The sequence below is a fragment of the Heterodontus francisci genome, chromosome 5, assembly GCF_036365525.1.
Source record: "Heterodontus francisci isolate sHetFra1 chromosome 5, sHetFra1.hap1, whole genome shotgun sequence".
Taxonomy (NCBI): domain Eukaryota; kingdom Metazoa; phylum Chordata; class Chondrichthyes; order Heterodontiformes; family Heterodontidae; genus Heterodontus; species Heterodontus francisci.
The window spans coordinates 208560077-208632165 of NC_090375.1; the positions used below are offsets into that span (position 1 = coordinate 208560077).

Below are 72089 nucleotides of genomic sequence, written 5' to 3' on the forward strand. Positions count from 1 at the left end.
GCAGCCCCCTGGCCTCCGCCGAAAAACAAAAGGAAATTAAATTTACTTTCAAACGGACTTTCCCAGCTGCTCACTCGCTCACACGCTGCTCCCGAGAAAGCTGCTGCACTGAAAGGAAAGTTATTTTAAACCGCCCAAATATATAGTGTTTTACTTACCCAGCAGCCCCCTGGCCTCCGCCGAAAAACAAAAGGAAATTAAATTTACTTTCAAACGGACTTTCCCAGCTGCTCACTCGCTCACACGCTGCTCCCGAAAAAGCTGCTGCACTGAAAGGAAAGTTATTTTAAACCGCCCAAATATATAGTGTTTTACTTACCCAGCAGCCCCCTGGCCTCCGCCGAAAAACAAAAGGAAATTAAATTTACTTTCAAACGGACTTTCCCAGCTGCTCACTCGCTCACACGCTGCTCCCGAAAAAGCTGCTGCACTGAAACTCCTGCAGTGATTTCCTGGGACTGAGATGATTGGCCGCCAACAACCATCTCCCTTTGCACTAAGTGTGAATCCAATCAGCAGAGAGTTTTCCCCGATTCCCATTGACTCCAGTTTTGCTCAGGCTCCTTGATGCCATCCTCAGTCAAATGCTGCCTTGATGTCAAGGGCAGCCATTCTCACCTCACCTCTGGAGTTCAGCTCATTTGTCCATGTTTGGACCAAGGCCGTAATGAGGTCAGGAGCTGAGTGGACCTGGCAGAACCCAAACTGAGCATCACTGAGCAAATTATTGCTGAGCAAGTGCCACTTGATGGCACTGTCGCTGACCCCTTCCATCCCTTTGCTAATGATCGGGAGTAGACTGAATAGGGGTGTAATTGGCCAGGTTGGATTTGTCCTGCTTTTTGTGCACAGGGCATACCTGGGCAATTTTCCACATTGCTGGATACATGCCAGTGTTGTAGCTGTACAGGAACAGCTTGACTTGGGCGTGGCTAGTTCTGGATCACAAGTCTTTAGTAATATTGCCATATTGCTGTCAGGGCCCATAGCCTTTGCAGTATCCAGTGCCTTCGGCCATTTCTTGATGTGACATGGAGTGAATCAGTTAGGCTAAAGACTGACATCTGTGATGCTGGGGACCTTAGGAAGAGGCCAAGATGGATCATCCACTCAGCACTTCTGGCTGAAGATTGATATGTTTCAGCCTTGTCTTTTGCACTGATGTGCTGGGCTCCCCCATTGTTGAGAATGGGGATATTTGTGGAGCCTCCTCCTTCTGTTGGTTGTTTAATTGTCCACCACCATTCACAGCTGGATGTGGCAGGACTGCAGAGCTCAGATCTGATCTGTTGTGTTAACTGTGGAGCAGAGTCAACTCCCCCTTGGCCACAGCTATAGTTACTAGCTTAGTACAAAGAGGGGGAACTCAGTCATTTCTTTAACTATCAATTTACTTTATTCACGTTGTTGTACAATGTAAGAATAAGGCTTATATGTAAGAATAAGGCTTATACACTTAGTTAGACAAAAACATACAACTCCACTGAGTTATACAGTTAATAACAAAACTAGCCAGAATTCATAAGCACACCCACTAGGTTCCTCTGACCTTTCCCTGTCCTAGTCACAGAATACAAAGGATATTACCCGAAAAAGGGAGAATTAATGCTGGCCAGGCGTTCCGTTCTGTCTCTCTCTTCTACGGCGTCGCCGCGTCGCTCACGCAGGGTCTTCCACTTCCATGATGGTTGATCTCCGGAGTTTTCGCTGGCTCTATGCTCAAAGAGCTCTATTCTTATCCTGTTGCTTATCTCTCCAAATCTGAGCTGTCTCTTTCCGGTTGGTTTAAGTTTGCTCACCTCGTTCACAGCTTCTCTTAATTGGCCCAGGCCCAAAGACCCCGGTATCACACTGTGTCCAAATAGGCCCTTTTCCTGTGTCCTGTTCTTTGTCTTGTCCCATAAAGTAATTAGTTCAAACTGGTTTTTACCAGCACAGGCCAGTGTCCGAGCTCTAGGTTACTACAGGTCAAACAATTCCAGCAGTTTGTAACTGATTCTGTGTTTCTTGCAGCCCCTGGCCAACAGTTGGTTATGGGATCGCCTAGTCTTGTCTATCACATACTGCTTCCACTGTTTGGCATGCAGATAGTCCTATGTTGTAGTTTCACCAGGTTGACACCTCATTTTGAGGTATGCCTGGTGCTGTTCCTGGCATGGCCTCCTGCACTCTTCGTTGAATCAGGGTTAGTCTCCTGGCTTGATGGTAATGGTAGAGTGGGGGATATGCCAGGCCATGAAGTTACAGATTGTGGTTGAGTACAATTCCGCTGCTGATGGCCCACAGCGCCTCATGGATGCCCAGTGTTGAGTTGTTAGATCTGTTTGAAATCTATCCCAATTAGCACGGTGATAGTGCCACACAACACGATGGTGGGTACCCTCAATGTGAACACAGCAGTTTGTCTCCACAAGGACTGTGCGATGGTCACTACTACCAATACTGGCATGGACAGATGCATCTGCAACAGGCAGATTGGTGAGGACAAGGTCAAGTAGGTTCTTCCCTTTTCTTTCCCTTTTCCCTCACCACCTGCTGCAGACCCAGTCTAGCAGCTATGTCCTTTAGGACTCGACCAGCTCGGTCAGTAGTGGTGCTACCGAGGCACTCTCGGTGATGGATGTTGAAGTCCTCCACCCTTGCTACCTTCAGTGCTTCTTCCAACTGGTGTTAAACGTGGAGAAGCACTGATTCATCAGGTGGGGTGGGGAGGGAGGAGGGGTGTTAAATGGTAATCAGCAAGAGGTTTCCTTGCCCATGTTTGACCTGATGCCATGAGACTTCATGGGTTCCGAAGTCAATATTGAGGACTCCCAGGGAAACTCCCTCCTGACTGCATACCACTGTGCTGCCACCTCTGCTGGGTCTATCATGCCAGTGAGACAAGACATATCCAAGGATAGTAATGGTGGTGTCTGGGACATTGTCTGCAAGGTATGGTTCCCTGAGTATGACTGTGTCAGGCTGCTGCTTGACTAGTCTGTGCAACAGCTCTCCCAATTTTGACACATGTCCCCAGATGTCAGTAAGGAGGACTTTGCAGGGTTGCCAGGGCTGGGTTTGCCATTGTCGTTTCCTGTGCTGAGGCCGATTCCATATGGCCTGTCTGGTTTTACGCCCTTTCTTGACTTTGTCGTGGTTTGATACAACTGACTGACTTTGTTAGGCCAGTTCAGAGGGTAGTTAAGTGTCAATCACAATGCTGTGGGTCTGGAATTAAATATAGGCCAGAGCAGGTAAGGACGGCAGATTTCCTTCCCTAAAGGAATTCAGTGAACTAGATGGGTATTTGCATCCACTGACATTAGACTAGCTTTTAATTCCAGATTTATTGATTGAATGTAAATTCCACCATCTTCTCTGGAAGGATACGAACCCATGTCCCAGAGCATTAGCCTGGGGTCTGGGTTACTAGTCTAGTGACATCAATACTACACCAGCGCCTCCCCTTTAAACCAAGACAACGTTAAAGGTTTTAAAGTAACCAGACATTATACAGATTTATTGTAAAGCTAAGTTTAGATTTGATGGGGGAGAATTGTGTATATGGGGATTTGGCAGGGGAATGGGACTGACTGCAAAGCCCCATAGAGGGCAGACATGGATTCGTTGGGCTGAGTGGCCTCCTTCTGTGCTGTAAATGACTCTATGAATCTGAAAAGATATCACTTTAAAGAGTCCATGCTGTGTAGTTAATAGTTCCCCACATTGCAGTAGTGTGTGTATTTAGCGGAGCACTGTTCTTGCTCTGGGGGATTTTTGTGATTGTGTCCAGTTCTCACAGTAAACTGTCCTGGAAGCCATGTACAAACAGTGTCCTCTGTCATTCTTGCTAAGATACAAACCCATCAAAGACATTGACATTTAATTGGGCCTGATAACTAATGCACAGGGGAATAATGTTACAGTTAACTATTAAAACAGGAACAGGAAAGGTGCAGTCACTTTGTTGGGAGTTTTCTATAGACCCCCCAATAGCAACAGAGACATAGAGGAACAGATTGGGAGGCAGATTTTGGAAAGGTGCAGAAGTAACAGGGTTGTTGTCATGGGTGAGTTCAACTTCCCTAATATTGATTGGAACCTCCTTAGTGCAAATAGTTTGGATGGAGCAGTTTTTGTCAGGTGTGTCCAGGAAGGTTTCCTGACTCAATATGTAGATAGGCCGAATAGAGGGGAGGCTATGTTGGACTTGGTGCTTGGCAACGAACCAGGCCAGGTGGCAGGGAGAGCATTTCGGTGATAGTGATCACAACTCTCTGACCTTTACTATAGTCATGGAGAGGGACAGGAGCAGATGGGATGGGAAAATATTTAATTGGGGGAGGGGGAATTACAATGCCAGCTTAATCCCACTTTCCAGCTCTTGGTTCATTGCATTATAGGATATATAGGTTGCAGAAACCCAAGTGCATATCCAAGTTTTTTTTTTAATGTGATAATGGTTTCTGCCTCCACCAAACTTGCAGGCAGTGAGTTCGAGACCCCCACCACCCTCTGGGAGAAATCTAAGAGAAATCAGTCCTTCCTATCCACTCTCTCTAGGCCTCTCTAATTTTATACACCTTAATTAAATCTCCCCTCAGCCACCTCTGTTCCAAAGAAAACAACCACAGTCTGTCCAATCTTTCCACATAGCTAAAATTCTACAGTCTTGCCAAATCTTCATAAATCTCCTCTGTGGTGCGATCACACAAACCCTAAAATTCTATGACCAGAACTGTATAAAATATTCTAGCTATTGTCTCACCAGTGTTTTATTCAGGTCTAGCACAACTTCCCTGCTCTTAATAAAATGCTGGAAATACTCAGCAGGTCTGGCAGCTTCTGTGGAGAGAAAAACTGAGTTAACGTTTCAGGTCAGTGACCTTTTATCAAGAAAAATTTTGGAAATACTCACTGTTCTTACATTCTATGCCTCGACTAATAATGAAAAGTATCCCGTATGCATTCTTAACCACCTTATCTACTTGTCATGCTTCCTTCAGAGATCCGTGAACATCCACTCCAAGGTCTCTCTGTTCCTCTACACTTTTTTATTTATTTATTTTTTTAGAAATACAGCACTGAAACAGGCCCTTCAGCCCACCGAGTCTGTGCCGACCATCAACCACCCATTTATACTAATCCTATACTAACTCCATATTCCTACCACATCCCCACCAGTCCCTATATTTCCCCACCACCTACCTATCTAGACCTAGAGGTCTAGATGGAGCAGAATTTGTAAAGAGCATCCAGGAGGGTTTTCTAGAGCAGTATGTAAATAGTCCAACTCGGGAAGGGGCCATACTGGACCTGGTGTTGGGGAATGAGCCCGGCCAGGTGGTTGACGTTTCAGTAGGGGACTACTTTGGGAATAGTGATCACAATTCCGTAAGTTTTAGAATACTCATGGACAAAGACGAGAGTGGTCCGAATGGAAGAGTGCTAAATTGGGGGAAGTCCAACTATACCAAAATTCGGCAGGAGCTGGGGAATGTAGATTGGGAGCAGCTGTTTGAAGGTAAATCCACATTTGATATGTGGGAGACTTTAAAGAGAGGTTGATTAGCGTGCAGGAGAGACATGTTCCTGTGAAAATGAGGGATAGAAATGGCAAGATGAGGGAACCATGGATGACAGGTGAAATTGTGAGACCAGCTAAGAGGAAAAAGGAAGCAAACATAAGGTCTATGTACTTCTCAGGATTCTACCAGTAACATTGTATTCCCTTGCCTTGTTAGCCTTCCCCAAATGCATTATCTCACACTTCTCCAGATTGAACTCCATTTGCCTCTTTTCTGCTCACTTGATATCTTCCTGCAGTCTACAACTTTTGAGCCTCAGTCTCAACCACAAGACTGCAAACATCTTAACTGCGCCCCCTCCGTTCAAATCTAAATCATTGACACATAGTGACATTGACATTGTTAAAGTACTGAACCATGGGGCGGCGCAGTGGTTAGCACCGCAGCCTCACAGCTCTAAGGACCCGGGTTCGATTCCGGGTACTGTCTGTGTGGAGTTTGCAAGTTCTCCCTGTGTCTGCGCGGGTTTTCTCCGGGTGCTCTGGTTTCCTCCCACATGCCAAAGACTTGCAGGTTGATAGGTAAATTGGCCATTATAAATTGTCACTAGTATAGGTAGGTGGTCGGGAATGTAGGGACGGGTGGGGATGTTTGGTAGGAATATGGGATTAGTGTAGGATTAGTATAACTGGGTGGTTGATGTTCGGCACAGACTCGGTGGGCCGAAGGGCCTGTTTCAGTGCTGTATCTCTAATCTAATCTAATGTGGAACCTCATGGGAAACAGGTTTGCAGTCACAAAAACACCTCTTGACCATTACCCTTTGCTTCCTGCTGCTCCAGGCTGATGACATTTCCTGCACATGTGGTTGTCCAGGACATAAAAAGTCTCCTTGAGTTCCCACATGGAACAGGATGTACACTCCACTGGACTGAGATGCTCTGCCATGCCTTTATTTATTTGACTATTAATTGACTTTACTGGAATAAACTTAAGATATAAATAAATAACGACTGATCAGCAACTCACCAGTCAGCTGCTTCCTTTGTGCTGATGTCACTTTATTTTTGAGGGAGTTAACTTAAATGTTTTCCTTAACTCATTATCTGTATATCTCAGATTGTAATTTACTGAAAAATTCAGAACCCTTGTCACTATGACTTATTATTTAACTTTATCCCCAGATCTATTAATTGAATAACTGTAATCATATAATCAAATTGGCTTTGATTTTACGCTAATTGATAGATCTAGTCTTACTTTAGAACATAGAACAGTACAGCACAGTACAGGCCCTTCGGCCCACGATGTTGTGCCGAACCTTTAACCTACTCTAAGATCAAACTAACTACCTACCCTTCGTTCCATTATCATCCATGTACCTATCCAAGAGTCGCTTAAATGCCCCCAATGTATCTGCTTCTACCACCACCGCTGGCAGCGCATTCAACACACCCACCACTCTCTGTGTAAAGAACCTACCTCTGACATCTCCCCGAAACCTTCCTCCAATCACCTTCAAATTATGCCCCCTGGTGATAGCCCTTTCCACCCTGGGAAAAAGTCTCTGGCTATCCACTCTATCTATGCCTTTCATCATCTTGTATACCTCTATCAAGTCACCTCTCATCCTTCTTCGCTCCAATGAGAAAATCCCCAGCTCCCTCAATCTTTCTTCGTAGGACATGCCCTCCAGTCCAGGCAGCATCCTGGTAAATCTCCTCTGCACCCTCTCGAAAGCTTCCACATCCTTCCTATAATGAGGCGACCAGAACTGAACACAATATTCCAAGTGTAGTCGAACCAGGGCCCTAAAGAGCTGCAGCATAACCTCGTGGCTCTTCAACTCAATCCCCCTGTTATTGAAAGCCAACACACCATACGCCTTAACAACCCTATCAACTTGGGTGGCAACTTTGAGCGATCTATGGACATGGACCCCAAGATCCCTCTGTTCCTCCACACTACCAAGAATCCTGTCTTTAAGCCTGTATTCCGCATTCAAATTCAACCTTCCAAAATGAATCACTTCACACTTTTCCAGGTTGAACTCCATCTGCCACTTCTCCGCCCAGCTCTGCAGCCTGTCAATGTCCCGTTGCAACCTACAACAGCCTTCCACACTATTCACAACTCCAGCAACCTTCGTGTCATCGGCAAACTTGCTAACTTTATAGCTGATTAATGCAGAGACCAGAACTGTACGCAGTTCTCTAGCTATGAGGCGGGGGGGGGGGGGGGGGGGGGAAACTTTATACAGTTCTAGCATAATCTTCCTGCTCTTATCCTCTGGGCTTCGGCTAATAAAGGGAAGTAATCCACATGCCTCTTGACCACCTTATATGTTTGTCCTGCTAGCATCAGATATCTGTGGACATGCACTCCAAGATCCTTCTGTCCTTCAACACTTTTTGTCCTACCATTCACTGTGTATTCCCTTGCCCTGTTTGTCCTCCCCAAATGCTTACCTCACACTTCTCCAAATTGAATTCTATTTGCCACATTTCTGCCCACCTGACGGGTTCATTGATATCTTGCTGTCGTCTACAGCTTTCTTCTTTATTATCAAGCACACAACCTATTTTTGTATCATCTGCAAACTTTTTACTTATTTAAGTCTAAATCATTGATATATTTCATGAAAAGCAAGCAGCTTAGTGTTGTGCCCTGTGGAAACCCAATTGGAAACAGGCTTCCGGTCAAGATTCAGTCCTGGATGTGATTAACAGCAGCAATAACAAGAGAACCGAATCCCTGCAGTCACTTGTGAAATCACTGGTGTGTCAGTAGGTTGGATGGCTAAGTGAATCCCTGTCCACACACGGAACAGGGCAACAGCTGCTAATCCCTATAAAATCAGTTTGCAAAAGTCAGTACAGGATAGAAATTCAGAACAGGCAATTCTAGTTTCTATGGAACAGCCCCAGTGTGAAGTCGCTGGTGTGACAGCAGGGTGGATGATCAAGTCCCTCTCCACAAATGGCCTCCCCATCGTGTGAATGCACTGGTGTTTCAGCAGGGGGGATGAATTAGAGAATCCCGTCCCATACAGGGAGCAGGTGAACGGTCACTCCCCAGTGTGAACTCGCTGGTGTCTCAGCAGGAGGGATGAATTAATGAATCCTTTCCCACACACTGAGCAGGTGAATGGCTTCTCCCCAGTATGAACTCACTGGTGTGTCAGCAGGGCTGATGTTTGATTAAATCCCTTTCCACAAATGGAGCAGGTGAACGGTCACTCCCCAGTGTGAACTCGCTGGTGTGTCAGCAGGTGGGACGATTGCTTAAATCTCTGCCCACAAGTGGAGCAAGTGAACGGCCTTTCCCCAGTGTGAACTCGCTGGTGTCTCAGCAGGAGGGATGAATTAATGAATCCTTTCCCACACACTGAGCAGGTGAATGGCTTCTCCCCAGTATGAACTCGCTGGTGTGTCAGCAGGGCTGATGTTTGATTAAATCCCTTTCCACAAATGGAGCAGGTGAACGGCTTCTCCCCAGTGTGAACTCGCTGGTGTGTCAGCAGGTGGGATGACCGAGTGAATCCCTTCTCACATACAGAGCAGGTGAACGGCCACTCCCCAGTGTGAACTCGCTGGTGCGTCAGCAGGGTGGACGATTGATTAAATCCCTTTCCACAAATGGAGCAGGTGAACGGTTTTTCCCCAGTGTGAATGTGCTTGTGTTTCAAAAGATGGGATGCTTCGGTGAATCCCTTCCCACACACGGAGCAGGTGAACGGCCTCTCCCCAGTGTGACTGCGGCGATGTGTATCCAACAGTGATGGGTAATTGAAACCCTTCCCACAGTCACCACATTTCCACGGTTTCTCCGTGGTGCGGGTGTCCTTGTGCCTCTCCAGGTTGGATGATCAGTAGAAGCCTTGTCCACACACAGAACACGTGTAAGGTTTCTCCCCGCCGTGAATGGTGCAATGTTTTTTCAGGCTGCGTAACTGGTTAAAGCTCTTTCCACAGTCAGTGCACTGGAACACTCTCAATCGGGTGTCTGTGTTCGGTGCTTTTTCAATTACACCGATGTTTGAAATCTTTTCCCACAGACAGAAGAGTCAAACATTTCTCCTTTTGCATTCAAAGGCGGTGATGATATTCAGGCCCTGGTGAACTGAGTGAGTCAGATTTTCAGGGGAAATTTGGTTTCAGTCTGCAATTCCTCCCCTTCTAATACCCTGTAAAAGGAGTTTACAAAAGTTATCACTGTCAGTAAAGGATAGAAATTCAGATCAGATAATCCCAGTTTCTATGGAACGTTTTTTGCTCTCTTGTTCCTCCAAAGCTGTAAATCCCTGCCCCACAAACACTCCCTCCTCCCTGTGCTGAAATCCAAACCCATGGCACCATTTCTTTCCTCCACTGCCAGTTATCTGCCTCCCTCTACTCTGCTGGATTCCGTTCTCCAGCTCTTGTTTGCACAGTGAGAATCAAATCAATGAGTCAATGAATTTTTTTCTCTGGGTCAACGGGACCTGAAGCTCCGCCCACACTGTGACATGACCAGGATGACCGCGCAGCGCTCCGCTCTCCTTCAACCAAGATTGTGGCTATTAATCTGCGGCCTGTTCCCGGGAAAAAGCCCAGGAGCTGCAAATCGAGGGACCTGGAGGTTCTTATTGGGAGCTTGAGACCTACACCAGGTATTTCTGAAGCCTCCCCGCCCGCCGGCTCCATTCCTCCCCTGCGCCCTTGCCGACTCTCACCCATTGCAAAAGCCCCTCCAGCACTCGCACAGCTCTGATCAAAATGACACTGCGCATGCTTCTGATACTGTTCAGTCCAAATGGTTGGAGGGGAGATAAGGAAAAGTTTTTTCACACATCCTCACAGCTCCACTAACCCGTGTTCAGTTCTGGGTACTGCCTGTGCAGAGTTTGCAAGTTCTCCCTGTGACCGCGTGGGTTTTCGCTGGGTGCTCCGGTTTCCTCCCACAGCCAAAGACTTATAGGTTGATAGGTAAATTGGCCTTTATAAATTGCCCCTAGTGTAGGTAGGTGGCAGGAAATTGGTAGGGAATATGGGATTAATGTTTTTCTTTTTTTTTTCTTTGGCCTCCTTATCTCGAGACACAATGGGTAAGTGCCTGGAGTTGGTCAGTGGTGTGTGGAGCAGCGTCTGGAGTGGCTAATTCTAGAGTGACAGAATCTTCCACAGGTGCTGCAGAAAAATTTGTTTGTCGGGGCTGTTATACAGTTGGCTCTCCCCTTGCGCTTTTGTCTTTTTTCCTGCCAACTAAGTCTCTTCGACGCGCCACACTTCAGCCCCGCCTTTATGACTGCCCGCCAGCTCTGGCGAACGCTGGCAACTGACTCCCACGACTTGTGATCAATGTCACAGGACCTCATGTCGCGTTTGCAGAAGTCTTTGAAGCGGAGACATGGACGGCCGGTGGGTCTGATACCAGTGGCGAGCTCGCTGTACAATGTGTCTTTGGGGATCCTGCCATCTTCCATGCGGCTCACATGGCCAAGCCATCTCAGGCGCCGCTGACTCAGTAGTGTGTATAAGCTGGGGATGTTGGCCGCCTCGAGGAATTCTGTGTTGGAGATACGGTCCTGCCACCTGATGCCAAGTATTCTCCGGAGGCAGCGAAGATGGAATGAATTGAGACGTCGCTCTTGGCTGACATACGTTGTCCAGGCCTCGCTGCCATAGAGCAAGGTACTGAGGACACAGGCTTGATACACTCGGACTTTTGTATTCCGTGTCAGTACGCCATTTTTCCACACTCTTTTGGCCAGTCTGGACATAGCAGTGGAAGCCTTTCCCATGCGCTTGTTGATTTCTGCATCAAGACAGGTTACTGGTGATAGTTGAGCCTAGGTAGGTGAACTCTTGAACCACTTCCAGAGATTGGTCGCCAATATTAATGGATGGAGCATTTCTGACATCCTGCCCCATGATGTTCGTTTTCTTGAGGCTGATGGTTAGGCCAAATTCATTGCAGGCAGCTGCAAACCTGTCGATGAGACTCTGCAGGCACTCTTCAGCAAAGAGGAGTTCCCTGATGAGGACTTTCCGTACTTTGGACTTCGCTCTTAGACGGGCAACCTGCCCCCTGATCTTGTGTGGAGGAAAATTCCTTCTTCAGAAGACTTGAACGCATGTGAAAGCAGCAGGGAGAAGAAAATCCCAAAGAGTGTGGGTGCGAGAACACAGCCATGTTTCACGCCACTCAGGATAGGAAAGGGGTCTGATGAGGTGCCGCCATGCTGAATTGTGCCTTTCATATTGTCATGGAATGAGGTGATGATACTTCGTAGCTTTGGTGGACATCCAATCTTTTCTAGTAGTCTGAAGAGACCACGTCTGCTGACGAGGTCAAAGGCTTTGGTGAGATCAATGAAAGCAATGTAGAGGGGCAGCTGTTGTTCACGGCATTTCTCCTGCATCTGACGAAGGGAGAACAGCATGTCAACGGTCGATCTCTCTGCACAAAAGCCACACTGTGCCTCAGGGTAAACGCGCTCGGCCAGCTTCTGGAGCCTGTTTAGAGCGACTCGAGCAAAGACTTTCCCCACTATGCTGAGCAGGGAGATTCCACGGTAGTTGTTGCAGTCACCACGGTCACCTTTGTTTTTATAGAGGGTGATGATATTGGCATCGCGCATGTCCTGAGGTACTGTTCCCTCATCCCAGCAGTTCATGTAGTGCTGAGAGTATAGCAGGCTTGGCACTCTTGATTATTTCAGGGGTAATGCTGTCCTTCCCAGGGGCTTTTCCGCTGGCTGGAGAATCAATGGCATCACTGAGTTCCGATTTTGTTGGCTGTATGTCCAGCTCATCCATGACTGGTAGAGGCTGGGCTGCATTGAGGGCAGTCTCAGTGACAACATTCTTCCTGGAGTACAGTTCTAGGTAGTGCTCAACCCAGCGGTCCATTTGTATGCGTTGGTCAGTGATTATGTCCCCTGATTTAGATTTGAGGGGGGCGATCTTCTTGATGGTTGGCCCAAAAGCTCTCTTAATGCCATCATACATTCCTCTGATGTTTCCAGTGTCTGAGGCCAGCTGAATATGATTGCATAGGTGTTGCCAGTAGGATTAGTATAAATGGGTGGTTGTTGGTTGGCACAGACTCAGTGGGCCGAAGGGCCTGTTTCAGTGCTGTATCTCTAAAAAAAACCAAAACAGGAGCAGCAGCAAGCCATTAGGCCCTTCGAGCCTGCTCCCCCATTCATTATGATCATAGCTGATCATCCAACTCAGTAACCTGTTCCCGCTTTCCCCCCATATCCCTTGATCCCTTTCGCCCCAACAGCTTGAGAACAGACAATGTTTTTGCCTCAACTACTTTCTGTGGTAGCGAATTCCACAGGTTCACCACTCTCTGGGCAAAGAGATTTATCCTTATTTCAGTCCTGAAAGGTTTACCCCGTATCCTTAGACTATGGCCCCTGGTTCTGGATGCCCCCACCATCAGGAACATCCTTCCTGCATCTACCCTGTCAAGTTCTGTTCGAATTTTATAGGTTTCTATGAGATCCCCCCTCACTCTTCTGAACTCCAGCGAATATAATCCGAACCGACTCAATCTCCCCTCATGCGTCAGTCCCATCATCCCAGGAATCAGTCTGGTAAACCTTCGCTGCACTCCCTCTATAGCAAGAACATCCTTCCTCAGATAAGGAGGCCAAAACTGCACACAATATTCCAGGTGTGGCCTTACCAAGGCCCTGTATAATTGCAGCAAGACATCCCTGCTCTTGTACTCAAATCCTCTCGTTATGAAGGCCAACAAACCATTTGCACTTTTTTTTACCGCCTGTTGCACCTGCATGCTTACCTTCAGCGACTGGTGAACGAGAACACCCAGGTCTCGTTGAATTTTCCCCTCTCTCAGTTTTTAGCTGTTCAGATAATTATCTGCCTTCCTGTTTTTGCTACCAAAGTGGATAACCTCACATTTATCCACATTATACTGCATCTGCCATGCATTTGCCCAATCATTCAACTTGTCCAAATCCACCTGAAGCCTCTCTGCATCCTCCTCACAACTCACCCTCCCAGCCAGCTTTGTGTCATCCATAAATTTGGAGACATTTAGTTCCCTCATCCAAATCATTAATGTATATTGTGAATAGCTGGGGTCCTAGCACTGATCCCTGCAGTCCCCACTGGTCACTGCCTGCCATTCGTAAAAAAAGATACATTTATTCCTACTCTTTGTTTCCTGTCCGCCAACCAATTTTCTATTCATCGCAATACACTACCCCCAATCCCATGCGCTTCAATTTTACATGCTAATCTTTTATGTGGGACTTTGTCGAAAGCCTTCTGAAAGTCCAAATAAACCACATCCACTGGCTCTCCCTCATCAACTCTACTAGTTACATCCTCAAGGAATTCTAGTAGATATGTCAAGCATGATTCCCGTTTTGTAAATCCATGCTGACTTTGTCCGATTCTACCACTTCTCCAAGTGCTCGGCTATAAAATCTTTGACAATGGACTCTAGAATTTTCCCCACTACTGATGTCAGGCTCACTGGTCTATGATTCCCTGTTTTCTCACTACCTCCCTTTTTAAATAGTGGGGTTACATTAGCTACCCTAATTGTTTGTTGGTATCACACTAGCTACCCTAATTGTTTGTTTATGGCACAGTGATTGGTTAAGGTCTGGAACTCACTGCCTGTGAGGATTTGTTTGTTTGTGGCACAGTGGTTAGTAAAGATCTGGAACTCGCTGCCTGTGAGGATTTGTTTGTTTGTGGCACAGTGGTTAGTAAAGGTCTGGAACTCACTGCCTGTGAGGGTTTCTTTGTCGGTATCACAGAGGGTGCTGGGGGTCTGGAACTTGCTGCCTGTGAGGGTTTGTTTGTTTGTGGCATAGTGGTTAGTAAAGGTCTGGAACTCGCTGCCTGTGAGGATTTGTTTGTTTGTGGCACAATGGTTGGCAAAGGTCTGGAACTCGCTGCCTGTGAGGGTTTGTTTGTTTGTGGCACAGTGGTTAGTAAAGGTCTGGAACTCACTGCCTGTGAGGGTTTCTTTGTCGGTATCACAGAGGGTGCTGGGGGTCTGGAACTTGCTGCCTGTGAGGGTTTGTTTGTTTGTGGCATAGTGGTTAGTAAAGGTCTGGAACTCGCTGCCTGTGAGGATTTGTTTGTTTGTGGCACAATGGTTGGTAAAGGTCTGGAACTCGCTGCCTGTGAGGGTTTGTTTGTTTGTGGCACAGTGGTTAGTAAAGGTCTGGAACTCACTGCCTGTGAGGGTTTCTTTGTCGGTATCACAGAGGGTGCTGGGGGTCTGGAACTCGCTGCCTGTGAGGGTTTGTTTGTGGCACATTGGTTAGTAAAGGTCTGGAACTCACTGCCTGTGAGGTTTGTTTGTTTGTTGGTATCAGAGGGTGGTGGGGGTCTGGAACTCACTGCCCGTGAGGGTTTGTTTGTTTGTGGCACAGTGGTTAGTAAAGGTCTGGAATGCACTGCCTGTGAGGGTTTGTTTGTTTGTTGGTGTCACACTGGGTGCTGGGGGTCTGGAACTCACTGCCTGTGAGGGTTTGTCTGTTCCTTGGTGTCATCTTTTTTCCAGAAGATTCACTGTCATGGATCGTCACCTCTGTCTGTCCTTACACATTGAGTAGGTCAACTGCATCCAGTCCTTTATATCTGTCATCTATTTTCTTCTCTGCTTCCCTCTCCTATGTTTTCCATCAATCTTTCCTTCCAATAATTGTCTCGGTCTACCTCTGCTATAATGATATGGTCCAAGTATTGCATCTTTCTCTCTTTGATGTTTCCTCTTTTCTCCAGTCATTTCCAGCACTTCCTCAAAGTCTTTCTGTCTATATTACATGCAACATCTTCCAAAATGTCCACATCTCAAATGCATTCAGCTCATCAATAGTCTCTTTATTTGTTTTCCATGTCTCCGAGGCATATAACATAGATGACAAAATGTAACACCTCAGCATTCTTTTAAGATTCAGGGTCAATTTCTTTGATGTTAACAAGTAATGGAAGAAGTCATCAACAATTCTCAACAGTCTCAATTCTCCTTTAGATCTCACAGTCACATCTCCCATCATCTGTGATAAGCTGTTCCAAGATATATAAACCTTTACACTTGTTCCAAAGGGATAATCCATTTACTTCAATTTTCACTTGTGGTTAGGTCTCTGGTTATCACCATTGTCTAGCTTTTTTTCATATTCAATCTTAATTCATATTCCACATTCCCGACATTCACCTTGTTTACTATTTCCTGTAGGGCCTCTTCTGACTCTGCAATCAGTGCAGTATCATCCTCGTATCTCAAGTTGTTAATGTCCAACCCACCAATATTGCAACCTGGTAGATGTTCGATGTCTCCAGATAGTTTGTGTATAGGTTGAACAGTTTTGGGAACACAACACAACCCTGACACACTCCTCTTTTGATTGGGAAACTGTCTGACAAGCCGCTATCAAGTCTCATCACTGCTGATTTCTGCCAATATAGATTCGGAATTATCCTTTTATCATTTGTCAATTTCTAGTTTGTTTAAGCACTCCATTATTTTCTGATGGTCGACTCTATCAAACGCCTTCTCAATCTATAAACCATATTTAAACACAGGATTTTGTACTTCCGGATATCTTTCGATCGTTACTTGCAAGTTAAAGACGCCCTCTCTTGTTCTTTTCTTTGGTCTGAATCCTGACTAATTATCATCTACCTCTGCTCGTATAGATTGGTTATTTCATAAGATCATAAGAACTAGGAGCAGGAGTAGGCCGTACGGCCCCTCGAGCCGGCTCCGCCATTCAATAAGATCATGGCTGATCTTTTTGTGGACTCAGATCCACTTACCCGCGCTCCCACAGTATCTCTTAATTCCTTTATTGTTCAAAAAGATATCTACCTTAGCTTTAAAGACGTTTACTGAAGAAGCGTCAACTACTTCACTGGGCAAGGAATTCCATAGATTAACAACCCTCTGGGTGAAGAAGTTCCTTCTTAATTCAGTCCTAAATCTGCTCCCTCTAATCTTGAGGCTATGCCCTCTTGTCCTAGCTTCACCTGCCAGTGGAAACATCCTCTCTACTTGTATCTTATCTATTCCCTTCATGATTTTATATGTTTCTATAAGATCCCCCCTCATTCTTCTGAACTCCAATGAATATAATCCCAATCTACTCAGTCTCTCCTCATAAGCCAACCCCCTCAACTCCGGAATCAACCTAGTGAACCTCCTGTGCACCCTCTCCAGTGCCAGTATATCCTTTCTCAAGTGAGGAGACCAAAACTGCACACAGTACTCCAGGTGCGGCCTCACCAGTACCTTATACAGCTGCAACATAACCTCTCTGCTTTTAAACTCAATCCCTTGAGCAATGAAGGACAAAATTCCATTTGCCTTCCTAATTACTTGCTGTAGCTGCAGACCAACCTTCTGCGATTCATGCACAAGGACACCCAGGTCCCTCTGCATAGCAGCATGCTGCAACTTTTTACCATTCAAGTAATAATCCTTTTTACTGTTACTCCTACCAAAATGAATGACTTCACATTTACTAACATTGTATTCCATCTGCCAGAGCTTTGCCCACTCACTCAATGTATCTATGTTCCTCTGCAAAGTTTCACAGTCATCTGCACACTTTGCTCTGCCACTCATATTAGTGTCATCTGCAAACTTTGACACCCTACACGTGGTCCCCAACTCCAAATCATCTATATAAATTGTAAATAATTGCAGTCCCAACACCAATCCCTGAGGCACACCACTAGTGACTGATTGCCAACCAGAATAGCACTCATTTATCCCCACTCTCTACTTCCTGTTCGTCAACCAATCCTCCATCCATGCTAATACTTTACCCCTGACGCCATGCATCCTTATCTTATGCAGCAGCCTCTTGTGCAGCACCTTGTCGAAGGCCATTTGGAAATCTAGATACACCACATCCACTGGGTCCACATTATCCACCTTGCCCGTAATGTCATCATAGAATTCCAAAAGATTTGTCAAGCATGACCTGCCCTTCATGAACCCATGCTGCGTCTGCCCAACGGGACAATTTCTATCGAGATGCCCTGCTATTTCTTCCTTGATGATAGACTCAAGCATCTTCCCCACTACAGAGGTTAAGCTAATCGGTCTATAATTCCCCAACTTTTGTCTAGCTCCCTTTTTAAACAGTGGCGTCACATCTGCTGTTTTCCAATCAACTGGGACTACCCCAGAGTCCAGCGAATTTTGGAAAATTACCGTCAGTGCACCTGCTATTTCTCCTGCCATCTCTTTTAGAACCCTGGGATGCATTCCATCGGGGCCAGGAGACTTATCAATCCTTAGCTCCATTAGCTTGCCCAACACGACCTCTTCCGTAATAATGATTGTTCCCAGGTCTTCACCTACGTTCGTCTCTTTGTCAATTACTGGCATGTTATTAATGTCCTCCACTTCTTTCCAAAATGATAATTAAAATCATTTTCATCACATAGCTCATGAGGCTTATTGTCCTGTGCTCTGAACACACTCATGGCTTCTTTGGGAGCTTAATGAACACTGATTGCATCAGATCCACAGATATGAATCCAGTTCTGTAAATTTTGTTGCGGACTTCTGTCAGTATCCCACTGTCATCATTCAGGGCTTTCGAGCCTGAAAGGGTAGTAGAGGCAGAAACCCTCAACTCAGTTAAAAAGTGCCTTGATGTGCACCTCAATTGCTGTAACCTGCAGGGCTATTGACCAAATGCTGGATAGTGGGATTACGCTGAGTGGTTAATTTTTCAGCCGGCACAGATACAATGGTCCAAGTGGCTTCTTTCTGTGTTGTAAACTTTCTATGATTCTATGAGAGCAGGGCAGTGTTATTCCCTGTATCCTGGCCAAAATTTAGCCCTCAACAGACATCTCAAAAGCAGATTATCTGATCATCACCACATTTCTATTTTTGGGAGCTTGAAAACGCTGCCATACTTCTGACATTTCAACAGTAACTACACTTGAAAACTGCTTAATTGGCTATAAAGCACTTTCGGATATCCTGTGTTCATGAAAAGCTCTTTAGAAATGCAAGGTTTTCAAATTTCTCTTCCATTTACAGATACTCCCTGAGAGTTCCCAGCACTTGCTGTTCCTCCTGGAGTTTGCCACTTCCACTGTGCTTTCCGGCCGGGGTGAACCTGGGAGCCACTCCCCCGGCTTTTTTTTCCACCCGCTCCCTTCACCCCTCTGACCTGGCAGCTCACAATTCCTGGCTAACCGATGTGAGTTGTAGACCAATAGGAAGAGGGACGGGACTGGAGGACCAAGCTGGCAGTTGGTCTTCCAACCAATTGACGTTTGAGAGTGACGGGGCTTACGGCACTGAGTGGGTGGGGCTGAGCCCAGATGTTCCTCATTGGCTGAAACTCTGCATCATTTTTAAACCGGATTATCTCAAACTCCAGGAGTAAACTGGCCCTTTCTGTTGTGGCTTTAAACAGATAAAACCCTGTGGGTGTGGAGCAAACATTTCAACATTTGTTAGTGAAATGGATTCATTCAGGACAGACAGCAGGGATTAATTAAGGGAATAGCACAGTGTAGGAAATGCAGTGGATATTGTGTAGATGGATTGTCAAAAGGTGCAAGTCAGGAGGATTATTGATAAAATTAAATATTGTGGTATTGAAGGGAGTGGAGTAATGTGGATGAGAAGTTGGGTAAAGGGAGAAAACAGAGTATTGGTTAATGGATGTTCTTCAGACTGGAGGGACAGAAACAGCGGTCTCCCCAGGGTCAGTTTTGGGACCATTGCTCTTCTCAATTTAGAGAAATGATCTGGGACAGAAGATCAAAATCTCCAGCTAACTTTAAAATAAAGAGTATGGGGAACTGTGAGGAGGAAATGTAAGTGACTTCACTGTGAATTCACAGATTAGTAAATACAGCAGGGAGATATCAGATGAAATTTAACAGAAATGAGATGAAACTTTTGTAAGTTAATAATAAAATGTTCACTAAATGCTAAATGTTTACAACAAGTAGAGAAGAGTAGAAGTGGAAGATTCTAGCTAACACCGTGTCTTATTAAGTCGCAGATTTCAGAGTCATAGAACATAGAACAGTACAGCACAGTACAGGCCCTTCAGCCCACGATGTTGTGCCAAACCTTTAACCTACTCCAAGATCAAACTAACTACCTACCCTTCATTCTACTATCATCCATGTACCTATCCAAGAGTTGCTTAAATGTCCCTAATGTATCCGCTTCTACTACCACCGCTGGCAGCGTATTCCACGCACCCACCACTCTCTGTGTAAAGAACCTACCTCTGACATCTCCCCGAAACCTTCCTCCAATCACCTTAAAATTATGCCCCCTGGTGATAGCCCTTTCCACCCTGGGAAAAAGTCTCTGGCTATCCACTCTATCTATGCCTTTCATCATCTTGTATACCTCTATCAAGTCACCTCTCATCCTTCTTCGCTCCAATGAGAAAAGCCCTAGCTCCCTCAATCTTTCTTCGTAAGACATGCCCTCCAGTCCAGGCAGCATCCTGCTAAATCTCCTCTGCACCCTCTCTAAAGCTTCCACATCCTTCCTATAATGAGGCGACCAGAACTGAACACAATATTCCAAGTGTGGTCGAACCAGGGCCCTATAGAGCTGTAGCATAACCTCGCGGCTCTTAAACTCAATCCCCCTGTTAATGAAAGCTAACACACCATACGCCTTCTTAACAACCCTATCAAATTGGGTGGCAACTTTGAGCGATCTATGGACGTGGACCCCAAGATCCCTCTGTTCCTCCACACTACCAAGAATCCTGTCTTTGTCTGTATTCTGCATTCAAATTCGACCTTCCAAAGTCCAGGGTCAGAAACTTTAGTCAGTACCGGATTAAGAAGCATGAGCTGAGCAGATTCTCTGTCCTCTGCCGCATCTAATATTGATCTTTCAATCAGAGTGAACATGCAAGTCCCGTGTGTCCACAGTCACTTACACGCGGTCAGTCAGTCGGATGGAACCTCAGGCACCCTGAGGTTGTCTCCAGTCCCGACTGCCCCCTTACATCAGTATCCCCTCACTTTTATACCCTGTAGTGATCCAGCTCTGGTACCTGACTTTGTCTTCTCTGCTGGGTTTTGGCAGGAACTGAGGAAAAGACAGCTGGAATTTCTCTAATCTGTGATTTACAAGAACACATTCCCTGGTTCCCAGCAGTTATTTTTCTTCAGCAATTTTCTCATTATCCCGAAACTACCCTGCTTACTGTTCGTTCGGTTATTTCTTATAGCTTCATAATTATAGGTATAAACAGCACACATTATAATCTAATCTATTCCTCACTCAGGTTTGTTTATATTGTGGTTAATAAAACTGATAAACCCGGTCCTTTCCCCAATCAGATTAGTTTAGTTTAGAGATACAGCACTGAAACAGGCCCTTCGGCCCACCGAGTCTCTGCCGCCCATCAACCACCCATTTATACTAATCCTACAATAATCCCATATTCCTACCACATCCCCACCTGTCCCTATATTTCCCTACCACCTACCTATACTAGGGGCAATTTATAATGGCCAATTAACCCATCAACCTGCAAGTTTTTGGCATGTGGGAGGAAACCGGAGCACCCGGAGGAAACACACGCAGACACAGGGAGAACTTGCAAACTCCACACAGGCAGCACCCGGAATTGAACCCGGGTCGCTGGAGCTGTGAGGCTGCGGTGCTAACCACTGCGCCACTGTGCCAATGAACGTTTCCAATGAACGGATTCTGTGGAATGAAACGTCTCAGTGTTGCCAGGGTGACCTGTCAGCAGTGACGCATCTGTTTGAGGTTCTAACTCAGACTAAACTCTCCATTGCATAATACACATTATATCAGACATTTGATGTCAATGTATTTTAAACATGTTATACTAATATCTCTAAAACCTACAAGGAGTTCAGAGACACAAATCTTTAAAAGTGGGTGGACTAGTTGATAAAGTGGTTAAAGTGCACATGGGATTCTAGGTTTTATAATTCAGGCTGTCGAGTACAAAAGGACAGAGGTCACGTAAACCTGTACAAATCATTGGCTAGGCTGCTGTTAGAATATTGAGTTAAGTTTTGAGCGCCTTACAGCAGGATGTCAAGGCCATGGAGAGGATGTAGAAGTGAATCACTGAGATGATAACAGGGAAGAGAGGCTTTAGTTATCAGGAGAGATTAGAGAAACTGGGACTCTTTTCATTAGCACAAAGGGTCATTGGAGATCTGAGGGAGGGGTTTAAAGTTTCATCAGGTACAGGAGGAAAAACTATTTCCACTAGTCAGTGAGTCAGTAACTAGAGGACCTCAAATTAAAATCATCAGCAAAAGATTCAGATCCAGGGATGAAAAATCGAACAGACTGTACAAAAATGTTCAGGACACTCACTGTCCCTCCACATCTATGTCCAGGGGAGAAACTGATGGGTTTCTCTTATCTTTGGGTTATGTCAATAGATGTCAGTGACGGGGAATGGGACAGTCTGAGCACTCTGTGTCTTGAAGCATTCTGCAGTCAGATACAGCACAGGTCAGATACAGAGCAAAGCTCCCTCTACACTGTCCCATCAAACATCCCAGAGCAGATACAACACCGGTTAGATACAGAGTAAATCTCTCTCTAATAAAAGCAGACAGTGCTGGAAATACTCAGCAGGTCTGGCAGCATCTGTAGAAACAGAAGCAGGATTAATGTTTCAGGTCAGTGACCTTTCATCAGAACTCTCTCTACACTATCCCATCAAACACTCCCAGATAAGGTAACGCATGGGTTAGACACAGAGTAAAGCTCCTTCTATGCTGTCCCCATCAAGCACTCCCAGGACAGGTACCTTCTCTGGATATCAAGGATAGGAGAGGCAGTGTGGCATGTATGGGGAGCTGAGACCTGTCCATGGGAGTAATGGAAGTTTTGAGAACTGAAATAATCCAGAGTAATGAGATGTTAGTTACGGGAAGCACTCTCATCGCTGAGTCAGTAGGTTGTGGGTTCAAATCCACATACACAGACTGGAGTATAAAATCTAGTCTGATATTCCAATGCAGTACTGAGGGAGCACAGCACAGTCAGAGTCCCATCTTTCAGATGAGACCTTCAACCAACAAATATCAAAGATCCAGGGAGTTCTTCCCAGAATCTTGGCCAATATTTATTCCTCAATCAACATCACTAAAACAGATTATCTGGACATTATCACATTGCTGTCTGTGGGAGCTTGCTGTGCACAAATTACCTGCTGCATTTCCTACTTTACTACATTGGCTGCACTTCAGTAGAACTTAATTGGCTGGAAAGTGTTTTGAAATGTTCTGCTGTCACGACAAAAAGACAAGTTTTTCCTCAGCAGAGGACAAAAGGCCCAAAAATGGAACAATCAATAACAGGATTTCAGTTGTTATCCTCAAGAAAACAAATACTCAACATACTGTGTGTTGGAAACAAAGATGATTTATTTGATATTCGTTCTGAATATTAAACTTCAGCCCAGCTACAGAAGTTATTAACATCAGAAACAAACCCCAACCGTCAGAGTGAACATGGTTCAGTCCCCGATGTGATTAACAGCAACAGTAACAGCAGAATCCAACCCCTACAGTCACTTGTGAACTCGTTGGTGTTTCAGCAGGGTGGAGGACTGAGTGAATCCCTTCCCACACATGGAGCAAGTGAACGGCCTCTCCCCAGTGTGACCTCGCTGGTGTATCCGCAGGTTGGATGACTGAGTGAATCCCTTCCCACACACAGAGCAGGTGAATGGTTTCTCCCCAGTGTGACCTCGTTGGTGTGTCAGCAGAGTGGATGAATGAGTGAATCCCTTCCCACACATGGAGCAGGTGAACGGCCTCTCCCCTGTGTGAGTGCGCTGGTGCTTCAGCAGATCTGTTGTGCTTTTAAAGCTCTTTGCACAGTCAGAACATTTAAACGGTCTCTTATCAGTGTGAACAAGTTGGTGTGTCAGTAGAGCAGATGACTGAGTGAATCCTTTCCCACAAATAGAACAAGTAAGTGGCCTCTCCCCAGTGTGAACTCGCTGGTGTATCAGCAGGTTGCCTGACTGAGTGAATCCCTTCCCACACACTGAGCAGGTAAACGGCCTCTCACCAGTATGAGTGGGTTGGTGTCTCAGCAGATCCTTTTTCCTTTTAAAGCTCTTCTCACAATCAGAGCATTTAAAAGGTTTGTTATCAGTGTGAACTCGCTGGTGTGTCATCAGGGTGGATGACTGAATGAATCCCTTCCCACACACAGAGCAGGTGAACGGCCTCTCCCCAGTGTGACTGCGTCGATGCGTTTCCAATTCAGATGGGTAATTGAATCCCTTCCCACAGTCTCCGCATTTCCACGGTTTCTCTGTGGTGCCAGTGTCCTTGTGTCTCTCCAGCTTGGATGATCAGTTCAAGCCACACCTACACACAGAACCCAGGTACGGTTTCTCCCTGTTGTGAATGGTGAAATGTTTCTTTCTGGCTGCGTAACTGGTTAAACTTCTTTCCACAGTCAGCGTACTGGAACACTCTCACTCGGCTGTGTGTGTCTCGGTGCTTTTCCAGTTACATTGATGTTTGAAATCTTTTCCCACTGACAGAACAGACAAACATTTTGCCTTCCTCATTTACAGGTGATGATATTCAGGTCTTGATGAATTGAGTTGATTTGATGTTTGGTTTGAGTTTACTGTCTGTAAATCCTCCCCTTCTAATCCCCTGTAAAATGAGTTTACAAAAGCCATCACTGTCAGTCCAGGACAGAAATTTACAACATTCTCTCCTCCAGCTTCCTGGCCCAGGATGGCTGCGTATGCGCCCTGCCTCCTACAACTACACCGGGCATGTCACCGGGAGAAGTCCCGCAGCTGCCTTCCCGCTTGGTACAAACACAGGATTGGAAGGTTCTTATTCAGGGTTTGAGGCCCACACCGGGCATTTATAAAACAGGGAACATTATCCGATTTACATTGGGTCCTGGGACTGAAATCGAAGTGTTTGACCCCACGTTGCCACGGGTTTTATTAATTTGCTCCTTATAGCCTCCTCCTTTCTGTTCCGTTCCATTTCCCGCAGTTTTGCTCTCCCCACTTTTCTCCCAAAAGCACAATAGGGTTCATCTGGTCCTCACCTTCCACCCCACCAGCCTCCATCATTTCCCTCACCTCCAGTGTGATGTCACCACAAAACACATCTTTCCCTCCCATTTCAGCAACTTGCTGTTTGATCTTGAGGGAGTGATTGGGGCCTTGGACAGTGAGAAAGGAGGAGTTAAAATGTGTTACATCTCCTATGCTTACATAGGAAGGGAAGAGGGTGCTGAAGGTGTTTTGGACCAGGGTGACATGGAGGGACTGATCACACCAGAATGCTGAGTTCAACACAGTCAGATAATCTGTTACAATTCAGTAACCCTGGCACTTACCAGCACCCTCAGGGGAGATGGTGGGAAACCGCCTGTGTGCACTGAGAATAAAATTGCCTGCAAATCCTCTCCTTCGCATACCCTGTGAAACAAGTTTACAAAAGTCATCACTTTCAGTACAGGACAGAAGCTCAGCAGAGACATTTCTAGTTTCTATGGAACATTTTTTACTCTCTTGTTCCCCCAAAGCTGTAAATCCCTGTCCCATGCACACTCCCTCCTCCCTGTGCTGAAATCCAAACCCATGGCACCAATCTGGACCATTTCTTTCCTCCACTGCCAGTTTTCTGCCTCCTTCTACTCTGGCTGGGTTCAGTTCTCCAGCCCCTATTTGTAGAGTGAGAATCAAATCAATGAGTCAATGATTTTTCCTCTTCGTCACTGGGACCTGAAGTTCCACCCACACTGCGATGTCACCAAGATGGCCACGCATGCGCTCTACTCCCCGCTCAGTCAAGATGGCAACCTGGGACCTGGTCCTGGGTAAAAGCCCCGGAGCGGCAAATTTGGGACCTGGAGGTTCTCATTACGAGCTTGTGGCCTACACCAAGTATTTCAGAAGCCTCCCTGCTGGCTCCATTCCTCCCCTGCACCCAGCCGACTCTCACCCGCTGCAAAAGCATCTCCAGCACTCGCACAGCTCTGATAAAAGTGCATGCTTCAGATACTGTTCAGCTCCGCGCTACCGCGCTGGGCTCCTCTGGTGTGAATTTCACAGAATGGCTCCAGCATAGAAAATAACTGATTGTTCTTTGTTCTTAACAACTGTCTAAGAAAATTACAGCACAGGAACAGGCCCTTCGGCCCTCCAAGCCTGCGCTGATCCAGATCCTCTATCTAAACATGTCGCCGATTTTCTAAGGGTCTGTATCTCTTTGCTTCCTGCCCATTCATGTATCTGTCTAGATACATCTTAAAAGACGCCATCGTGCCCGCGTCTACCACCTCCGCTGGCAACGCGTTCCAGGCACCCACCACTCTCTGCGTAAAGAGCTTTCCACGCATATCCCCCCTAAACTTTTCCCCTCTCACTTTGAACTCGTGACCCCTAGTAATTGAATCCCCCACTCTGGGGAAAAAGCTTCTTGCTATCCACCCTGTCTATACCTCTCATGATTTTGTACACCTCAATCAGGTCCCCCCTCAACCTCCGTCTTTCTAATGAAAATAATCCTAATCTACTCAGCCTCTCTTCATAACTAGCGCCCTCCATACCCGGCAATATCCTGGTGAACCTCCTCTGCACCCTCTCCAAAGCATCCACATCCTTTTGGTCATGTGGCGACCAGAACTGCACGCAGTATTCCAAATGTGGCCGAACCAAAGTCTTATACAACTGTAACATGACCTGCCAACTCTTGTACTCACTACCCCGTCTGATGAAGGAAAGCATGCCGTATGCCTTCTTGACCACTCTATTGACCTGCGTTGCCACCTTCAGGGAACAATGGACCTGAACACCCAAATCTCTCTGGACATCAATTTTCCCCAGGACTTTTCCATTTACTGTATAGTTCACTCTTGAATTGGATCTTCCAAAATGCATCACCTCGCATTTGCCCTGATTGAACTCCATCTGCCATTTCTCTGCCCAACTCTCCAATCTATCTATATTCTGCTGTATTCTCTGACAGTCCCCTTCACTATCTGCTACTCCACCAATCTTAGTGTCGTCTGCAAAATTGATAATCAGACCACCTATACTTTCCTCCAAATCATTTATGTATATCACCAACAGTGGTCCCAGCACGGATCCCTGTGGAACACCACTTGTCACACGTCTCCATTTTGAGAAACTCCCTTCCACTGCTACTCTCTGTCTCCTGTTGCCCAGCCAGTTCTTTATCCATCTAGCTAGTACACCTTGGACCCCATGTGACTTCACTTTCTCCATCAGCCTGCCATGGGGAACCTTATCAAACGCCTTACTGAAGTCCATATATATGACATCTCCAGGCCTTCCCTCATCAATCAACTTTGTCACTTCTTCAAAGAATTCTATTAAGCTGGTAAGACATGACCTTCCCTGCACAAAACCATGTTGCCTATCACTGATAAGCCCATTTTCTTCCAAATGGGAATAGATCCTATCCCTCAGTATCTTCTCCAGCAGCTTCCCTACCACTGACGTCAGGCTCACCGGTCTATAATTACCTGGATTATCCCTGCTACCCTTCTTAAACAAGGGGACAACATTAGCAATTCTCCAGTCCTCCGGGACCTCAGCCGTGTTTAAGGATGCTGCAAAGATATCTGTTCAGGCCCTAGCTATTTCCTCTCTCGCTTCCCTCAGTAACCTGGGATAGATCCCATCTGGATCTGGGGACAAGTCCACCTTAATGCCTTTTAGAATACCCAACACTTCCTCCCTCCTTATGCCGACTTGACCTAGAGTAATCAAACATCTGCCCCTAACCTCAACATCCGTCATGTCCCTCTCCTCGGTGAATACCGATGCAAAGTACTCGTTTAGAATCTCACCCATTTTCTCTGACTCCAAGCATAACTTTCCTCCTTTGTCCTTGAGTGGGCCAATCCTTTCTCTCGTTACCCTTTTGCTCCTTATATATGAATAAAAGGCTTTGGGATTTTCCTTAACCCTGTCTGCGAAAGATATTTCATGACCCCTCTTAGCCCTCTTAATTCCTCATTTCAGATTGGTCCGACATTCCCGATATTCTTTCAAAGCTTCGTCTTTCTTCAGCCTCCTAGACCTTATGTATGCTTCCTTTTTCCTCTTAGCTAGTCTCACAATTTCACCTGTCATCTATGGTTCCCTAATCTTGCCATTTCTATCCTTCATTTTCACAGGAACATGTCTCTCCTGCACGCTAATCAACCTCTCTTTAAAAGCCTCCCACATATCAAATGTGGATTTACCTTCAAACAGCTGCTCCCAATCTACATTCCCCAGCTCCTGCCGAATTTTGGTATAGTTGGCCTTCCCCCAATTTAGCACTCTTCCTTTAGGACCACTCTCGTCTTTGTCCATGAGTATTCTAAAACTTACGGAATTGTGATCACTATTCCCAAAGTAGTCCCCTACTGAAACTTCAACCACCTGGCCAGGCTCATTCCCCAACACCAGGTCCAGTATGGCCCCTTCCCGAGTTGGACTATTTACATACTGCTCTAGAAAACCCTCCTGGATGCTCCTTACAAATTCTGCTCCATCTGGACCTCTAACACTAAGTGAATCCCAGTCAATGTTGGGAAAATTAAAATCTCCTATCACCACCACCCTGTTGCTCCTACATCTTTCCATAATCTGTTTACATATTTGTACCTCTATCTCACGCTCGCTGTTGGGAGGCCTGTAGTACAGCCCCAACATTGTTACCGCACCCTTCCTATTTCTGAGTTCTGTCCATATTGCTTCACTGCTCGAGTCCTCCATAGCGCCCTCCTTCAGCACAGCTGTGATATCCTCTTTGACCAGTAATGCAACTCCTCCACAGTCCTGAGTCTAAACATTTAAAATAATTTAACTTAAAGTCAACACATTTAAAATAAACTGCATTAAACTATCAGATGGAGGAGTTTACAGGATCCTGTTAACTGCTGGTACAATTATGCACCCAGACATTTGATCTCCAGATAAAAAAGAGGAGCTGCAGCATAGATGCAGGAATTCCCTGTTTTATTGAAGTGAGTGTTAGAGACCAGGATAACTAAAAATACATGACCCAGAATCACTGAATTGTTACAATACACAAGGAGGCTATTTGGCCTGTCATGTGTCCACTGGCTCTCGAAGGAGCAACTTCCCTAGTAGCCTTGCACAGTCTTCCTTTTCAGATAACCATCCAATTCCCTCTTGAATGCCTCAAATGAATCTGCCTCCACCACATTCTCAGGCAGCGCATTCCAGACCCTAACTACTTGCTGCATGAAAAAGTTTTTCCTTATGTCACCATTGCTTCTTTCCTAAATCTGTGCCCTTTTGTTCTCAATTCTTCCATCAATGGGAACAGTTTTTCCCTATCTACCCTGTCCAGACCCCTCACGAATTTAAATACCTCAATCAAATCTCCTCTCAATGTTATCCAAGGAAAACAATCCCAACTTCTCCAATCTGTAACTGATGTTCCATTGTAACTGAAGCATTCTCGTGAATCTTTTCTGCACACACACTCATGCCTTCACATCTTTTCTAAAGTGTGGCACCCAGAACTGGACACAATGCTCCAGTTGAGGCTGAACCAGTGTTCGATACAAGTTTAACAAAATTTCCTTTCGGCACATTCACTTCTGCGGAAACTGCTGGCTAACAATTTTGCCATTGGAAGACCCAGTCATTGATGAGATAACAGTTTTCTGTGATCCAATTGAGATGAAGTTAATGAAAAATTCACACAGAAACCCAAGTTCAAGGGCCTTCTGCTATGCAGCAGTCCCAGATGTGATTAATAACAGCCGAATCAACCCTGTAGCCACAGGTAAACTCACTGATGTATTTGTTTCTTGCTTCAGGGCAGTGGAAGGAGCTGGTTGGTGAGTAACTTACTTCGGTTGTGGGTAAAATGTTGGAAAAGGTTATAAGAGATAGGGTTTATAATCATCTTGAAAAGAATAAGTTCATTAGCGAAAGTCAGCACGGTTTTGTGACGGGTAGGTCGTGCCTCACAAACCTTATTGAGTATTTTGAGAAGGTGACCAAACAGGTGGATGAGAGTAAAGCCGTGGATGTGGTGTATATGGATTTCTGTAAGGTGTTTGATAAGGTTCCCCACGGTAGGCTATTGCAGAAAATACGGAAGTATGGGATTGAAGGTGATTTAGTGCTTTGGATCAGAAATTGGCTAGCTGAAAGAAGACAGAGGGTGGTGGTTGATGGCAAATGTTCATCCTGGAGTTTAGTTACTAGTGGTGTACCGCAAGGATCTGTTTTGGGGCCACTGCTGTTTGTCATTTTTATAAATGACCTGGATGAGGGTGTAGAAGGGTGGGTTAGTAAATTTGCGGATGACACGAAGGTCGGTGGAGTTGTGGATAGTGCCGAAGGATGTTGTAGGTGACAGAGGGACATAGATAGGTTGCAGAGCTGAGCTGAGAGATGGCAAATGGAGTTTAATGCAGAAAAGTGTGAGGTGATTCACTTTGGAAGGAGTAACAGGAATGCAGAGTACTGGGCTAATGGGAAGATTCTTGGTAGTGTAGATGAGCAGAGAGATCTTGGTGTCCAGGTACATAAATCCCTGAAAGTTGCCACCCAGGTTAATAGGGCTGTTAAGAAGGCATATGGTGTGTTCGCGTTTATTCGTAGGGGGATCGAGTTTCGGAGCCACGAGGTCATGCTGCAGCTGTACAAAACTCTGGTGCGGCCGCACCTGGAGTATTGCGTGCAGTTCTGGTCACCGCATTATAGGAAGGATGTGGAAGCTTTGGAAAGGGTGCAGAGGAGATTTACTAGGATGTTGCCTGGTTTGGAGGGAAGGTCTTACGAGGAAAGGCTGAGGGACTTGAGATTGTTTTCATTAGAGAGAAGGAGGAGGAGAGGTGACTTAATAGAGACATATAAGATAATCAGAGGGTTAGATAGGGTGGATAGTGAGTCTTTTTCCTCGGATGGTGATGGCAAACACGAGGGGACATAGCTTTAAGTTGAGGGGTGATAGATATAGGACAGATGTCATAGGTAGTTTCTTTACTCAGAGAGTAGTACGGGCGTGGAACACCCTGCCTGCAGCAGTAGTAGACTCGCCAACTTTAAGGGCATTTAAGTGGTCATTGGATAGACATATGGATGAAAATGGGATAGTGTAGGTCAGATGGTTTCACAGGTCGGCGCAACATCGAGGGCCGAAGGGCCTGTACTGCGCTGTAATGTTCTATGTTCTAACTGGTAAACTATTCTACTTATAATGAATTGTCTATAAAGTTAATATATGGCAGGGCAGCTCCGCCGAGTGGAATGTGCAGCCTGTGGCATGTGGGAAGTCATGGAACTACCATGTGTCTGAGACAGACACATCTGCAGAAAGTGTCACTGGCTGCAGAAGCTTGAGCTCTGGGTTTCAGAAATGGAGCGGCAGCTGGAGTCACTGTGGTGCAGCCGCAAAGCAGAGGACTATGTGGATAGCACGTTTAACGAGGTGATAACACTGCAGGTTAGGAGCATGCAGGCAGACAGGGAATGGGTGATCGCCAGGCAGTCTAAGAGAACCAGGCAGGGAGTACAGGAGTCCCTGATACGATCTCATTTGCTCATCAGTTTTCCATTTCTGATACTGGTGAGGGTGATGGTTCCTCAGAGGAGTGCAGTCAGAGCCAAGTTTGTGGCACCACAGGTGGCTCAGCTGCACAGGACGGGAGGAAGAAGTGCGGAAGATCAGTAGTGATAGGGGATTCGTTAGTTAGGGAAACAGGTTAGTTAGGGGCGGCACAGTGGTTAGCACCGCAGCCTCACAGTTCTAGCGACCCGGGTTCAATTCTGGGTACTGCCTGTGTGGAGTTTGCAAGTTCTCCCTGTGTCAGCGTGGGTTTCCTCCGGGTGCTCCGGTTTCCTCCCACAAGCCAAAAGACTTGCAGGTTGGTAGGTAAATTGCCCCTAGAAAAGGTAGGTGGTAGGGAAATACAGGGACAGGTGGGGATGTGGTAGGAATATGGGATTAGTATAAATGGGTGGTTGATGGTCGGCACAGACTCAGTGGGCCGAAGGGCCTGTTTCAGTGCAGTATCTCTAAACTAAACAGACAGGCATTTTTGCGGCAGTAAACATGACTCCAGGATGGTGTGTTGCTTCCCTGGTGTCAGGATCAAAGATGTAACGGAACGGCTGCAGGACATTCTTCTGGGAGAGGATACCAATGACATAGGTAAGAAGGGAGATAAGGTCCTGAGAGCAGAATTTAGGGAGCTAGGAAGGAGATTAAAAAGCAGGACCTCAAAAGCAGTAATCTCAGGATTACTCCCAGTCCCTCGTGCCAGTGAGCAGTGGAATAGGAGAATTGAACAATTGAACACATGTCTGGATAACTGGTGTAGGAGGGAGGGCATCAGATTTCTGAGATATTGGGACCAGTTCTGGGGCAGGTAGAACCTGTACAAGATAGACAGGTTGCATCTTAGCAGGACTGGGATGAATATCCTCGCAAGGAGATTTGCTAGTGCTGTTGAGGAAGATTTATTCTAAATTGACAGGGGAATGGGAACCTGAGAGGGAGCTCAGATTGGAGGGAAGTATAACTGGTAACTTGTCAGGGTGTGGAAACCAGGAGCAAGTATCGCGAGGAATACCAAGGAGCGCAAAATACTGGGGGAGATAGATAGCACGAGAGTAGGGAATAGTAAGTTATTGTGTGGGGTTAGAGTGAGGGAAAAAGTAATAAAGTCTGAATCAGGGTTAATGTGCATGTATGTGAATGCACGGAGTGTGGTTAATAAGACTGGTGAGGTAGAGACGCATATTGCCATCTGGAAATATGATGTTGTGGCTATAGGAGAGACCTGGCTTAAAAAAGGGAAGGACAGGGTGTTAAATATTCCTGGATACAAGGTGTTCAGGAAAGATAGGAAAAGGAAAAAAGGGGGAGGAGTGGCGTTATTGATTCAGGAGAGCATTGCAGGGCTGGAGAAAAAGGATGCCCCAGAAGACATTAGTAGGGTGTTGAACGAATACTTCACATCTGTCTTCACCCAAGAGAATGAGGATGTAGATATGGACCTCAGCGAGAGAGACTGTGAGGTTCTTGAGCAAACTGTCATAGGGAGTGACAAGGTATTGGAGGTTTTGGCAGGCTTAAAAGCGGACAAATCTCCAGGTCCGAACGATTTGTGTCCCAGGATGTTGTGGGAGGCGAGGATGGAGATTGCAGGGGCTCTGATCCAAATTTTTAATTCCTCTCTGGCCACGGGGGAGGTGCCAGAGGACTGGAGAACAGCTAATGTGGTCCCATTATTTAAGAAAGGTCGTAGAGATAAGCCAGGGAACTACAGACCAGTGAATCTCACGTCAGTGGTAGGAAAACTATTGGAGAGAATTCTGAAGGAGAGAATCTATCTCCACTTGGAGGGGCAAAATTTGATTAGGAATGGTCAGCATAGCTTTGTCAGAGGGAGGTCATGCCTAACAAACTTGATTGAACTTTTTGAGCATATGACCAGGTGTGTAGATGAGGGTAGTGCAGTTGATGTAGTTTACATGGATTTCAGCAAAGCCTTTGACAAGATCCCACATGGGAGACTTATCAAGAAAGCAAATGCACATGGCATACAGGGTAACTTGATAAGGTGGATTCAAAATTGGCTTAGCTGTAGGAGACAGAGAGTGATGACAGACGGCTGTTTTAGTGACTGGAAGCCAGTGTCAAGTGGCGTACCACAGGGATCTGTGCTGGGTCCCCTATTGTTTGTCATTTATATAAAACGACAGACGATTATGTGGGGGGTAGGATCAGTAAGTTCGCGGATGATTGGCCGAGTGGTTAACAGCGATATAAAAACAAGAAATGTTGGAAATACTCAGCAGGTCTGGCAGCATCTGTGGAGAGAGAACTTGAGTTCCGAAGAAGGGTCACTGCCCCGAAACGTTAGCTCTGCTTCTCTCTCCACAGATGCTGCCAGACCTACTGAGTATTACCAGCATTTCTTGTTTTTATTTCAGATTTCCAGCATCTGCAGTATTTTGCTTTTATTTTAGTGGTCAACAGTGAGGTTGAGTGTCTTGGGTTACAGGAAGATATAGACGGGATGGTCAAATGGGCAGAAAAGTGGCAGATGGAATTTAACGCTGAAAAGTGTGAGGTGATACACTTTGGAAGGAGTAATGTGACACGGAAGAATTCAATGAATGGCCTGGCACTGGGAAGTTCCGAGGAACAAAGGGACCTTGACGTGTTTGTCCATAGATCTCTGAAGGCAGAAGGGCAGGTTAATAGGGTGGTGAAAAAGGCATATGGGACACTTGCCTTTATCAATCGAGGCATAGATTACATAAGCAGGGGTCATGTTGGAGTTGTATAGAACTTTGGTAAGGCCACAGCTGGAGTACTGTGCGCAATTCTGGTCGCCACATAACAGAAGGATGTGATTGCATTGGAGGGGGTGCAGAGGCGATTCACCAGGATGTTGCCAGGGATGGAACATTTAAGCTATGAAGAGAGGTTGGATAGGCTTGGGCTGTTTTCACTGGAGCAGAGAAGACTGAGGGGTGACCTGATCGAGGTGTACAAGATTATGAGGGGCATGGACAGGGTGGATAGGGAGCAGCTGTTCCCCTTAGTTGAAGGGTCAGTTACGAGGGGACACAAGTTTAAGGTGAGGGGCAGGAGATTTAAGGGGGATTTGAGGAAGAACTTTTTTGCCCAGAGGGTGGTGACGGTCTGGAATGCACTGCCTGGGAGGGTGGGAGAGGCAGGTTGCCTCACATCCTTTAAAAAGTACCTGGATGAGCAGTTGGCATGTCATAACATAGGCGGCGCAGTGGTTAGCACCGCAGCCTCACAGCTCCAGCGACCCGGGTTCAATTCCGGGTACTGCCTGTGTGGAGTTTGCAAGTTCTCCCTGTGTCTGCGTGGGTTTCCTCCGGGTGCTCCGGTTTCCTCCCACAGCCAAAAGACTTGCAGGTTGATAGGTAAATTGGCCATTATAAATTGCCCCCAGTATAGGTAGGTGGTAGGGGAATATAGGGACAGGTGAGGATGTGGTTGGAATGTGGGATTAGTGTAGGATTAGTATGGATGGGTGGTTGATGGTCGGCACAGACTCGCTGGGCCGAAGGGCCTGTTTCAGTGCTGTATCTCTAAATCTAAAAAAAAATCTAAAGACTATGGGCCAAGTGCTGGCAAATGGGATCAGGTAGACAGGTCAGGTGTCTTTAATGCATCGGTGCAGACTCGATGGGCCTCTTCTGCACTGTATTATTCTGTGATTCTGTGGAGTCGAGGACAGAATCAGTTCGGCGAGAGCTAAGGAACAAAAAAGGTGCGGTTACATTGCTCGGTGTTGTCTATAGGCCACCAGCTAGTGGGAAGGATGTGGATGAACAAATTTGCAAGGAAATTACAGAGGTGCAAAAATTATAGGGTAGTTATAATGGGGGACTTTAATTATCCAAACATAGAGTGGGATAATAGTAGTGTAAAGGGCAGTGAGGGGCAAAAGTTCCTAGAGTGTGTTTAGGAAAATTTTCTACAACAGTATATTGCTAGTCCAACGAGAAAGGAGGCACTGCTAGACCTGGTTCTTGGGAATGAGGTGGGCCAAGTGGATCAAGTATCAGTAGGAGAGCATTTAGGGGACAGTAATCATTGTAACATAAAGTTTAGGCTGACTATGGAAAAGGACAAAGAGCAATCCAGGGCAAGAATAATTAACTGGGGGAAATCCAACTTCTATGAGGTAAGAATAGAGCTGGGCAAATAAATTGCAGTCAAAAGCTGGAAGGAAAACCTTCTGGGCTACCTTCAAAGAAGAAATAGTTTGGGCATAGCCAAGGTATGTTCCCTCGAAGGGGAAAAGCATGGCAAACAAATCCAGAGCTCCCTGGATGACAAAAGAGGCAGAGATTAAGATAAATAAGAAAAAGGGTGCTTATGACAGATGTCAGGTAAAAAATACTATTGAGAACCAGGCTGAATACAGAAGGTTCAGAGGGGAAGTGAAAAAGCAAATAAGAGAAGCAAAGAGAGAGCATCAAAAGAGACTGGCAGCAAGCATTAAAGGAAATCCCAAAGTTTTCTATGGACGTATAAACAGTAAAAGGGTAGTAAAAGGAGGAGTGGGGTTGATTAAGGACCCAGAAAGAGGATTTACACATGGAGGCAGAGGCATAGCTGAGGTATTAAATGAATACTTTGCATCTGTCTTTACCAAGGAAGAAGATGCAACCCAGGCAATACTGAAAGAGGTGGTAAGTCAGACACTAGAGGGGTTTAAAATTGATAAAGAGAAAGTATTAGATAGGCTGTCTCTACTTAAAGTGGATAAAGCACAAGAGTCAGATGAGATGCATCCAAGGAAACTGAGGGAAGTGAGGATGGAAATCGCAGAGGCACTGGCTATAATTTTTCAGTCTTCCTTAGACTGGGGGGAGCGGGGGGGGGGGGGGGGGGGGGGGAGTGGGGGGAAGGGAGGGTGGTAAAGAGGACTGGAGAATTGCAAACGTTACACCCTTGTTCAAAAAAGGGTGTAAAGATAAGCCCTGCAACTACAGGCCAGTCAGTTTAACTTCGGTGGTGGGAAAACGTCTGGAAAAAATAATTCTGGACAAAATCAATTGTCACATGGACAAATGCGAGTAAATTAAGGAATGCCAGCATGGATTTCGTAAGGGAAAATCATGTTTAACTAACTTGATGGAGTTTTTTTGAGGCGGTAACAGAGAGGGTTGATGAGGGCAATGCTGTTGATGTGGTATACATGGGCTTTCAGAATGTCACACAACAGACTTGTGAGCAAATTTGTAGCTCATGGAATAAAAGGGACAGTAGCAACATGGTTACGAAATTGGCTGACAGGAAACAAAGAGTAGTGGTTAATAGATGTTTTTCAGGCTGGAGGAAGGTTTGTAGTGGAGTTCCCCAGGATCAGTGTTGAGACCCTCGTTTTCCTGATATATATTAATGACTTTCACCTTGGTGTACAGGGCACAATTTCAAAGTTTGCAGATGATATGAAACTTGGAAGCATTGTGAACCATGAGGAGGATAGTGCAGAAGTCCAAAAGGACATAGACAAGTTGATGAAATGGACAGTCAGGTTGCAGATGAAGCTCAATGCAGAGAAATGTGAACTGGTTCATTTTGGTAGGAAGAACATGGAGAGACAATATAGAATAAAGGGTACAATTCTAAAGGGGATGCAGGTGCAGAGGGACCTAGGTGTACATGTGCATAAGTCATTGAAGGTGACAGGACAGGTTGAGAGAGTGGTTAATAAAGCATACAGTATCCTGGGCTTTATTAATAAGGGCATAGAGTAGATAGTAGATACTTGTATAAGACACTAGTTCGGCCTCAGCTGAAGTATTGCATCCAGTTCTGGGCGCCGCACTTTAGGAAAGACGTGAGGGCACTGAAGAGAGTACAGAAAAGATTCACAAGAATGGTTCCAGGGATAAGGAATTTGTTTTCCTTGGAGAAGAGAAGGCTGAGAGGTGATTTGATTGAGGTATTCAAAATCATGAAGGGTCTGGACAGCTAGATAGAGAGAAACTGTTCCCACTCGTGAAAGGATCGAAAACAAGAGGGCACAAATTTAAAGTATTTGGTAAGAAAAGCAAAAGTGACATGAGGAAAAACTTTTTTAATGCAGCGAGTAGTTAAGGTCTGGAATGCACTGCCTGAGAACATGGTGGAGGCAGGTTCAATTGAAGCATTCAAAAGGGAATTAGACAACTATATGAAAAGGAAGAATGTGCAGGGTTATGGGGAGAAGGCAGGGGAATGGAACTGAGAGAATTGCTCTTTCGAAGAGCCGGTGCAGACACAATGGGCTGAATTGCCTCCTTCTGCACTGTAATGATGCTGTGATTCAGAAATTGGGGTTAACTTCTTCCCACACATAGGACAGTTAAATAGCCTCTCTCCACTGCAACTGCCCTGATCATGCTTCAGCTGCTTTGAACCTTTAAAGTCAGAGTGTTCAAAGTAAGTCTCCAATGTGGAAAACACTCCCAGTGCTGGTACAGCATGGGTTAGATACAGTAAAGCTACTTCTACACCAGGCTTGTCCAACATACAGCCCGCAGGCCAGAATCCGGCCTGCTGAAGTTTTCCATCTGGCTCACCAAACAGTCTGTGGCTCAGCTCTGATTGACTACTCCCATGCAAATCTGGCAGAGGGTGTAGGCGGGACATGAAAGGGACGAAGTATTAGCTGTTTTAACAGGCTTAAAAGTGGAAAAATCCCCAGGCCCAGATGAGATGTATCCCAGGCTGTTATGTGAGGCAAGGGAGGAGATAGCAGGAGCTGACACAAATTTTCAAATCCTCTCTAGTCACAGGAGGTACCAGAGGATTGGAGGACAGCGAATGTGGTACCATTATTTAAGAAGGGTAGCAAGGATAAACCAGGTAATTACAGGCCGGTGAATCTAACATCAGTGGTTGGGAAACTATTGGAAAAAGTTATGAGGGACAGGATTAATCTCCACTTGAAGAGGCAGAGATCAATCAGGGATAGTCAGCATGGCTTTGTCAGGGGGAGATCATGTCTAACTAACTTGATTGAATTTTTCGAGGCAGTGACTAGATGTGTAGATGAGGATAAAGCAGTTGATGTCGTCTACATGGACTTCAGTAAGGCTTTTGATAAGGTCCTGCATGGGAGATTGTTAAAGAAGGTAAGAGCCCATGGGATCCAGGACAATTTGGCAAATTGCATCCAAAATTGGCTTAGTGGCAGGAGGCAGAGGATAATGGTCGAGGGTTGTTTTTGCGAGTGGAAGGATGTGACCAGTGGTGTGCCACATGGATCAGTGGCTGGGACCCTTGCTGTTTGGAGTGTACATCAATGATATAGACATGAATATAGGAGGTATGATCAGTAAGTTCACAGATGAACTGGGAACAGACGAAGCCCTTGAGGAGTATAAAGAAAGTAGGAAGGAACTTAAGCAAGGAGTCAGGAGGGTGGCGCAGTGGTTAGCACTGCAGCCTCACAGCTCCAGCGACCCGGGTTCAATTCTGGGTACTGCCAGTGTGGAGTTTGCAAGTTCTCCCTGTGTCTGTGAAGAGATAAGTGAGGTTTTGAATGAGTACTTCTCTTCGGTATTTACGAATGAGAAGGGGTGTATTACTGAAGAGGACGGTGGGAAGCAGACTGGTAAGCTCGAGGAAGTGCTCGTTAGGAGGGAAGATGTGTTGGGGTTTTTGAATAACTTGAAGATAGACAAGTCTCCCGGGCCTGACGGGGTATATCCAAGGATGTTATGGGAAGCAAGGGATGAAATTGCAGAGCCGCTGGCAATGATCTTTTCATCTTCTCTGCTGACGGGGGTGGTACCAGGTGATTGGAGGGTGGCAAATGTTGTGCCCCTGTTCAAGAAAGGGAATAGGAACAACCCTGGGAATTACAGGCCAGTTAGTCTTACTTCGGTGGTAGGCAAGTTGATGGAAAAGGTGCTGAGGGATAGGATTTCTGAGCATCTGGAAAGACACTGCTTGATTCGGGACAGTCAGCACGGTTTTGTGAGGGGTAGGTCTTGCCTCACAAGCCTGATTGAATTCTTTGAGCAGGTGACCAAGCAAGTGGATGAGGGTAAACCAGTGGATGTGGTGTACATGGATTTTAGTAAGGCATTTGATAAGGTCCCCCATGGTAGACTTATGGAGAAAGTCAGGAGGCATGGGATAGTGGGGAATGTGGCCAGTTGGATTAAGAATTGGCTAACTGATAGAAGGCAGAGAGTGGTCTTAGATGGTAAATACTCAGCCTGGAGCCCAGTTACCAGTGGCGTGCCGCAGGGATCAGTTCTGGGTCCTCTCCTGTTTGTGATTTTTATTAACGACTTGGATGAGGAAGTCGAAGGGTGGGTCGGTAAATTTGCAGATGATACAAAGGTTGGTGGAGTTGTGGATACCGAGGAGGGCTATTGTCGTCTGCAAAGGGACTTGGATAGGTTGCAGTGCTGGGCTGAAAAGTGGCAGATGGAGTTTAACCCTGAAAAGTGTGAGGTCGTCCATTTTGGAAGGACAAACACGAATGCAAAATACTGGGTTAACGGTAGGGTTCTTGGGCATGTGGAGGAGCAGAGAGACCTTGGGGTCTATGTGCATAGATCGTTGAAAGTTGCAACTCAAGTGGATAGGGCTGTGAAGAAGGCATATGGGGTGTTAGCGTTCATTAGCAGAGGGATTGAATTTAAGAGCCGTGAGGTGATGATGCAGCTGTACAGGACCTTGGTAAGGCCTCATTTGGAGTACTGTGTGCAGTTCTGGTCGCCTCATTTTAGGAAGGATGTGGAAGCCTTGGAGAGGGTGCAGAGGAGATTTACCAGGATGTTGCCTGGAATGGAGAATAAGTCTTACGAGGAAAGGCTGAACATTCTAGGCCTCTTCTCATTAGAACGGAGAAGGATGAGGGGTGACATGATAGAGGTTTATAAGATGATCAGGGGAATAGATAGGGTAGACAGTCAGAAACTTTTTCCCCGGGTGGAGCAAAGCGTTACAAGGGGTCATAAATTTAAGGTGAAGGGTGGGAGATATAAGGGGGATGTCAGGGGAAGGTTCTTTACCCAGAGAGTGGTCGGGGCATGGAATGCCTTGCCTGGGGAAGTTGTTGAGTCAGAAACTTTAGGGACTTTCAAACGGCTTTTAGATAGGTATATGAATAAAGGAGAATGATGGGGTATAGATTAAATTGTCCTTGACAGAGGACAAAGGATCGGCACAACGTCGTGGGCCGAAGGGCCTGTTCTGTGCTGTATTTTTCTATGTTCTATGTTCTATGTTCTGCGTGGGTTTTCTCCGGGTGCTCCGGTTTCCTCCCACAAGCCAAAAGACTTGCAGGTTGGTAGGTAAATTGGCCATTATAAATTGTCCCCAGTATAGGCAGGTGGTAGGGAAATATAGGGTCAGGTGGGGATTTAGTTTAGTTTAGAGATACAGCACTGAACCAGGCCCTACGGCCCACCGAGTCCGTGCCGACCATCAACCACCCATTTATACTAATCCTACACTAATCCCATATTCCTACCATCAACCACCCATTTATACTAATCCTACACTAATCCCACACTCCTACCACATCCCCACCTGTCCCTATATTGTGGTAGGAATATGGGATTAGTGTAGGATTAGTATAAATGGGTGGTTGATGGTAGGAATATGGGATTAGTGTAGGATTAGTATCAATGGGTGGTTGATGGTCGGCACGGACTCGGTGGGCCGAAGGGCCTGGTTCAGTACTGTTTCTCGAAACTAAACTAAAAGGGGTCATGAAAAGCCATTGGCAAACAGGATTAAGGAGAAGGACAAGGCTTTTTATACATAAATAAAGAGCAAGAGGTAGCCAAGGAAAGGGTTAGCCAAGGAAAGGACAGAGGAGGGAATCTATGCGTGGAGCCAGAGGAAATGGGCAAGGTACTAAATAAGTACTTGCATCAGTATTCACCAAACAGAAGGACTTGGTGGATAATGAGTCTAGGGAAGGGAGTGTAGATAGTCTGGGTCATGTCGTTATCAAAAAGGATGAGGTGCTGAGTGTCTTGCAAAGCATTAAGGTAGATGAGCCCCAGGGCCTGATGGGATCAACCCCAGAATACTGAGGGAGGCAAGGGAAGAAATTGCTGGGGCCTTGACAGAAATCTTTGTATCCTCATTGGGTACAGGTGAGGTCCCAGAGGACTGGAGAATAGCCAATGTTGTTCCTTTGTTTAAGAAGGGTAGCAAGGATAATCCAGGAAATTAGAGGCCAGTGAGCCTTACGTCAGTGGTAGGGAAATTATTGGAGAGGATTCTTCGGGACAGGATTTACTCCCATTTGGAAACAAATGAACTTATTAGCGAGAGGCAGCATGGTTTTGTGCAGGGGAGGTCATGTCTCACTAACTTGATTGAGATTTTTGAGGAAGTGACGAAGATGATTGATGAAGGACGGGCAGTGGATGTTGTCTACATGGACTTCAGTAAAGCCTTTGACAAAGTCCCTCATGGCAGACTGGTACAAAAGGTGAAGTCACACGGGATCAGAGGTGAGCTGGCAAGATGGATACAGAACTGGCTCGGTCATAGAAAACAGAGGAGATCAGTGGAAGGGTGCTTTTCTGAATGGAGGGATGTGACTAGTGGTGTTCCGCAGGGATCAGTGCTGAGACCTTTGCTGTTTGTAGTATATATAAGTGATTTGGAGGAAAATGTAGCTGGTCTGTTCAGTAAGTTTGCGGACGACACAAAGGTTGGTGGAGTTGCGGATAGTGATGAGGACTGTCAGAGGATACAGCAGGATATCAATCAGTTAGAGACTTGGGCGGAGAAATGGCAGATGGAGTTTAATCCGGACAAATGGTGAGGTAATGCATTTTGGAAGATCTAATACAGGTGGGAAGTATACAGTAAATGGCAGAACCCTTAGGAGTATTGACAGGCAGAGAGATCTGGGCATACAGGTCCAAGGGTCACTGAAAGTGGCAACACAGGTAGATAAGGTAGTCAAGAAGGCATACGGCATGCTTGCCTTCATCGGTCGGGGCACAGAGTATAAAAATTGGCAAGTCATGCTGCAGCCGCACACAACCTTAGTTAGGCCACACTTGGAATATTGCTTGCAATTCTGGTCACCACACTACCAGAAGAATGTGGAGGCTTTGGAGAGGGTACAGAAGAGGTTTACCAGGATGTTGCCTGGTCTGGAGGGCAATAGCTACGAGGAGAGGTTGGATAAACTCAGATTGTTTTCACTGGAATGACGGAGGTGGAGGGGTGACATGATAGAGGTTTGCAAAGTTATGAGCGGCATGGGCAGAGTGGATAGTCAGAAGCTTTTTCCCCATGGTGGAAGAGTCAGTTACTGGGGGACATAGTTTGAAGGTGCGAGGGGCAAAGTTTGGAGGGGATGTGTGAGGCAAGTTCTTTACACAGAGGGTGGTGAGTGCCTGGAACTTGCTGCCGGGGGAGGTGGTGGAAGCAGGTACAATAGCGACGTTTAAGAGGCATCTTGACAAATACATGAATAGGATGGGAAGAGCGGGATACGGACCCCGGAAGTGCAGAAGGTTTTAGTTTAGACAGGCATCAAGATCAGTGCAGGCTTGGAGGGCTGAATGGCCTGTTCCTGTGCTGTACTGTTCTTTGTCTGACACGAAAATTGGTGGTGTCATAAATAGTGAAGAGGAAAGCCTTCGATTACAGGATGATATAGATGGGCTGGTAAGATGGGCGGAGCAGTGGCAAATGGAATTTAATCCTGAGAAGTGTGAGGTGATGCATTTTGGGAGGACTAACAAGGCAAGGGAATAGACAATGAATAGTAGAACCCTAGGAAGTACAGAAGTTCAGAGGGACCTTGGTGTACTTGTCCATAGATCACAGAAGGCAGCAGCACAGGTAGATAAGGTGGTTAGGAAGGCATATGGGATACTTGCCTTATTTAGCCGAGGCACAGAATGTAAGATCTGGGAGGTCATGATGGAGCTGTATAAAAGGTTAGTTAGGCGACAGCTGGGGTACTGTGTACAGTTCTAGTCACCACACTATAGGAAGGATGTGATTGCAATGAAGAGGGTGCAGAGGATATTCACCAGGATGTTACCTGGGCTGGAACATTTCAGCTATGAAGAGAGACTGAAAAGGCTAGGGTTTGTTTTCCTTAGAGCAGAGAAGGCGGAGGAGGGACATGATTGAGGTATACAAAATTATGAGGGGCATTGATAGGTTAGATAGGAAGAAATGTTTCCTCTTAGCGGAAGGGTCAATAACCAGTGGGCACAGATTTAAGGTAAGGGGCAGGATTTAGAGGGGATTTGAGGAAAAATATTTTCACCCAGAGGGTGGTTGGAATCTGGAACGCACAGCTTGAAGAGGTGATAGAGGCAGGAACCCTCACAACATTTAAGAAGTATTTAGATGAGCACTTGAAACGCCATAGCATACAAGGCTACAGGCAAATGCTGGAAAATGGGATTAGAAGAGTTAGATGCTTCATGGCCGGCACAGACACGATGGGCCGAAGGGCCTGTTTCTGTGCTATATGACTCTCTGTGTCTGACGGGGAGAGGGACTTAGTCTGTGATTGGTCACTCCCTGTGAATGACAGGGGCTGCCCGGGCAACGTTAGTCCTGATTGCTAGAATGCAGGGCAAATGCCCTGGATCCGCCACCCCTGCAGCTTTCGTGAGATTCAGTAAATGTCTTGTATCCTGCACACTACTCTCCCCAACTTACATACTACAGGTATGTTAAATACCCAGTTGTGGGAATAGCGCTGAGTGGAGAGCGGGCAGCATGGAGCAGTAGACATCGTCTACCCCGGGACCAGTGAGGTTCCATACTGTACCAGACTGATATTGTTTTGTATTCTGTTCTAGGCATGAATGTCAAGGCCTTGGAGAGGGTGCACAGGAGAATTACTGGAATGTTACTGGGCATTCAGGACTTCGGTTATGTAGAGATTGGAGAAGCTGGGGTTGTTCTCCTTGGACTCGGGAAGGTTAAAAAGAAGTTTCATTGAGATGTTCAGAATACTGAAAGGTTTTGACAGAGAAAATAATGAGAAACTGTTTCCAGTGACAAAGGAACATAGGAGCAGGAGTAGGCCATTCAGCCCATCGAGCCTGCTCCACCATTAAATACGATCTTGGCTGATCATCCATTTCAATGCCTTTTTCTCACACTATCCCCATATCCCCGAAGTAATTTGTATTTAGAAATCTGTCAATCTCTGCTTTAAACATACTCAATGACTGAGCTTCCACGGCCCTCTGGGGCAGAGAATTGCAAAGATTCAAAACCCTCTGAGTAAAGACATTTCTCCTCATCTCGGTCCTAAGCGGCGTCCCCCTTATTTTGAAATTGTGTCCCTGGTTCCAGACTCCCCAACCAGGGGAAACAGCTTACCTGCATCTACCCTTCACCTTTAAGTATCTTGTCGGTTTCAATAAGATCACCTCTCATTCTTCGAAACTCTAGAGAATACCGGCCCACTTTCCCGAATCTCTCTTCATAGGACAGTCCTGCCATCCCGGGAACAAGTCTGGTGAACCATTGTTGCACTCCCTCCATGGCAATAATATCCTTCCTAAGGAAAAAGGACCAAAGCTACACACAGTTCTCCAGGTGCGGTCTAACTAACATTCAATACAACTGAAGCGTACAATTGGGAGAGGTGGTAGCATAGTGGTAATGTCACTGGGTGTGTAATCTGGAGCCCAGGCTAATGCTCTGGGGATGTGGGTTCGAATCCAGCACAGCAGATGGTGAAATTTTAATTCAATTCATAAATCTGGAATTAAAAGCTAGTCTAATGGTGACCATGAAACCACTGTTGATTGTAGTAATAACCCATCTTTCACTAATGCTGTCTTTACCTGGTACAACTGGTGCAGACTGGTACAAAAGGTGAAGTCACACGGGATCAGAAGCGAGCTGGCAAGATGGATACAGAACTGGCTCTGTCATAGAAGACAGAGGGTAGCAGTGGAAGGGTGCTTTTCTGAATGGAGGGATGTGACTAGTGGTGTTCCGCAGGGATCAGTGCTGGGACCTTTGCTCTTTGTAGTATATATAACTGATTTGGAGGAAAATATAGCTGGTCGGATTAGTAAGTTTGCGGACGACACAAAGGTTGGTGGAGTTGTGGATAGTGATGAGGACTGTCAGAGGATATAGATCGGTTGGAGACTTGGGCGGAGAAATGGCAGATGGAGTTTAATCCGGACAAATGTGAGGTAATGCATTTTGGAAGATCTAATGCAGGTGTGAAGTATACAGTAACCCTTAGGAGTATTGACAGGCAGAGAGATCTGGGTGTACAGGTCCACAGGTCACTGAAAGTGGCAACGCAGTTGGATAAGATAGTCAAGAAGGCATACGGCATGCTTGCCTTCATCGGTCGGGGCATAGAGTATAAAAATTGGCAAGTCATGCTGCAGCTGTACAGGACTTTAGTTAGGCCACACTTGGAATATTGCTTGCAATTCTGGTCGCCACACTACCAGAAGGATGTGGAGGCTTTGGAGAGGGTACAGAAGAGGTTTACCAGGATGTTGCCTGGTCTGGAGGGCAATAGTTATGAGGAGAGCTTGGATAAACTCGGATTGTTTTCACTGGAATGATGGAGGGGCGACATGATAGAGGTTTGCAAAGTTATGAGCGGCATGGACAGAGTGGATAGTCAGAAGCTTTTTCGCAGGGTGGAACAGAGGGAACATAGCTTTAAGGTGAGAGGGGCAAAGTTTAGAAGGGATGTGCGAGGCAAGTTCTTTACACAGAGGGTGGTGAGTGCCTGGAACTTGCTGCCGGTGGAGATGGTGGAAGCAGGTACGATAGCGACGTTTAAGAGGCATCTTGACAAATACATGAATAGGATGGGAATAGAGGAATACGGTCCCCGGAAGTGCAGAAGGTTTTATTTTTGGCAGGCATCAAGATCGGCGCAGGATGGAGGGCCGAATGGCCTGTTCCTGTGCTGTACTGTTCTTTGCTCTTTGTACCTGGTCTGCCCTACATGTGACTCCAGACCCACAGCAATGTGGTGGACTCTTAAATGCCCTCTGAAATGGCCTAGCAAGCCACTCAGTTCAAGGGCAATTAGGGATGGGCAATAAATGCTGTCCCACAAAAAAATAGCAAGACTTTGCTACACCGTACTCAAATCCTCTTTTGCGATAAGGCTAACATATCATTGGTCTTCTTAATTGCTTGCTGCACCTGCATGTTATTAACAAGGATACCCAGGTCCCTTTGTACATCCACACTTTCTAATCTTTTACTATTTAAGTCTCCTGCCTCGACCAATAGAATAGGGAAAACCTTGCAGTACTCTGGGGAAAGGGCAGCAGAATGGGACTAATTGGATAGCTCTTTCAAAGAGCAGGCACAGGCACAATGGGATGAATAGCCCCCTCTGTCCTGTATTCTAGACAGAGTGGGCAGATACTTGAAATGGAAGGATGTGACTCGTGATGTCCCATGATGATCTGTGTTGGGGCCTCAACTATCCACTGTGTCGATTAACCACTTAGATCATGGGACAAAGAGCCACACTTCCAAGTTTCCTGATAGCACAAAGACTGGTGACATTGTAAGCAGTGTAAACGGGATTAGGTGAATGGGAAAAACTGTGATAACTGGAGATCATCCACTTTGGACCTAAAAGAATAGAACAGGGTACTTTTTAAAATGGTGAAAAGCTAGAAACTGTTGCAGTCTAAAAAGACTTGGGCATCCAGATACATAGATCATTAAAATGTCACAAAAAAATATTGAAAAAGGCTCATCTCCTCCTGCCTCCCGAGCCTCCTGTTCTGCCTCAGTCCGTCTCCATCACACGCACTGCGCATGCTCAGAGCACAGCCCAGCCCCCCACCAGCGCACTGGGCTCCTGCAGTCATTAATAGAAGTTAATGGAATGCTGGCCTTTATAACTAAAGGACTAGAATACAAGGGGGTAGCAGTTATGCTTTCGCTTTACAATTCCCTAATTAGAACACATCTGTAATACTGTGAGCAGTACCGGGCACCACACCTTAGGAAGGATATATTGGCCTTGGGAGGAGTGCAGCATAGCTTTACCAGAATGATACTTGGACTCTAAAGGTTAAACTACGAGAAGAGATTACACAACCTTGCATCATATTCCCTGGAATTTACTAAATTAAGGGATGATTTAATTGAAGATAGAGGGAAACTATTTCCTATAGTTGGGAATTCTAGAACAGAAAACTATAGTAAAAAAAGAGCCATACCTTTCCAGAATGAATTTAGGAAACACTTCTTCACACAAAAGCTGGGGCAAATTGATTCCCTTATTCAAATGGCAGCGCATGCGCTTACTCACTGAACAAGCCGTGCCTTCCTCTCCCAAGATGGCGGCCGGTTGCCTGGGTAACCCGGGCCTAGCACGGGAGGTAGAAGACCAGCCTCACACTCGCAAGATGGTGGCCAGTGATCCTGTTCACCTGGACCTGTCACCGCGTGTAAACGCAGGGCCTGTGGGCTCTTATTTAGGGCCACTCACCTACCCCAGATGTTTATGAAGCTTCACAGCCCAGCCACGGCTCCAATTCTTCCCCTATGCCCACAATCTCATCCCGCTTCCCAAGCCGCCCGTTCTCACACAGCCGCCTCCATTACCCGCACTGCGCATGCTCAGAGCCTCAGCCCTGCGCCAGCGCACTGGGCATCTGCAGTCATTGATAGGGCACTTTCTGACCCGCGATTAATTCTGGGTAATCAATCATCATTGCTCACCGGGCTTCTCCTGTAAGTGACACAGGGAACTTTCTGCCCCGCGCGGATTCCTGGACAACCTTTCTAAGCGGGCCAGAAATGGTAAACTACAAATTCTAATTAAACCCTTAACAACGTATTAAATTCAAACTTTTTTCCCTGTGTCTACAATATCCTTCAGTCTCTCTGGTGCTCACGGGTTAAGGAAGAAAAACGCTTTAGGAACAGCGGAAGGAAGTAAAATAAACCGAAACCAAAGAGCCGAGCTCGGTAAAGGAGACCACCGGGAAACCCTCATAACGGAGGTAGGTTATGAAAGAACCAATACCAGGGAATAACCTACTTTACCTTCCCCTCAGTCAGCTAGCTGTCGCATGTGTGTCGGTTTCTGACAGTATTGGTCGGAGTGAGCACTGAAAATCATTGTTTCCACGCTGAGGACACCCACTATCGTATTAGGTGGCACTACCACCGTTATCAGTGAGATAGATAAAGAACAATTCAAATCTGGGCACCCATGAGATGCTGTTGGCCACTAGCCGCCGTTGAATTATATTGCACCAAAATCTGTAAACTTGTGGCCCCCACTCCTCCATCGAGGCAGATAACTACCCTGGTCAGTGATGTGAAGAAGATCCAACCAGGCAATAACCATCTGATCAGCTGTTCAGAATCAGCCGCAGAGGGCATCCTCAACAGTATTATTAAGCAGCACTTAGTAACCAGTGAAGAGTGTAGTTGATGTTTCAGCTGTACAGATCTCTGTTGGACCCCATCTGGAGCACTGTATTCAGATCTGGGCAACGCAGCTCAGAATGGATATATTGGCCTTGGAGGAGATACAGGGCATATTCACCAGAATGATATTGGAGCTTAAAAGCTTATTTTTAGGTATCCTGGTGTTTAGCACACAGACATCAATAAAATGGGGAATTCCTGGAAACACGCTAAAGGTCCTGCTTTATCTGAAGATGAAATGTCTGTTGTATAATTGTACCAGCAATTAACAGGATCCTGTGAACTCCTCTTTTACTTTTAGTTGAGAGATACAGCACTGAAACAGGCCCTTCGGCCCACCGAGTCTGTGCCGACCATCAACCACCCATTTATACTAATCCTACACTAATTCCATATTCCTACCACATCCTCACCTGTCCCTATATTTCCCTTACACCTACCTATACTAGTGACAATTTATAATGGCCAATTAACCTATCAACAGCAAGTCTTTGGCATGTGGGAGGAAACCAGGGCACCTGGAGGAAACCCACGCAGACACAGGGAGAACTTGCAAACTCCACACAGGCAGTACCCAGAATTGAACCCAGGTTACTGGGGCTGTGAGGCTGCGGTGCTAACCACTGCGCCACTGTGCCGCCCCAGACTTTAATCTATTTATTTTAAATGGGAGTGGCTGGGACACATTTCTTACACATCTCAAGATTAACCTGTTCAGGGCCTTTGCTGCCAGTGAAGAGAAAGGAGAAAGACCAAAGTGCTGTTTGTCCCTCTCAGTGTGACCCTAAAGGACAATGTCCAGTCTGAAGTTCTGTTCCTGCTGATCCACCATCCCCCGTCGCCCCCCCCAAGATTGTCCTTTCTGAACTACAGGCAGATGATGTTAAACATTCAGGTGGGAAAGACAAAAATCCACAACAATGCATTTAAACCAAAACTGATTTATTTGTTATTTATCCAGAATATTAAACTCCAGACAAAGTTATTGGGGTGATTAACGTCAGCAGTAACAAATTCCAACGGTCAGAATGAACGTGATTCAGTCATGGATGTGATTAACAGCAGCAATAACAGCAGAATTGAACTGCAATCACTTGTGAACTCACAGGAGCTGGCATGATTGAGCGAATCCCTTCCCACACTCGGTGCAGGCATATGTGTTCTCCCCAGTGTGAACTCGCTAATGCATCAGCAGATGGGATGACCGAGTGAATCCCTTTCCACACACGGAGCAGGTGAATGGCCTCTCCCCAATGTAAACTCGCTGGTGTTTCTGCTGATTGCTTTTACTTTTAAATCTCTTCTCACAGTCGGAATATTTAAAAGGTCTCTTAGCAGTGTGAACAAGTTGGTATTCAGTGAGGTGGGATGACTGATTGAATTGCTTCTCACACATGGAGCAAGTGAACGGCCTCTCCACAGTGTGAGTGTGCTGCTGTACAGTGTGTCACGACTGAGGTGGGAGTATTGTACTGTTAGTTCAGCCCCATTACTCAACAGGTCACAGCATATTATTAACATTTCCCACCTACCGGAAATTAGTCAAATTAAGCATTTTATTAACCCCCAGAATAAAATGCACCAAACCAGGTATTGTTAAACAACAACAAATTAACTGGAAATGGTGCAGAGGAGATTCGCCAGGATGTTGCCTGGCTGGAGCATTTCATCTATGAAGAGAGACTGGATAGGCTAGAGTTGTTTGCCTTAGATCAGAGAAGGCTGAGGGGAGACCTGATAGAGGAATACAAAATTATGAGCGGCATTGATAGGGCAGACAGGAAGAAACCTTTCCCCTTAGCAGAGGTGTCAATAACCAGGGGGCATAGATTTAAGATAAGGGGCAGGAGGTTTAGAGGGGATTTGAGGAAAATTCTTTTCATCCAGAGGGTGGTTGGAATCTGGATCACACTGCCTGAAGGGGTGGCAGAGACAGGAACCCTCACAACATTTAAGAAGTATCTCAATGAGCACTTGAAACGCCATAGCATACGGGCTAAGTGCTGGAAAATGGGATTAGAATAGATAGGCTTTATGGCTGGTGTGGACAAGGGTTGTGGGGGGGTGGGGGGGGGGGGGGGGTTGCAAAGGGCCTGTTTCTGTGCTGTATAACTCTATGACTATGCTTTCTTCGCCACTCTATCTACCTGTCCTGCCACCTTCAGGGACTTGTGGACTTACACTGCAAGGTCCCTCACCTCTTCTAACCATTCCATATCCTCCCGTTTATTGTGTATTCCCTCGTTTTATTTGCCCTACCCAAATGCATTACCTCACACCTAGAACATAGAACATAGAACAGTACAGGCCCTTCAGCCCACGATGTTGTGCCGAACCTTTAACCTACTCTAAGTTCAAACTAACTACCTACCCTTCATTCTACTATCATCCATGTACCTATCCAAGAGTCGCTTAAATGCCCCTAATGTATCTGCTTCTACTACCACCGCTGGCAGCGCATTCCATGCACCCACCACTCTCTGTGTAAAGAACCTACCTCTGACATCTCCCCGAAACCTTCCTCCAATCACCTTAAAATTATGCCCCCTGGTGATAGCCCTTTCCACCCTGGGAAAAAGTCTCTGGCTATCCACTCTATCTATGCCTTTCATCATCTTGTATACCTCTATCAAGTCACCTCTCATCCTTCTTCGCTCCAATGAGAAAAGCCCTAGCTCCCTCAATCTTTCTTCGTAAGACATGCCCTTCAGTCCAGGCAGCATCCTGGTAAATCTCCTCTGCACCCTCTCTAAAGCTTCCACATCCTTCCTATAATGAGGCGACCAGAACTGAACACAATATTCCAAGTGTGGTTGAACCAGGGCCTTATAGAGCTTCAGCATAACCTCGCGGCTCTTAAACTCAATCCCCCTGTTAATGAAAGCCAACACACCATATGCCTTCTTAACAACCCTATCAACTTGGATGGCAACTTTGAGCGATCTATGGACATGGACCCCAAGATCCCTCTGTTCCTCCACACTACCAAGAATCCTGTCTTTAAGCCTGTTTTCCACATTCAAATTCGACCTTCCAAAATGAATCACTTCACACTTTGCCAGGTTAAACTCCATCTGCCACTTCTGGATTGAATTCCATTTGGCACTTTTCTGCCCACTCAACCAAACCATTGATATAATTCTGGAGTCTACAGCTATCCTCTTCACTATCAACTACATGACCAATTTTTGTGTCATCAGCAAATTTCCCAATCATGCCTCCCACATTTAAGTCCAAATCATTAATATGGTAACACAAACAACAAGGGACCCAACACTGAGCCCTGTGGAACGCCACAGCAAACAGTTTTCCATTCACACGGTATCCAGAAAATATAAAACCTCTCTCAGCCTTAAAGGTACACAGCCCCCTTAGTTTTTAAACAGAGGGGAAAAAATGCCTATGACACCTCCGCCCTTGGTGAAATGAAACACTGTTCTTAAATGTCTTTCATTACAATGTAAAACAGAAACTGAAGAAAAAAACTCTCAACATATTTTCATATTCAAGCCCGCATTCACTCTATTGCAAATTAACAGAACTTTTCTTTGTACCATTGCCATTCATGTAACTTGACAAGATTAAATTTATGAAAAATCATTGGCAATAACATTGTTTTTCCCTGAAATATTTACAAACTTCAGATGATAAGGCTGTAATAATAAACCCATCTAAATATTCTGGCATTTTGGCTTTTAATTTTTTCCACAAACATTAGTGGGTTACGGTCAGTTTTAGTGTTTCTTTGTAGTCTTGGCGGACATATACTTCAAAATGTTTGAGAGGCAGCAAAAGTCCGAATGTTTCTTTTTCTACAGTGAATTTTATTTTTTTTGGTGGCCATTTAGTTTTCTTGAAAAGTACCAAACTTTCCTCCCCTGAAGGTGTTGCATCTGGCTGGGTTTAGTTCTCCACTCACTGCTTCCTCTCTCTCCTCCCCCGAAGGTGCTGACTGTGACTGGGGTCCGTTCTACACTCACTGGTTCCTCTCTCTCCTCTCCTGAGGGTGCTGATCTAGTTGGGTTCAGATCTACACTCACTGGTTCTCCTCTCTCTCCTCCCATGAAGATGTTGCATCTGGTTGGGTTCAGTTCTACACTCATTGATTATCCTCCCTTTCCTCCCCTGAAGGTGCTGACTCTGACTGGGTTCATTTTGACACTCACTTACTTCTCAAGTTGCCAATTGAGAAGGTGATGGTGGGCCTTCTTCTTGAACTGCTGAATTCCCACAATGGTGTTCGGGAAGGAGGTACAGGATTTTCACCCAGTGATGATGAAGGAACGTATGTCCAAGACAACATCAACTTGTATTTATGTAGAACCTTTAATGTAATAAAATATTCCAAGGCATTTCACAGGAGTGTTTTTTTTAATTTATTCATGGGATGTGGGTGCCATTAGCCAGGCCAGAATTTATTGCCCATCCCTAATTGCCCTTGAGAAGGTGGTGGTGAGCTGCCTTCTTGAACCGCTGCAGTCCATGTGGGGTAGGTACACCCATAGTGCTGTTAGGAAGGCAGTTCCAGGATTTTGATACAGTGACAGTGAAGGTGCGGCGATATAGTTCCATGTCAGGATGATATGTGACTTGGAGGGGTACTTACAGGTGATGGTGTTCCCATTTATCTGCTACCCTTGTCCTTTTAGTTGGTAGAGGTCACAGGTTTGGAAGGTGCTGTCTAAGGAACCTTGGTGCATTGCTGCACTGCATCTTGTAGATGGTACACACTGCTGCCACTGTGCGTCGGTGGTGCAGGGCGTGAATGTTGGTGGATGGTGTGCCAATCAAGCGGGCTGCTTTGTTCTGGATGGTGTCGAGCTTCTTGAGTGTTGTTGGAGCTGCACCCATCCAGGCAAGTGGAGAGTATTCCATCACACTCCTGACTTGTGCCTTGTCGATGGTGGACAAGCTTTGGGGAGTCAGGAGTTGAGTTACTCGCTGCAGGATTCCTAGCCTCTGACCTGCTCTTGTAGCCATGGTGTTTATACGGCTACTCGAGTTCAGTTTCTGGTCACCCTTAGGATGTTGATAGTGTGGGATTCAGCGATGGTAATGCCATTGAATGTCAAGGGGAAATTGTTAGATTCTCTCTTGTTGGAGAAGGTCATTGCTTAGCACTTGTGTGGCACGAATGTTATTTGCCACTTAGCCCAAGCCTGGATATCGTTGAGATATTGTTGCATTTCTACACGACTGCTTCAGTGTCTGAGGAGTCGCGAATGGTTCTGAACATTGTGCAATCATCAGCGTACATCCCCACTTCTGACCGTATGATTAAAGGGAGGTCATTGATGAAGCAGTCGAAGATGGTTGGGCCTAGGACACTACCCTGAGAAACTCCTGCAGTGATGTCCTGGAGCTGAGATGATTGATCTCCAACAACCACAACCATCTTCCTTTGTGCTAGGTATGACTCCAACCAGCAGAGAGTTTTCCCCTGATTCCCATTGACCTCAGTTTTGCTAGGGCTCCTTGATGCCATACTCGGTCAAATGCTGCCTTACTATCAAGGGCTATCACTCTCACCTCACCTATCCTTGTTCGGGAATGTTCAAGATGCCATAATTAGATGAGCCCTGTTCTGTTGGAGGGTAGCAGGCCTGGAGGAAACTGTAGAGATATTAAATGGCGAGGGCATGGAGGGATTTGAAAGCAAACATGAAGATTTTAAAGTTCAGATGCTGCTTAACTGGGAGCCTGTGCAGGTCAGCGAGCACAGTGATGATGGGTGAACAGGACTTGGTTCAAGTAACGACACAGGCAGCAGAGTTTTGGATGAACTCAAGTTTATGGAGGGTAGAATGTGGGAGACCAGCCAGCAGTGTGTTAGAATAGTCAAGTTGAGAAATAAAAAATGCATGGATGCAAGTTTCACAGACAGATGAGCTTCACAGTGGTGAAGTTAGGCAATGTTACTGAGGTGGAAATAGGCGGTCTGAGTGATGATGCCGATATGCAGTCGGACGCTTATCTCAGGCTCAAATATGACATCAAGGTTATGAATGGTCTGGTTTAGCCTCAGATTGTTGCCAGGAAGAGGGATGGAGTCAGTGGCTAGGGAGTAGAGTTTGTAGCAAGAACTGAAGACAATGGCTTCAGACTTCCCAATATTTAATTGGAGGAAGTTTCTGTTCATCCAGTGCTTGATGTCAGATAAGTCAGGACGGTGTGTGACTCGGAGGGAACTTGGAGGTGATGGTGATCACATGTGCACGCTACCCTGGTCTTTTGAGATAATGGAAGTTGAGGATTTGGGAAGTTCTGTCAAAGTTCTGGTCAAGTTGTAGATACATAAAATTTCTCTCCTCTCCCTGCCTCTCCCATCTCTCCTTCTCTCTCTCCTCCCATCGAGGGAAGAGTCTTATGTAGGTCCAGACTGATTGGCAGGTTCTATTCCTGAAGGACATTAGTGAACAATTTGGGGTTGTACGTCAATCCAGCAGCTTTCGTGGTCACTTTTTCCTAGTGTCGGCTGCATAAATTACCAGAATTATTCAGCTCCATTTCACTACCTGCTTTTGACTTTTGTCGCTTCTGTCACATACTCCTTTTTGCTGGTTTAAATAAATTTCACAGGGTTTTATAAGGGGAGTGTGAGAAACGTAGCCCACGTAATAATAATTTACACCAAGTCAAACTCTGAAGAAGTAAGTTTATTTAACGTTCTTGCAAGATCGGGTGTCCTACAAGCAGGCACACCCATCAACATATTCAGTTCATGTTTATACAATACAAATCCATTTTTCCACGCCTTTAGTTTACATTATTGGTTATAACATATTATGACACTAACCTATCCTATGGTTGCTGCAGTCTCCTCCTCTGTTTACTTCTCCCCCTACTCTAACTTTCTAGCCCCTAACTCTTGTTTTTGTTTTACCTTATTTGGCTCTCCATTGTGTGTTTTAACTTGCAGCTGTCAGCCTTTATCTTAGTGGGGCAGTTTCTTATTCACTACATCCTTTGTTCTAGCTCTTGCTGTTTCTCTTTTATCTGCCTAAGCACAATTTTTAAGTGATGTACTGTCCCAAGGTCTTTACTTACATACCCTTATCAGTTCTCTTTTTCAGTGATGTACTGTCCCAAGGTCTTTACTTACATATCCTTATCAGTTCTCTTTTTCAGTGATGTACTGTCTCAAAGTCTCTACTTACATACCCTTATCAGTTCTCTTTTTCAGTGATGTACTGTCCCAAGGTCTTTACTTACATACCCTTATCAGTTCTCTTTTTCAGTGATGTACTGTCTCAAGATCTCTACTTACATACCCTTATCAGTTCTCTTTTTCAGTGATGTACTGTCTCAAGATCTCTACTTACATACCCTTATCAGTTCTCTTTTTCAGTGATGTACTGTCTCAAGATCTCTACTTACATACCCTTATCAGTTCTCTTTTTCAGTGATGTACTGTCTCAATGTCTCTACTTACATACCCTTATCAGTTCTCTTTTTCAGTGATTTCATTATGTTGTGTACAAATGACTTCTTGGTAACTTTCCACAAGCTGTAGAAACAACATTTCAGTATTTCTTATTCTCACAGGAGGAATTGCAGCTGTGAAATGCAAAGCAAACATCAGATCAACATCTAAAGGGGTCGTCCAATTTACTGTAACCCGAATATCACCAGATTTGGAACATGGAAGGAAAAATCACAGTGGGGCGAAACTGTACATGTGTTCTGTGTGTGGACGAGGTTTCAGCTCATCATTTGGCCTATCCAATCACAAGTGCAGTTACACTGGCAAGAAACCATGCAAATATGGGGACTGTGGAAAGGGATTGCATTATCCAGTTGAGCTGGAAACTCATCCACGCAGTCACACATTGGTGAAGATGTTCAACCGCTCACAGTGTGGGAAGGGATTCACTCAATCATCCGACCTGCTGAGATATCAGTGGGTTCAGACTGATGAGAGACCTTTTAAACGTCTAGACTCTGTGAATTGTTATAAACGTTCTGCTGAACTGATGATCCATCAATGTGTTCACACTGATGAGAGACCATTTAGGTGTTCTCTCTGTGGGACTGGGTTCAAGAGATCATCTGAAAGCACTGAACACCAGAGCATACGCAATGGGGAGATGCCGTTCACCAGCTCCCACCTTGGGAAGGGACTCATTCACTCATCCACCCTGCTGAAAGACCAGCGAGTTCACACTGGGGAGAGGCCACTCACCTGCTCAGAGCGTGGGACGGGATTCACTCGGTCATTCAACCTTCTGACACATCAGCGAGTTCACACTGGGGAGCGTCCGTTCACTTGCTCAGAGTATGGGAAGGGAATCACTCAGTCATCCAATATTCTCACAAGTAAGTCAGGGATGAAAAGCTTCCACCATTGGCTTCTCCCTTTCCGACCTTGACCAAAAGACTGGCTTCAAAAAAAAATTGAATGTCAATTCTGATTTTTTTCTAAGTCACTCAGCCACAAAGCTGCCCGGAGGACTTTTTACCTATTTTAAGTTTTTTTTTATAGTCTTCCACCTTCGTGGAAATGAATTTCAACCAGGAAAGCAAGTAGGTGGAACTGCATACTCCTTCACAACTTCAGTGTGTCAATCTTCTGTAAATGGCTACAAAGGAGGTATGTGTATACACAGACCAATTTCCAATGTTTGTTTTTGCCTTCATGAGATATCTTAGCAGACAGCACCTGAGAAATGACACAGTTCACTTGACATGGCATAAAATTAATGCTGTAGGATCAGTAGCTGGCAAGGCGCTGGTCTGCAGCAAAAAAACATTGGTCTGTCAATAGAAGTTTGAAACCTGCTTCCATTGCACAGCACTGGGGTCTGAAGTAATTTCTGAAAAGCCTGCACAAACTGGTGAATATCCCGCAGTGAGCATGCGCTGTATAAAACAAATATGTCCTGTGCTTTGCAGTAACTGAAGTAATCTGGAATTTCCACTTATCAATTTGCTCAGGTGTATGGCTGAATTCCATTCATTGTTCATTTCCACTTTCACTGTCTACTGCCCCAGTTACATTGTAAACCTTGAGTCAGTGTGAAGCTGTCTTTTGCACCATAGTGATGCAAGGCAAGGAGTATAGCTCTGGCCATCTTTCTTCAATGTATGGTTTGGCATTACTTAAGATTATTTGGAAAAGGCAAAGTACTGTGCATTGGCTACAGTGTGAGCTTACTGCAGTCACTGTAAATGTTCACTGGGCTTCGGAGGCTGATGGCACAATACTCTGTACATGTATGATCATGTATCTATAGAGTGCTGTCTTTCTCCAAGCCACCACAATAGTTACGATTTTCAGCTCACCTTGCTGCCAAATGCAGCTGCAACTGCATCAATTAATGCAGTAAAACAGTAGCCACAAATGTTCATCACTGTTGGGATATACAGCTGTCTAGTGGACCTGCTGCATTGTCACAGGGCCATTACCTAACTTTTGAGCCTAATTTGGGGATTCTGCAACAGAAGCTCAAACTTGTTACTGTAGAGGTTGTGGTCAGATGTCCCTCGATTCGAGGATGACGTCTACTCAAGGTCACGAGTTTCTGCCATGGGTCTTCAGGTCACTGAACAGGCCAACTCTCAGCTCGCAGATCTTGGGCACATGGGGAAGGACGTCCCACAAAGTAGTGGGATCCGGAGTGCAGGATTTGCTTCCTGGAGCTACAACACTAGTCTCATTACTTTTCCACTGTCACTGGCAAGATCTGGTACAATTTACAGTGCATAATAATTGGACCCTTTGAAGAGGAAAACCACATTTTTAATTAGTTTTCATTAAGATTATAATGAGATCTGCAATGCAAGCCTGGTTATTTTCATTTAGAATCTCTAGAATGGGACTATTTTATTATAAAATCTACCATGAGTGATGATATTTAAAACAAGCATACTATCCATAGAGGCACCACATTTGCTAAAGTTAATGAGGTAATTTTGCTCTTTTGTGCTTGGAGGTAAATAATTCTCTGAAAGATAATTGAGTCGTGAGTATCACATGCTGCTAACAGAATGTGTGTGATATTCCTGTCCATTTAAATTAATGGACAGCAAATTGGACAGGCTCCATAACTGGCATACAATCCTCCCTACCAAGTTGTGCTTTCTGCTTCATTCAGGCGATTATTGTCACAGTACTAAATAAGAAAAAATTATTTTGCTTTTGTTCAAATTTATGGATTGTCAATATCTCACAACTGTTTACTTTATATTACTTTGCATACCTACCGATTTGTGCACATCACTTACCAAGGCATCAGAACGTGCCATCTGGTATGTTTATATATATATTGCTTTCCATTAAAGTTGACACGTCTTCACAGAACATCTTTTACATGAACAATTTGTAAATAGGCAGAAGCAGGACATTGAGAACATGAAGCTCTGGAAAACCAGTTATCAGCTGTCTGGTAAGTCTCATGAAATTGTATTCTGATTACAATGCAATTTCATTCATTACATACGCAAAATTGTACAATATTGCCATTACACAACTAGTTAGCTTCAATAACAGAGCAATAATTAGATGATTCCTTGCCAAACAAAAAAAATCAGACTTTTTTAGTCTTCGGCCACTTTTGGTCTTTGGCCACTCTCACCCCTATATTTGTTACATATTTTGTGAAATACTATCCCTATTAGTGCTCAATTGCTGGATAACTGATAACATTTATATGTGTTTACACATGTCTATAAAGTGTGTTCCCAGATTTAACTAAATTGTGATTTATACCCAATAAATAAAGTTACAGGCATGAATTGTAGGCTGGTATCTTGGTGATTTGCGAAGAAAAAAAAATAATTCACTCAAGCAGCAGCTTGAGAGGAACCAGACTGAGGCTTAATGAACATAAGAAATAGGAGCTGGGGGAGGCCATTTGGCCCTTCGAGCCTGCTCTGGCATTCACCATTCATGACTGATCCACCTTAACTCCCCATATCGCTTAATTCCCTCAGAATGCAAAAATCTACCAATCTCTGTTCTAAATATACTCAATGACTGACCATCCACAGCTCCCCAGGGTAGACAGTTCCAAAGATTCACAACCCTTTCAGTGAAGAAATTTCTCCTCATTTTAGTCCGAAATGACATAGAGGATATGAGGATAGTGTGGGAAAAAGGATTGAAGTGGTCGTTCAGACATGATCATATTGAATGGGGGGGGGGGGGCGGGGGCGGTGGCAGGCTCAATGGGCTGAATGGTCTACTCCTGCTCCTATGTTCCTATGACTTCTTATCCTGAGACTGTGACCCAGTGTTCTAGATTCCCCAGCCAGGGGAAACATTTTCTCAGCATCTACCCTGTCAAGTCCCTTTAGAATTCATTATGTTTCAGTCAGGTCACCTCTCATTCTTCTAAACTCCAGGGAATATAGGACTAATCTCAATCTCTCCTCATAGGAGGAGATGGATCATAGTGGGGGCTGCTGTTCTTTCTTTTCTTTTGGGCCTCCTTATCTCGAGAGACAATGGATACGCGCCTGGAGGTGGTCAGTGGTGTTTTAGTCGCTGTGAGGCAACTATGGAGTGACCTCTCCATGGCGCATGCCTGGGCAAATTTATGGAGGTTGAGAGTTGCCCAGTCGTCAAAACCCCCCTCTCGGCCTTTCTGGTGGGGTCCAAAGGAGTGCAGGACACGACGTTTGGCACCAGTATGGCTGCAGGAACTGCCGGAAACATGCCAAAGGTGACACATGACCGCCTACGGGGTTCCGCTCCGGATTTTCTGTTAGGGTTTACTCCCTTAGCCTTGGTCTCTCCCGAGACGCCCACAAGGCAGTGAGGTTGTTGGGGCCCCTACACAGGTGTAGGATGGTGCCGGTGGGAGGAGGGGATGCAAGGGGGAGGGGTAGAGGGAGGGGTAGAGGGAGGGGGTGGGGGGGGGTGCAGGGGAAGGGGGTGCGGGGTGAAGATGGTGCGAGGGGGGGGCGGGCTGGGACGGGGTTGTGAGGGGGTGAGCTGAGAGGGTGGAGCAGGGAAGGGGACGGGGGTGGGGGGGGTGGAATCTGGTGCAGGTAATAAGCCATTTCCTCAGTGCCCACCATCGACGTCCGGAAAGCTCATCTACGTCCTTCGGGAGGTGAAGCATCATTTGGCAGACTTAGAGGTGATTACATTTGCTAAGGGTTTTTTTTTCTGCAGTGGTTTAAATAAAGGCATGCAGCATTGCCGACAGTGCGCTGCAGATGCTCTCCGAGCCATCTCCCGCGGGCGCTTTGAAGTTGCGGCCGGGGGGGCCGTTCGTGGATGTTTTGGGTGTTCGGGGCACCTTTTCACAGGACTTCTCTCGGGTCCCGCAGCTCCTTCTTCACCTCAATGGACTTACCGCATGCCGTGGCTGCAGACACTCTGGACTGTGAAGACAGCAGGATCGGAGATTAAAGTATCGGCAGCTGTGCTCGTCAATTTCATCCGGATCAATTTCATTGAGAAAACAAAGAGCAGGTTTGGCTGGGGGAGGGCAGTGAGCCCAGGTAACATACACTAAACTAACTGTTAACTTTTAGATAGGGCTAAAATGAACTGATTTAAAGAGCCAGGGGAATTTAAACAGTTTAAGAGGGCAGATTGGGGGAGAAAACGTTAGGGATGGGAGCAGATGGCCATGGATAGAGTTGAACAGCAAGGGAGGATAGTGGTTATGTTACTGAGCTAGTAATTCAGAGGCCTGGACTAATGATGCTGAGACATGAATACAAATCCCACCACAGCACACTCAGTTATATTCAAGAAGGTGGCTCACCACCACGTTCTGAGGGGCAATTAAGAATGGGCACTGAATGCTGGCCTAGCCAGCAACACCCACATTCTGTGAATAAATAGAACAATCGCCTCATCCCAGGACCATGATTAGTGAACCCTTCGTTGCATTCCCTCAAGGGCAAGTATGTCCCTCCTTAAATAAGGAGACCATAACTGCACACAGTACTCCAGGTGGGATCTCACCAATGTCCCTTGTAATTGTAGTAAGGCGTCTTTGCTCTTATACCCCAATGCCTTTGTAGCAAAAGATAACATAACACTTGCCTTCCTAACTGCTCAGTAGGAGCAGTTAACTTTCAGTGATGCATGTACTCCGGGTGTCAATAAATGTAAATATATCTCAGACTCTCATCATGATATTTTCCTACCAAAGTGGATGACTTCCTACTAGGTCACGTTGTATTCCATCTACCATGTTCTTCCTACTCACCCAACCTGTCTATATCTCTCTGCAGCCTGTTGGTGTCCTCCTCACTGCTTACTTTCTCACCTAACCCTGTATCATCAGCAAACATTATGTTCAGTCCCCCGTTATCCCCCATCAGGATGGACTGAAGGCTCTCTGCTTCTTCCTTGAACAGAGACCCAACCAGTCCCCATCCACCATGTCCTCCTCCACCTAGCTGAATTTGTTCTCACATTGAACAACCTCTCCTTCAACTCCACTCACTTCCTTCAAATAAAAGGTGTTGCTTTCGGTACCCACATGGGTTCTAGTTATGTCTGTCTTTTTGTGGGATATGTGGAAATCACTGACTGACAGAGGGCGGGGCCAATTCTGTAACTCACTGACAGACAGTGGGTGGGGCCAATGCTGCAACTCACTGACTGACTGGGGGCGAGACCGATGCTGCAACTCACTGACTGACTGGGGGCAGGTCCAAGCTGTGACTCACTGACTGGGAGCGAGGCCAATGCTGTAACTCACCGAATGACTGGTGAGTGCCTGGAACTTGCTGCAAGGGGAGGTGGTGGAAGTAGATACGATAGCGACGTGTAAGAGACATCTTGACAAATATATGAATAGGACGGGAATAGAGGGATATGGGTCCCGGAAGTGCAGAAGGTGTTAGTTTCGGCAGGCATCAAGATCGGCGCAGGCTTGGAGGGCCGAATGGCCTGTTCCTGTGCTGTACTGTTCTTTGTTCTTGACTGGCGACGGGACCAATGCGGGAACTCACTGACTGACATGGAGGCGGGGCGAACGCTCGAACTCACTGACAGACTGGGGGCAGGTCCAAGCTGTGACTTAGTGACTGAGCCGGGCCGAGGCCAATGCTGGAAATCACTGACTGACTGGGTGCGAGGCCAATGCTGCAAATGTCTGATTGACTGGCGACGGGGCCATTGCGACAACTCACTGACGAACTGGGGACAGGTCCAACCTGTGACTCACGGACTGAGCGGGGCCAAGGCCAATGCTGTAACTCATTAACTGACTTGGGGCCAAGGCCAATGTTGGAACTCATTCGCTGATTGGGGGCTGGGGCCAATGCTGCAACTCACTCAATGACATGGGGGCGAGGCCAATGCTGCAACGCACTGACTGACTGGGGCCGAGACCAATGCTGAAACTCACTCACCGACTGGGGGCAGGTCCAAGCTGTGACTCACTGACTGACTGGGGGCGAGGCCAATGCTGTAACTCACTGACTGACTGGGAGCGAGGCCAATGCTGTAACTCACTGACTGACTGGGGGCGAGGCCAATGCTGTAACTCACTGACTGACTGGGGGCGAGGCCAATGCTTTAACTCATTGACCGACTGGGGGCGGGGCCAATGCTTTAACTCATTGACCGACTGGGGGCGAGGCCAATGCTGTAACTCACTGACTGACTGGGGGCGAGGCCAATGCTGTAACTCACTGACTGACTGGGAGCGAGGCCAATGCTGTAACTCACTGACTGACTGGGGGCGAGGCCAATGCTTTAACTCATTGACCGACTGGGGGCGGGGCCAATGCAGCAAGTCACGGAATGACTCTGGGCGGGGCCAATGCAGCAAATCACTGTCTGACTGGGGGCGAGGCCAATGCTAAAATTCATTGACTGACTGGGGGCGAAGCCAATGCTACATCTCGCTGACTCACTGGGGGCAGGGCCAATGCTGGAACTCAGTGACTGACAGGGAACGAGGCCAATGCTGCAACTCACTGACTGACAGGACGGATGGCCAATGCATTAAATCATTGACTGACTGGGAGCGAGGCCAATGCTGCAATTCACTGACTGACTGCGGGCGGGGCCAATACTGCAAATCACTGACTGACTGGAGGCGAGGCCAATGCGAAAACTCACTGACCGACAGGGGGCGGGGCCAATGCTGCAACGCACTGACGGACTGGGCGCTGGGCCAATGCAGCAACACACTGACTGACTGCGGGCGGGGCCAATACTGCAAATCATTGACTGACTGGGGGTGAAGCCAATGCTAAATCTCGCTGACTGACTGGGGGCCGGGCCAATGCTGTAACTCACTGACTGATTGGGTGAGAGGGCAATGCTCCAACTCACTGACTGATTGGAGGTGAGGGCAATGTTGCAACTCAATGAATGCCTGGGGGTGAGGGCAATGCTGTAATTCACAGACTGAAAAGGGGTGAGGGCAATGCTGGAAGACAGTGACTGACTGGGGGTGAGTGTAAGGCTGCAACTCACTGACTGACTGGGGGTGAGGGCAATGCTGTAACTCACTGACTGACTGGGGGTGAGGGCAATGCTGTAACTCACTGACAGACTGGGGGTGAGGGCAATGTTGCAACGCACTGACTGACTGGGGGCGGGGCCAATGCTGTAACTCACTGACTGATTAGGGGTGAGGGCAATTCTGTAACTTACTGACAGAATGGGAGTGAAGGCAATGCTGTAACTCACTGACTGGGGGTGAGGGCAATGCTGTAACCCACTGACTGACAGTGGGCGGGACAATGCTGTAACTCACTGACTGATTGGGGGTGAGGGCAATTCTTAACTCAGTGACTGATTGGGGGTGAGGGCAATGCTGTAACCCACTGACTGACAGGTGGTGAGGGCAATGCTGTAACCCACTGACTGACAGGTGGTGAGGGCAAAGCTGTAACTTGCTGACTGACTCCCGGTGATTTCAGTGCTGTAACTCACTGGCTGACTAGGGGTGAGGGCAATGCTGTAACTTACTGATTGATTGGGTGTGAGGGCAATGCTGCAACCCACTGACAGACATGGGGTGAGGGCAATGCTGTAACTCACTGGCTGACTGGGGGTGAGGTCAATGGTGTAACCTACTGACTGACAGGGGGTGAGGGTGATACTGTACCTCACTGACTGACTGGGGGTGAGGACAATGCTGTAACTCACTGACTGACTCGGGGTGAGGGCAATGCTGTAACCTACTGACTGACAGGGGGTGAGAGTAATACTGTACCTCACTGACTGACTGGGGGTGAGGGCAATGCTGTAACTCATTGACTGGTTGGGGGGTGAGAGCAATGCTGTAAGTCACTGACTGACTCGGGGTGAGGTCAATGCTGTAACTCACTGACTGATGGGGGGTGAGGGCAATTCTGTAACTCACTGATGACTGGGAGTGAGGGCAATGCTGTAACTCACTGACTGATGGGGGGTGAGGGCAATTCTGTAACTCACTGATGACTGGGAGTGAGGGCAATGCTGTAACTCACTGACTGATTGGAGGTGAGGGCAATGCTGTAACTCAATGACTGATGGGGGGGGGGGGGTGAGGGTAATGCTGTAACTCACTGACTGATGGGGGGGTGAGGGTAATGCTGTAACTCACTGACTGATGGGGTGTGATTTCAATGCTGTATCGCAATGATTGACTGGGGGTGAGGACATTGCTGGAACTCACTGACTGATTGGGGTTGAGCGCAATGCTGTAAGTCACTGACTGACTCGGGGTGATTGTCGTGCTGCAACTCACTGGCTGACTGGGGGTGAGGGCAATGCTGTAACTCACTGACTGAATGTGGGCGGGGCCAATACTGCAAATATCTGATTGACTGGCGACGGGGCCATTGCGACAACTCACTGACGAACTGGGGACAGGTCCAACCTGTGACTCACGCACTGAGCGGGGCCAAGGCCAATGTTGGAACTCATTCGCTGATTGGGGGCTGGGGCCAATGCTGCAACTCACTCAATGACATGGGGGCAGGTCCAAGCTGTGACTCGCTGACTGACTGGGGGCGAGGCCTATGCTTGAACTCGCTGACTGACTGGGGGCGAGGCCAATGCTAAAATTCATTGACTGACTGGGGGCGAAGCTAATGCAATATCTCGCTGACTAACTGGGGGCAGGGCCAATGCTGGAACTCACGGAATGACTCTGGGCGGGGCCAATGCAGCAACTCGCTGACTGACTGGGGGAGAGGCCAATGCTGCAACGCATTCACTGACTGGGTGCGGGGCTAATGCTGAAACACAATGACTGACCCGGGGCGGGGCAAATGCAGCAACTCACAGACTGACAGGGGGCGAGGCCAATGCTGCAACTCACTGACTGACAGGGGACGAGGCCAATGCTGCAACTCACTGACTGATAGGGGGCGGGGCCAATGCTGCAAATCATTGATTGACTGGGGGTGAAGCCAATGCTAAATCTCGCTGACTGACTGGGGGCCGGGCCAATGCTGTAACACACTGACTGATTGGGTGAGCGGGCAATGCTGCAACTCAATGACTGACTGGGGGTGAGGGCAATGCTGTTACTCACAGACTGAAAGGGGGTGAGGGCAATGCTGGAAGACAGTGACTGATTGGGGTGAGGGCAACGCTGCAAATCACTGACTGATTGGTGGTGAGGGCAATGCTGCAACTCATTGACTGACTGGGGGTGAGGGCAATGCTGTAAATCACTGACTGACTGGGGGTGAGTGAAAGGCTGCAACTCATTGACTGACTGGGGGTGAGGGCAATGCTGTAAATCACTGACTGACTGGGGGTGAGTGGAAGGCTGCAACTCATTGACTGAATGGGGGTGAGGGCAATGCTGTAAATCACTGACTGACTGGGGGTGAGTGGAAGGCTGCAACTCACTGACTGACTGGGGGTGAGTGAAAGGCTGCAACTCACTGACTGACTGGGGGTGAGGGCAATGCTGTAAATCACTGACTGACTGGGGGTGAGTGAAAGGCTGCAACTCATTGACTGACTGGGGGTGAGGGCAATGCTGTAAATCACTGACTGACTGGGGGTGAGTGGAAGGCTGCAACTCACTGACTGACTGGGGGTGAGTGAAAGGCTGCAACTCACTGACTGACTGGGGGTGAGGGCAATGCTGTAAATCACTGACTGATTGGGGGTGCGGGCAATGCTGTAACTCACTGACTGACTGGGGGTGAGGGCAATGCTGTAAATCACTGACTGATTGGGGGTGCGGGCAATGCTGTAACTCACTGACTGATTGGGGGTGCGGGCAATGCTGCAACTCACTGACTGATTGGGGGTGCGGGCAATGCTGTAACTCACTGACTGATTGGGGGTGAGGGCAATGCTGTAACTCACTGACTGACAGGGAGTGAGATCACTGCTGTAACTCACTGACTGACTGGCGGTGAGGGAAATGCTGCAACTCACTGAATGACAGGGGGGCGAGGGCAATGCTGTAACTCACTGAATGACAGGGGGGCGAGGGCAATGCTGTAACTCACTGACTGATGGGGGGTGAGGGCAATGCTGTAACTCACTGAATGGCAGGGGGGAGAGCGCAATGCTGTAACTCACTGACTGATGGGGGGTGAGGGCAATGTTGGAACTCACTGACTGACTGGCGGTGAGGGCAATGCTGTAACTTACTGAATGACAGGGAGGAGAGGGCAATGCTGTAACTCACTGACTGATGGGGGGTGAGGGCAATGCTGTAACTCACTGAATGACTTGGGGTGAGGGCAATGCTGTAACTCACTGACTGACAGGGAGGAGAGGGCAATGCTGTAACTCACTGAATGACTTGGGGTGAGGGCAATGCTGTAACTCACTGAATGACTTGGAGTGAGGGCAATGCTGTAACTCACTGAATGACTTGGAGTGAGGGCAATGATGCAACTCACTGAATGACAGGGAGTGAGATCGCTGTTGTAACTCACTGACTGACTGGCGGTGAGGGCAATGCTGTAACTCACTGACTGATTGTGGGTGAGGGCATGGCTGTAACGCACTGAATGACTGGGGGTGAGGGCAATGCTGTAACTCACTGACTGACTGGGGGTGAGGGCAATGCTGTAACTCACTGACTGACTGGGGTTGAGGGCAATGCTGTAACTCACTGACTGATGGGGGGTGAGGGCAATGCTGTAACTCACTGACCGATGGGTTGTGAGGGCAATGCTGTAACTCACTGACTGATGGGTTGTGAGGGCAATGCTGTAACTCACTGACTGACTGGGGTTGAGGGCAATGCTGTAAATCACTGACTGACTGGGGGTGAGTGAAAGGCTGCAACTCACTGACTGACTGGGGGTGAGGGCAACGCTGTAACTCACTGACTGACTGGGGGTGAGTGCAATGCTGTAACTCACTGACTGACTGGGGGTGAGTGAAAGGCTGCAACTCACTGACTGACTGGGGGTGAGTGCAATGCTGTAACGCACTGACAGACTGGAGGTGAGGGCAATGCTCGAACTCATTGACCGACTGTGGGCGGGGCCAATGCTGTAACTCACTGACTGAATGTGGGCGGGGCCAATGCAGCAGCATACTGACTGACTGGGGGTGAGGGCAATACTGCAACTCAATGACTGATTGGGGGTGCGGGCAATACTGCAACTCAATGACTGATTGGGGGTGCGGGCAATGCTGTAACTCAATGACTGACAGGGAGTGAGATCACTGCTGTAACTCACTGACTGACTGGCGGTGAGGGAAATGCTGTAACTCACTGAATGACAGGGGGGCGAGCGCAATGCTGTAACTCACTGACTGATGGGGGGTGAGGGCAATGCTGTAACTCACAGACTGACTGGCGGTGAGGGCAATGCTGTAACTTACTGAATGACAGGGAGGAGAGGGCAATGCTGTAACTCACTGACTGATGGGGGGTGAGGGCAATGCTGTAACTCACTGAATGACTTGGGGTGAGGGCAATGCTGTAACTCACTGACTGATTGGGGGTGAGGGCAATGCTGTAACTCACTGACTGACTAGGGTCGAGGGCAATGATGCAACTCACTGAATGACAGGGAGTGAGATCGCTGTTGTAACTCACTGACTGACTGGCGGTGAGGGCAATGCTGTAACTCACTGACCGATTGGAGGTGAGGGCAATGCTGTAACTCACTGACTGACTGGGGGTGAGGGCAACGCTGTAACTCACTGACTGACTGGGGGTGAGGGCAATGCTGTAACTCACTGACTGACAGGGGGTGAGTGTCAGGCTGCAACTCACTGACTGGGGGTGAGGGCAACGCTGCAAGTCACTGACTGACTGGGGGTGAGGGCAATGCTGCAAGTCACTGACTGACTGGAGGTGAGGGCAATGCTGTAACTCACTGACTGACTGGAGGTGAGGGCAACGCTGTAACTCACTGACTGACTGGAGGTGAGGGCAATGCTCGAACTCATTGACCGACTGTGGGCGGGGCCAATGCTGTAACTCACTGACTGATTGGGGGTGAGGGCAATGCTGCAACTCATTGACTGAATGTGGGCGGGCCCAATGCAGCAGCATACTGACTGACTGGCGGTGAGGGCAATGCTATAACTCACTGACTGACAGGGAGTGAGATCACTGCTGTAACTCACTGACTGACTGGCGGTGAGGGCAATGCTGTAACTCACTGAATGACAGGGGGGAGAGGGCAATGCTGTAACTCACTGACTGATGGGGGGTGAGGGCAATGCTGTAACTCACTGAATGGCAGGGGGGAGAGGGCAATGCTGTAACTCACTGACTGATGGGGGGTGAGGGCAATGCTGTAACTCACTGACTGGCGGTGAGGGCAATGCTGTAACTTACTGAATGATAGGGGGGAGAGGGCAATGCTGTCATTCACTGACTGATGGGGGGTGAGGGCAATGCTGTAACTCACTGAATGACTTGGGGTGAGGGCAATGCTGTAACTCACTGAATGACTTGGGGTGAGGGCAATGCTGTAACTCACTGACTGATTGGGGGTGAGGGCAATGCTGTAACTCACTGACTGACTGGCGGTGAGGGCAATGCTGTAACTCACTGAATGACAGGGGGGAGAGGGCAATGCTGTAACTCACTGACTGATGGGGGGTGAGGGCAATGCTGTAACTCACTGAATGGCAGGGGGGAGAGGGCAATGCTGTAACTCACTGACTGATGGGGGGTGAGGGCAATGCTGTAACTCACTGACTGGCGGTGAGGGCAATGCTGTAACTTACTGAATGATAGGGGGGAGAGGGCAATGCTGTCATTCACTGACTGATGGGGGGTGAGGGCAATGCTGTAACTCACTGAATGACTTGGGGTGAGGGCAATGCTGTAACTCACTGAATGACTTGGGGTGAGGGCAATGCTGTAACTCACTGACTGATTGGGGGTGAGGGCAATGCTGTAACTCACTGACTGACAGTGGGTGAGGGCAAAGCTGTAACTCAATGACTGATTGGGGGTGAGGGCAATGCTGTAACTCACTGACTGACATGGGGTGAGGGCAATGCTGTAACTCACTGACTGACAGTGGGTGAGGGCAAAGCTGTAACTCAATGACTGATTGGGGGTGAGGGCAATGCTGTAACTCACTGACTGATGGGGGGTGAGGGCAATGATGCAACTCACTGATGACTGGGAGTGAGGGCAATGCTGTAACTCACTGACTGATGGGTTGTGAGGGCAATGCTGTAACTCACTGACTGATGGGGGGTGAGGGCAATGCTGTAACTCACTGACTGATGGGGGGTGAGGGCAATGCTGTAACTCACTGACTGATGGGGGGTGAGGGCAATGCTGTAACTCACTGACTGATGGGGGGTGAGGGCAATGCTGTAACTCAATGACTGATGGGGGGTGAGGGCAATGCTGTAACTCACTGACTGATGGGTTGTGCGGGAAATGCTGTAACTCACTGACTGATGGGGGGTGAGGGCAATGCTGTAACTCAGTAACTGACAGGGGGTGATTTCAATGCTGTATCGCAATGACTGATTGGGGGTGAGGCCAAGCTGTAACTCACTGACTGACTGGATGTGAGGGTAATACTGTACCTCACTGACTGACTGGGATTGATTGCAATGCTGTAAATCAGTGACTGACAGGGGGTGAGGGCAATGCCTTTTCTCATTGACTGTTTGGGGGTGAGAGCAATGCTGTAAGTCACTGACTGACTCGGGGTGATTGCAATGCTGTGACTCACTGGCTGACTGGGGGTGAGGGGAATGCTGTAACTCACTGACTGAATGTGGGCGGGGCCAATGCTGCAAATGTCTGATTGACTGGCGACGGGGCCATTGCGACAACTCACTGACGAACTGGGGACAGGTCCAACCTGTGACTCACGGACTGAGCGGGGCCAAGGCCAATGCTGGAACTCATTAACTGACTTGGGGCCAAGGCCAATGTTGGAACTCATTCGCTGATTGGGGGCTGGGGCCAATGCTGCAACTCGCTCAATGACATGGGGGCGAGGCCAATGCTGCAACGCACTGACTGACTGGGGCCGAGACCAATGCTGAAACTCAGTCACCGAATGGGGGCAGGTCCAAGCTATGACTCACTGACTGACTGGGGGCGAGGCCAATGCTTTAACTCAATGACTGACTGGGGGCGAGGCCAATGCAGCAACCCACTGTCTGACTGGGGGCGAGGCCAATGCTAAAATTCATTGACTGACTGGGGGCGAAGCCAATGCTATATCTCGCTGACTAACTGGGGGCAGGGCCAATGCTGGAACTCACTGATTGAGTGGGGGTGAGGGCAATGCTTTAACTCACTGTCTGACGTGGGGTGAGGGCAATGATGTAACTCACTGACTGATTGGGGTGAGGGCAATGCTGCAACTCACTGACTGACGGCGGTGAGAGCAATGCCGTAACTCACTGATTGACTGGGGTTGAGGGCAATGCTGTAACTCAGCACAGTGGCGCAGTGGTTAGCACCGCAGCCTCATAGCTCCAGGGACCCGGGTTCGATTCCGGGTACTGCCTGTGTGGAGTTTGCAAGTTCTCCCTGTGTCTGCGTGGGTTTTCTCCGGGTGCTCCGGTTTCCTCCCACAAGCCAAAAGACTTGCAGGTTGATAGGTAAATTGGCCATTATAAATTGTCACTAGCGTAGGTAGGTGGTAGGGAAATATAGGGACAGGTGGGGATGTTTGGTAGGAATATGGGATTAGTGTAGGATTAGTATAAATGGGTGGTTGATGTTCGGCACAGACTCGGTGGGCCGAAGGGCCTGTTTCAGTGCTGTATCTCTAATCTAATCTAATCTAATCTAATCTAAACTGACAGGGGTTGATTTCAATGCTGTATCGCAATGACTGACTGCGGGTGAGGACATTGCTGTAACTCACTGACTGATTGGGGTTGAGCGCAATGCTGTAACTCACTGACTGACTGGGGGTGAGGGCAATGCTATAACTGACTGACTGACTGGGGGTCTGGGGAATGCTGTAACTCACTGACTGATAGTGGGTGAGGGAAATGCTGTAACTCACTGACTGGGGGTGAGAGCAATGCTGTAACTCAGTGACTGACAGCGGGTAATGGCAATGCTGTAACTCAATGACTGATTGGGGGTGAGGACATTTTTGTAACTCACTGACTGATTGGCGATGAGGGCAATGCTGTGACTCACTGACTGACGGGGGTGAGGGCAATGCTGCAACTCAATGACTGATTGTGGCTGAGGGCAATGCTTCAACTCAATGACTGGCTGGGGGCGAGGCCCGTGCTGTAACTCACTGACTGGCAGGGGGCGTGGCCAAGGCTGCA

The 72089-nt window shown here is 46.9% G+C and overlaps 1 protein-coding gene and 1 pseudogene across 2 annotated transcripts; one reads left to right on the forward strand and one right to left on the reverse strand.

The window, feature by feature from the left end:
• Positions 1-7756: 7756 nt before the first annotated feature.
• Positions 7757-23871, reverse strand: LOC137370337 (zinc finger protein 271-like; annotated as a pseudogene).
• A 23862-nt stretch (positions 23872-47733) lies between these two features.
• Positions 47734-57919, forward strand: LOC137369675 (zinc finger protein 211-like). Of its 2 annotated transcripts, none has more exons than XR_010974997.1 (2): positions 47734-48027; positions 52592-52817. XR_010974997.1 is itself a non-coding variant. In XM_068031019.1 (2 exons), the coding sequence occupies exon 2, from the start codon at positions 56137-56139 to the stop codon at positions 56827-56829; it is 693 nt and encodes a 230-aa protein (XP_067887120.1). In that variant the 5' UTR covers positions 47734-48027; positions 56006-56136; the 3' UTR covers positions 56830-57919. The 2 variants fall into 2 exon arrangements, 1 of the variants encoding a protein (XP_067887120.1); XM_068031019.1 differs by lacking the exon at positions 52592-52817 and adding an exon at positions 56006-57919.
• The last annotated feature ends 14170 nt before the right edge of the window (positions 57920-72089 follow it).

What these genes read in the sequence shown, in the direction of transcription:
- LOC137369675 (XM_068031019.1), top strand. Translation starts at nt 56,137, where the DNA reads ATGTGTTCTGTGTGTGGACGAGGTTTCAGCTCATCATTTGGCCTATCC.